The sequence below is a fragment of the Onychomys torridus genome, chromosome 11, assembly GCF_903995425.1.
Source record: "Onychomys torridus chromosome 11, mOncTor1.1, whole genome shotgun sequence".
NCBI lineage: Eukaryota > Metazoa > Chordata > Mammalia > Rodentia > Cricetidae > Onychomys > Onychomys torridus.
Window position 1 is genome coordinate 53,826,713 of NC_050453.1, and position 60,948 is coordinate 53,887,660.

The 60,948-nt window shown below is 36.7% G+C and overlaps 2 protein-coding genes and 1 pseudogene across 2 annotated transcripts; 2 read left to right on the top strand and 1 right to left on the bottom strand.

Annotated features, from left to right (window-relative positions):
* Nucleotides 1-3,185: 3,185 nt before the first annotated feature.
* On the top strand, nt 3,186-21,473 carry LOC118592878 (complement factor H-related protein 2-like). The gene is made up of 5 exons (XM_036201969.1): nt 3,186-3,258; nt 9,999-10,193; nt 10,997-11,173; nt 16,381-16,554; nt 21,253-21,473. The coding sequence occupies exons 1-5, from the start codon at nt 3,186-3,188 to the stop codon at nt 21,471-21,473; spliced, it is 840 nt and encodes a 279-aa protein (XP_036057862.1).
* Nucleotides 21,474-29,615: 8,142 nt separating this feature from the next.
* LOC118593585 lies at nt 29,616-29,769 on the top strand (annotated as a pseudogene).
* A 7,819-nt stretch (nt 29,770-37,588) lies between these two features.
* F13b (coagulation factor XIII B chain) lies at nt 37,589-56,173 on the bottom strand. Its single transcript, XM_036202503.1, has 11 exons — nt 55,874-56,173; nt 53,741-53,926; nt 52,907-53,083; nt 52,162-52,338; nt 49,764-49,943; nt 49,360-49,545; nt 48,147-48,329; nt 45,105-45,305; nt 44,275-44,457; nt 38,565-38,778; nt 37,589-37,765 (listed from the first exon to the last, which is right to left on the bottom strand). Exons 1-10 carry the CDS (start codon nt 56,037-56,039, stop codon nt 38,567-38,569), a joined length of 1,851 nt encoding a protein of 616 aa, XP_036058396.1. The 5' UTR covers nt 56,040-56,173; the 3' UTR covers nt 37,589-37,765; nt 38,565-38,566.
* Nucleotides 56,174-60,948: the final 4,775 nt, after the last annotated feature.

The following is a 60,948-nucleotide window of genomic DNA, read 5'->3' on the forward strand; positions in this document are numbered from 1 at the left end:
ATTGTCTTCAATGGGAAAATCCAACAAGAGGCTGTTACAATTCTAAAGACAAAGACAGTCAAATTCATAAAAGAAACACTACTACAGCTAAAACCATAGATTAAACTGAACATAATGAGAGATGGTCACTTCAGTATCCTATTTCACAACAGAAGGGTCACCCAGACAAAACAAAACAGAATAATTAGAGTTCTGCAACATCATAAATCAAATTCATGTAACAGATATCTACAAAACATTATACTTGAACACTGAAGAATATATTGTCTTCTCAGCAGCACATGAAGTGTTATTTCAAATAGTCAGCATATTTGGATACAAAGCATGTCTTAAAAGACATAGAAAAACTGAAATAACAACATACATGACTACTATGAATTAAAACCTAGATATCAACAGGAAATACAGAAACGAATGGAAACTTAAAATTGGGACAAACAAGAAAGTTTGACAAATCATTCACCTAATTTATCAAAAGATAGAGAGAAAAGATTCAAGTTAGTAAAACTGGAGATAAAGCAAGAAATTACAACAGATACCAAGGAAATTCATAGAACCATGAGGACATACTTTAAAAGATTGTATTCCATAAAACTAAACTTTAAAAAAAGAAACTTTAAAAAATGGATAATTTTTTTGATATATCTGACCTACCAAAGTTAAATCAACATGAATAATCCATTGAAACAGCTCCATAATACCTAACAAAACATAAGTAGTAATAAAAAGTTTGTGCTGCCCAAGAAAAGTCTGGGCCAGATGATTGAGAACGGAATTGTACGAGACTTTCAAAAACAGATAATATCATTATCCCTCTTTAGCCTTCAGAATAGAAATAAAAAGAACATTTCCAAAGTCTTCTTATGAAGCCACTATAATTTTGATATAAAAACCACACAAACACTCAAACAGGAGTTGAACATTAACATAATAAAGGCAATTTACAGCAAACAAGAGGATTTCCAAAAATGTGAGTTATGATAGAAACAGCCAGCTGTCTGGACAGTCACCTGAGGTTTCTCTGCAACACTGGGTTGGGCCATCATCTTTGGCCTACAGGCTTAGCATATCTGACACATTCATTTGTGAAGCAGGATGTGTGCAAGGCCTATAGCTCGATAACTGTACTATGTATATTAATACATAAAATTGCTATGGGATGTTTTTTCTGTAAGCTGTGAATATGTGTTGCTACCATTGGTTAATAAAGAAGCTGCTATGGCCTGTTACAGCAAGGCAGAATATAGCCAGGCAGGAAATCCAAGCGAAGATAAGGAGAGATAAAAGGCAGAGTCATAGGAGATGCTGAGACCCTGCCTAGGAAACAAGATGTAATGGGACACAGGTAAAGAAAGCCACAGAACATGTGGAGATACATAGATTAATAGAAAATAGCTTGAGTTACTTTGTAAGAGGTAGTTAATAATGAGCCTGAGCCATAGATGAAACAGTTTGAAATTGATACTAGCCTCTGAGTAATTTTATTTTATAAGTGGCTGCAGGACCATGGTTGGGAGAGATTTGTCCTGACCTCAGGGCTAGGCAGGACACAGAAAACCTGTGTGTGTGTGTGTGTGTGTGTGTGTGTGTGTGTGTGTGTGTGCGTGCGCACGTGCGCGCGCATTTAATATCCTGAATATATAGTGAACTCAAAAGACAAAGAATCAAACAAAGCCGAATGACCCTTTCAAAAACAGGCCTGTGATTGTCACAGAGTTCTCAAAAAAGAAGAAAAAGCAATAGCTAAAAAAATATCTCAAAACAAGTTCATGAATGCTAGCAATTAAGAAAATGTGACTCAAAACAGGTTTGAGGTTTCATCTTACTCCATCAGAATGTCAAAGACCACCACCACCAAAAACAACAACAACAACAACAATATGGCAACAAATCCTGAAGGGGTATGAGAAAAAGTGAAACCTTTTGCAACTATGGTGGAAATCAATGGGGAGAATTCTCAATAAATCCAGTGACCTAGCCATACTATGACGTGGCTTATGGCAAAATGTCTTGACATGCTGTCTCACCTATATTTGTTCAGCTATGTTCATTACTGATATATTTTCAATAGCTAGTAAATAGAAGCAACCTAGAAGTCCTTCAACTGATGAATGGATCATGAAAAATTACTTACATATACACTATAGAATACTGTTCAGCTGTAAAGAAAATTGAAATCATAAACTTTTCAGGTAAATGATCACATTAGAAAAGATCATATTAAATGATGTAACACAGACCCAGAAAGACAAAGTCAGAGACTCCTACCTCCAAATCTTCATATCCTAGAGTAACTTCAGAATCCAGTAAAGTAAATACAGACCATTGCCAGAGAAGCAAGGTGGCAATAACATAGAACTGAAAGACATAATTACAAGAGGGAGATTAAAATAATAAGAATATATGAGAAAGTCATAAGGAAAAATACTATTAAATATCCACTTGCTAAAACTATAATTATGTAAGTGTTCTATAATTCATATAATTCATGTATGAATGTATATATATATATATATATATATATATATATACATTTATTAAATGAAAATTTCTCTACTAGGCTGATAATGCTTCCTTCTAAACACCAAAGACCATCTGAGAAACACTAATATTAGGCAAGAGAAACCCTCTTCTGAGTTGTTGGACCCAAAAACATTACAGACTATTGTTAATTACAGTTGGTTGTTCCCAGCAGGGGGAAGATAAGTCTCTACTGCTGAAGGAAGATGCCATGTACTTCATCACAGAGTCTTCAGGACCCTGAGCTGGAGCTTTCCTGAAAGCTTCCTTACTGAGGACTAGCATTCATGGTACCAGAAGTTGTCAGGTAAGCTTCCAAGAAAGACAATCAATCAACAATCCTATTCAGCTATGATGCCTACACAAAGGCAAAATGAAACATAATCTCTCATCTTCCTTTCTGAATACTTCAGTTTGATTGCCTAGGAGTTGGCACAAAGAAATTGAATGCCATTTTATTGCTTAATAAATGTAAAATGATTAACTTGGAGTATTAATATGAAAACACTAATTGAACATTGCTTGTTTTGCCCTTCTCTTGTGACCTTTGATATTTACCAAACTAGCTGCCAGTAGCGCACTGAATTTCAAAGTCACACACAGTACCTTTAATGACAGGATTCCCAGAAGCACCACCACTGCTGGAAAGCTTTAGGTTTTAGAAGATGGGGTGGTCTAGCATGTTGCTCTTAGCCAAACTGTTTCTAACCTTATGGCTTTCTACTGCCAAAGGTGAAGGTAAGTGGAAACAGATTTGAAACATGTACTTCCTAATGAAATGTATTTATCTGCTGTGTGTGTCTGAGAACATTTTCATTTTATTTTAAATTTTATTTTAAAACACTGGAAATAGAAAATAAACTATAAAATATTTTAAGTGAGAAACATATTGAATGATAAAAACTAATCTACTTATAGATATAGTTCTGACAAGCAATTAAAAGGAAGATATAGTGGTATTTTCTCCACCTTGGGCTATATGACCCAAAGGAGGTGGTGCTTCTTGCCATTGTACATGACTTCTTAAAAGGAAAGGGAGAGGGGTCAAGAGCCCCCTTCTCCCTTCTCCCTATTTCCTGCTTCGTGGTGTGATCTTACTGCCAGGTGGATTTGCTCCCAGTCAGATCAGAGGACAACTTCAGCTATCTACTTGGTTCTGCATTCGTGAGTGTGTTTCCTCAATTTATATCCTAATAAATTTCCCTAATACTCCTTAAGCAGACTCTTGTAGATTTTTTTGCTTTAGGAAAATGGAATAAAAGCCGTTTTCTCTGTTTTCTAAACTTCAAAGTATGATTAGCCTCTAAGTATGATTTGGAGAAAACAAAAATTTTATTTTTTAAATGCATAAATAACAAATGTGACAAGATGGATTTTCAAAATGAAATTCAAATTAAATTAAGAGTCACGTTTTCCATGTCAATCAAATTATCATTCATCTAATGGAAATGTCTTTAATAAGACAAAAAAGAACACTGGTGGGTTTTTTGTTTGTTTGTTTGTTTGTTTGGTTTTGGTTTTTTTGTTTTTGTTTTTGTTTTTTTTTTTTTTTGTAAACCACCAAAATGCCAACACTTGGGTCATTTCTGATCTCTCCAGTGAATGTAGAGAATAGAAGGAGATTATAATACCTCCATATTAACATTATGTCTGAAGATGATTCCCCCAGGGTTCCACAATTCCACCACATCCTCAGAACCTCAAATGGTGTCTTAAAGAAGGAGTTGGATTCTGAAATTTAGTCACTGTGCTCCACCCTGGCTTCAGAAAGGTTTTTTTCTACTATTTGTGTTTTGCTAATCCTTACATATGAATAAGGCTAATTTACATAGTTCTTCATTTTTCACATAAATGAAAAGGACAGGAACAGATTATTTTATTATTAAATTTTATCTTTTTATTTTATATACCAACCACATTTCCCCTCCCTCCTCTCCTCCTGTTCTCTTTTCTCACCTCCTTTCTCCACTCCTCATCCACTCCTCGGAAAGGGTAAGGCCTCCCATGGGAGTCAGCAACGCGTGGCATACTAAGTTGAAGTAGGACGTAGGACTAAGTCGTCATGCCGTGTCCCCGTGTCGTCCCCCCCCCCATCAAGGCTGAGCAAGGCATCCCACATCCCACCATAGAGAACAGGTTCCAAAAAAGCCAGCTCCTATGCCAGGAGCTGATTCTGGTCCCACTGCTAGAGGTCCAGAACAAGCTACACAACTGTCACCCACACGTCGAGGGCCTAAGTCATTCCCATACAGACTCCTGAGTTGGTAAGCTCCTAGGAGCTCATGTCAACTATCTCTGTGGGTTTCCCCATTGCTGAGGGCAGCATATAAGATGGCTGACGTGCTGTGTTGCTAGCAGAGATTGGAGAAAAGGGGACCCAAGATTGTGGACCATCAACCCTCTGTGTATTCCCCTCCTGATCTTCTGCTTAACGTGCCTCTAGAGGGCCAAAGCAGAAATGCCTATGTGTCCCAAGGCATTATGGTGTGCACATATCATGCCCTCCTCCATATAAATATTTCTTGTAATACTAGTCTTTTTCTTCTATCTGATCTTCATGTTCTGTGTTCTTAGACCGATGGTGATTTCTGTAATACAGGAAAAGAGTGAAGTAAATTTCATAGGAAATTATACAGAGATGATCACCCAGGCTGGCGTTAAGGCAGTTATGCAGTTTATGAAAAAGAACCTGCAGCTTGGAGAAGCATTTTAGGCTCGGATAAACTATGCTGAATATGTGGTCAACTATAGCACATGGTATGATGTATATCAACACACTGGACTTAAATTGGCCATGATGAATAATTCAGTTTCTGAGGATATTCCAAGGACATTGTGTAAAACTTGAGACCCTCAGGGGTATTGGCTGAAGACTGTGGATGGAGTAACATAGATGGGACGACAAACTAAAAGTGTGGGAACCTAGAATAGGAGGAAAATGGTGGCCTCCACCAAGAAAGGGAGATGGCAACTTTAAAATTCAGATATTTTTTGTTCCTCCTGAAGGAGTGTGGAGATAATGTGACAACTGATGGAGTGATTGCTACAGCTTTATTGGGTTCCTAGATTGAAAGGAGCTGCCAAGAAAGGTGAGCTTCCTTTAACAGAAGCTCTATAAATTAGGTTAGGTCTTCCTTAGAATTGTTGGATATAGAAGGACAAAAGTTGCTGACTTGCAGGGACAGATTTCTTGTCTGAGGTCATTATAGCCCACCAGTCATGGGGCTTGTTGTTTGCAGAGGGCTGAGGAGGAACTTAGGTAGCTACAGGGGTCTTGAGGTTGGAGCAGACTATATGAGAAGGAAATGACTGACTGGTACATTGACCACTGTTCTTATTTTTATCTTTTTTGTGAAATTGCATGTTGCTAGCCTCTGGTTCAGGCGCTCAAAAGATTGTATAATCATTAACAATAAAAATAAATTATGCTTGCTTTGGTGTTAAGTCTAGGATAGTTCCTGTGTTTAGTAAAAGATGATGAAGAATATATTGGTGATTTTCTAAGAATAATTTTTGGAGTCATGAGAACATTTTGTATTGGGTGATTTCCCCTTTCCTTTCTGTTTCCCCTTGCTTATGATAATAAAAGACTGAGGTCACCGGGGCAAAAGCAGAAGCTAAAGTAAAACAAGTTAAAGAAGCTAAAAGAAACTAAGAGAAGCTAAGAGAAGCCAGGGAAGCAAAAGAAACTTAGCAACTGCAGAAGCCAGAAGTGACCTGTCAGCTTGCACGAACATTGTCTCTGAGTCGTTATTGTGCCTTCCAGGTATCCCATCCTTCAGACCCCTGAAACTGCTGAGGGTGGTCCCCGGCACCCCGTCATGATCTCGATCCCCCTGGCTAGTACAGTTTCTCCTCCCTCTCTTCAATAGAACTCCAGAAGTTTGGCCAAATTCTTGGCTGTGTATCTCTGCATCTGCTTCCATCAGTTACTGGATGAAGGTTCTATGGTGATGATTAAGATAGTCAGCAAATTGATTGCAGGAGAAAGCCAGTTCAGGCACTCTCTCCACTATTTCTTAGGAGTCTTAGCTGGGGTCATGGAACTAGAAAAAGTCATCTTGAGTGAAGTAACCCAGACACAGAAAGAAAAACATGGTGTGTACTCACTCATAAGTGGATAGTAGATCTAAAGCAATGGATAATCTGGCTACAATTCATAGCCCCAGAGAAACTAGCTAACAAGGAGGATTCTAAGAGAAAGACACGTGGATCACCCTGGGAAGGAGAAATAGTAGTAAACCGGAGTGGGAGCAGTAGAGGGGAGGGGATAGGGGATGGGAGCCTGAGGGGTCAGGATGGTTGAGTTGGGGGAGCGATGGAAAGGGAGAGCAATTAAAGTGACATCTTGACAGAGGGGTCAGTGTGAGGTTAAGAAGAAACCTGGTGCCAGGACAATTATTTTTAAGATCCATCCTTACAAATTTTATAAGATTATTTCACAGATTTAAACTCATTTTATTTTGTTACCACATTTCACTTTTAGTTGTAATCATTAGAAAGCAAGCCCCTAAAAAGAGAAAAATTCCATACTGCCAAATGACAGAAAATTTTTGCTTTCATTTTTTTATATTAAAAGTTTTTTATTTTTAGGTTTATAATATATTTCTTCTTTCCCTTCTCTACCTACAAACCATCCCATACACACCTAATTGTCCTCGAACTCCTGGCTTCTTTTATGACTAATTGTTTTATGTATATATCGTAATGCAGCTAGCTCAGTCCATACTATTTTATTAGTGAATGCTGTGTGTCTGCTATTTTTTATAGTCTGGATAATGACCTATAAGAGTCACACCTTCGATTTTGGATGAATAAGTTTACTAAAAATGAAGCAAGTCAAAGAATAAGTAGCAAGTAAGAGGTTGACAAATGAATGAAAGATCAGCAGACAGAAAGACAGACAGACAGAAAAACGCTATTTCAAGCCCTCAAGATGTCCAACATTAATTCTCTAGGTTAGCTAATATATAGCAGCCCTCTGGGGACTTCCCCTCTGAGAGCCCTCGTGGATGATGCTTCTATGTAAGAAAAAATAGTAACATGATCAAATCAGGTGCTCAGAACTTCCAGCAGAAAGTTACAAAAGTTGAAACAGTAAGCTGCAGTTTCCAACTGCCCACCTTACGGCTGATCTTTCTGTTGTTTTCTCTACTCTTCCTGGAAATCCAGGTGGGGAAGTCCAATAGGCTGCCTTAACATGCTTACTCAGCTTCTGTGGGAAATTTGCAACCCGATTTCATGATGTTACCTTTCTGTTACTTTTGTTTTTTACTTGGAATCCTTATGGCTCTGTTTTTTGGAAAGACATTTGGCTGCCATGAGAAAGAAAGAAAAAAGTTTGCCTCATCTCTTTCTTTAGGTTATTCTGGACAGCCAATTTGACATTTTTCTATCAGCCATTTTTTTCTGTCTATCACATATATAAGATATATAGACATATATAATATAAATATAGATATGTATATAATCTAACTAACAATCCATCTCTTTCAATTTATTATTTTACTTTGGCTTATTGTATCCTTGGTGAACGATGTTAGTCAAAACAGAAGATATGGATTTAGTATGTAATTTTCCAGATAGTACAGCACACCTGGTAAGCCTGAAGTGAAGGGCAGATGTTCAAAGACCATCACTGATCATCTGTATACTTTAAACCTCAGTAAGACACAATGTTAAGAAGGAATTTATAGGAAGGGGAAATGAAGATGAAGGAAAATGCCAATTGTGTGAATGATATAAGGACTTTGGATAACCCCAGAAAAGGAAGGTGAAGGAGAATCAAGCCTCCTGGGGAAGAGTTAGTGACTCTCCATCCCAAGCTGCATGAAGCCAAAACCTGTGTGAACTGGATTTTGTTTTGTTACCTGTCCACATATTGGCCAAACAGCAAAGTCAACACACTAAAGTAATGTTTTTACATGAGTAGAAAATCTTACATGCTTTTAGCAGCAAAATATTCATGTACCAAGCTTCATTAGGCTCCAAGGAAACTGCCAAGGAAATTTAATCCACAAGCAGGACACACTGTGCCATTAAAAGAGCAAAACACAAACAGGAGAATAGGCTGCACGGCAAACATGTATTTGTGAGTGTGAGTGTGAGGTGTGTGTGTGTGTGTGTGTGTGTGTGTGTGTGTGTCTTACACTAAAGATGTTTGTAAATTTCCATCAGAATATACAGGGAGAATAATCATTTTAATTTTTGTAGTGGTTAGTTAAGTAAAAGAAGACAAGGGAGGTAAATGTTCATAGCCAGCAGCATCTCTATTAGGTGAGTGGTGTAGAAAGGGTTTTGAAGGCAGTAGGAATATAATTGGAGGACAGTAGCAAAGTTATTTAGAAAAGACAAGAACATATGCAAATAAGTGAATGCAAATAAATTCCTGTCCATTTGGGAGACAAAGGATATCTGAAACAAAGTAGTACCAGGATACATGGAGGTTTTACCATCAGTATCTTTAAAAATACCTAATATCAAATATAACAGGTTAGCAACATCAGGTTCCACAAGGCTAAATAACATAAGAAAAATAATTTTATATGTCATATAACATTGAGAATTAACTCTAAGTTAATTAAAATGAAATGTTTCACTATTCATGAGGTTATTACTATAAAATATTGTCCAAATTCCCAGTATACACTATATAGTATGGGTAAAAATTAAATTGATAATCAGGGAAGCTGTGCGATGTATATATAAGAGCAGTACATGATTATTGTGTTGTACTAAAATTTCATGTGGACTAACTTTCCTAAAACATAACTCTACAAATGTATACATGGAGAAAATTATAAAATTTAATAAAAAGACCTAACAATTTACATGCTAATTGTTTTAATGTATTTATGCCTTTATATGTATACATCACACATACACATATAATTATCCACATTATTGAGAGACCTGACAAAATAAAAATTATGTTTCTATATATCATACTATACCAACGACTCAGCATGCTTATTACTCCCTTGAGACAAACACCAAAGAAAATCCTGGTAGATATATCAATGACCTCAGTGAGAGGAACAAGGGAGGAAGGTAAAGCAGAGTCCTCTCATCTAGCCATTACTTATTATGCAGTCAGGGGTCTATGATAGCATCCTGTGTCAGTTTTTAAAAAGTCCTGTTAGGCTATCTTTCTGAATATTTCCAAAAACTTTATATTTCATATCAAGCCAAACTATAAGCTTCATATTTATTAATAATAGCATTCTCAAATATTCACATACTCAAGGAGTGCTGCTAATTAAACACAGTGGATTTCACAGAGAAATTTTTATACTTATTTATGAGATGCTTGAAGGTCACTCTATTCTTTGATGATCAGTGATACACTAGAAAGCACTTAAACTGTATCCACTGAAGCTAGATCAAAGGAAAAATGATGATCAAATAAAAAATGTATAATTGATGATTCAACAGTGTGATTAGTATTTACTTCTTTATCTTTGTTTTATTTTTCCAAGTGAGATATTGTGATTTCCCAAAAATAAGCCATGGAGTATTACATGATGAAAAGAAACATGAAGCATTTTCCCCCATTCTTAATGGGAAGGTTTTCTACTACTCCTGTGAATATAATTTTGCGTCTCCTTCAAATTCCTTCTGGACCCGCATAGTGTGCACAGATGCAGGATGGTCACCAACACCAAAGTGTCTCAGTGAGTAAATGCCCATCCTTAGATGAATGCTGAATGAAAAAAAATATGTTTCTTTTTTACATGAATCCTGTAAGAGGAGCTCATGAGGTCTGGAAAGTCACAGAGTTGGGCTGTGGAAGGGACAGGCACAGTTTTTATTTTATGTGCTATTTTTCTGATGAAAATACAATGTGGAACGTATAGTCAACATGTAATCTACTAAAGAATATTACTAATTGAAAGCTGGCAAAGAATATATTTGACAACTAACAGATCTTATCAAACATCTACTTAACAGCATTCTATCCATGTTTTTTAATGTGCAAAAAAAGGGCACTACATATAACCACTGTGTTCAAATTATTCTTTTCTCTCAAATATTCTATGGAAAGATGTTTTACTTTTGTATTTTCCAAAATTCACTACATCCTTAGACCCTTCAGTGAATGCATGCCACAAACCCTGGGATGACAGGTATATCAAAAGAAAATGATAAGAAATGGGATAGAGAAATCAGTGAAGCAGGTAGCAAGAATCATCCCTTATTGATGAAACATCAGAAATTTAAAAATGTGTATCAAAAATACTATTTTATATAGAGAAGTTTGTAAGTGGAAAAATATTTACTTGGAAAAACTATTTCCAAAGTGGAGACATGAAATCCCTGGGGAAAACTCACATCCTAGACAGCGGGAGTTGGCAAGCTTCAGAAACTATTTGTATAGTTTGTTTCAGGTGTGTAGTTCTTTTAAAAATGTTTTAATATGCAATCTAACCTTCTATTGACTTCTTTCATACTGTGGATTTTTTTTTTTCTTCTGAAGGGCTATGTTTCTTTCCTTTTGTGGAAAATGGTAATTCTACATCTTCAGGACAAACACACTTACAAGGTGATATTGTACAAGTTGTTTGCAATGAAGGCTACAGCCTTCAAAATAATCAGAACACCATCGAGTGTACTGAAGAGGGCTGGTCCACTCCTCCCAAATGTGTATCCACCGGTAAGTACAACACTGTGCTCTCAGATCCTGCCATGATCTGCGATGTTTAAAGTCAAGAATACTGTTACAGGTTAAATACAGGTCTTTCTACTGACTTTTGCCATTTGCCATTTATATTCGGGTCACAGCTGTGTCTAAAGTGGTATCCAAATATACTGGTTTATGTGTCTAATTCAAGTGGATGTCATAAGTAGAAATACTATGTGAGTACACTCTGAAGACAGACTGCTCATGATAAAGTCAAACCATTTTCTGTCTGCAAAACCATGATTCATAGACTCCTAGAAATGGTTAAAGAGATTTAAAAAAAAAAAAGACCTAAAATGAGTCATAAACATGAACTGAAATTTGCACATTTTTAATCCCAAAAGACTTTGAGGAAATGCTAATGAAAGTATTATCTTTTAAATTGATTGCTATATTGGCATGGATTTCCTGGCATTATTAACAGCACTGTAAATCATGTACCTTAGAAAATGAATGTTAGTGTCTTGCCACTAACCAAATACATTGTTTTGATTTAAAGATTCTATGTGGACCTGCAAACATAATGAAACATGTTTAAATTATTCCTATAGTTGAACTTAAGATGGGGTGTTAGTTGAAAACCAGGATGACCTGAAACTCACTTATGTAGCCCATCTGATCCTTGAACTCAATGAAGATCATTTTGTCTTAGCCTCCAGAATGCTGGGATGTCAGACAAGAGTTGCCATTCCTAGCTGCAAATACTTTCAAGTAACTCTTCATTATAATAAACTCTTTGAATAGTGCTGTGAGTTGCATAAAATGATACTACACCTTATTTATCAAACATAGCAAAGTTATCACCAGTGCAAACACGTAGTCTATGTTCAGAAATAGGCACCTGCATGTAGTTACAAATGACAGCCTCTCCAAAGTTCTGAGGAGTCTGAAAAGAAATGTTAATCCTTTTTACGAGAATTAAACACCCACTCCACTTAACCCAGCATTCTTCTAGGTGACTTAATATTCCTTCAGTCCACACACACGTCTTTACAGTCTGTGCTTCAGTTTGTGATGGGTCATCAGTGATCAGAATTTGTTTCTTCTAGATTTTCCAATGTATTATCATCAAATGGTTCATAGTTGTCTTCCCTGGAGCAAACCTAAGGTACAGATTTTATGAACTGACGCCACATGAGCTCTGAGATAGCACACTCACTTCGCCCATTGCCTTGTTATCTGGATCTGTGATGAGGTTGCTGGAATCCCCACCAATGGAGGCTGCTGTGACTGTCCCATTGACACTTTCTCCTTTAGTGGAGAGTCTACTACCCCAGCAAAGTACTGTCATAGAGTCACTGTGTTGTAGCCTACAGTCCCTTCCACTATTACAGGTCTCTTTCTCCTGTGGTGTTACTATTTCTGATGATTTCACAGAACCTGGTTCGAGGCTTTGGAGTCAGAGGCTAGTATGGGGTGTCTCCATTTAGTCTTTTTATCCTTTTTTTTAATACTCATTTTTATTGTTAGATACAGTATCATGTGTGAAGAGCTTTTGGACATTTTTGGAAATATTAAGTATGCATAGACATCTTTAAATGTTCCATCCAGTTTTAACATTACTTTGGGCCCTCTAGTTATGAAAGATACTCTTGCAATTATAAACTTAAACTACCACCAGGTTCCTTATTTTGTATTTTAATTTTTGATAGAACATAAAATATGTGAAGGCAAAAAGGTTTCAAAACAGATCAAAATCAAAATTTTCAAAGCCCATTTAAATCCCATATATGTTCAAAATGAAAATGGGGGGCTGGAGATGGACCAGCACTTAAGGATGCTGACTACTCTTCAAGAGGACTGTGGTTTTCTGCACCCATTTGCCAGCTCACAACCCTCTGTACCTCCACTTCTGGACTTTCCAGTGTCATCTCCTTACATCTTAGGATGCCATGTGAGCAGGAGGTGCACACATACACATTTCGGAGAACACTGCTGCACATAACAACAACAAAAAAAAATTAAATGTCATTTTTTCAGCCATTACCAAAAAAGGCAGCAGTCAAGTTTGATTACATGGGATAGGTTTATAAACAACAGTTGATAATGTTTATTGGAGGATGTAGATGGATTTCTAAATGGTCTTATTATATAAAAAACACAGAGCCAAATATAGAGGTGAAAGCCTTAGAGAGACCAGGGAAAAGGGAAAGCCACCAGCCATCCTTACCTCACCAATTCTGCAGCTTCCAAATGCCGTGACTTCCTGTGTACCCACGCCTATATGCCTTGCTGTTCTGCCCTCTCATTTGTTCTCTCCATTCAGCTATACCACTTCTTCTTCCTACACAGCTCTGTCACTATCTGTCTGCCTGCATAGACCTCTGCAGCTAACTAGTTTTGGAATTTAAGGCATGTGCCACCACACCTGGCTCTGTTTCCTGTGTGGCCTTGAACACACAGCAATCCTGCCTGCAAGTGATAGGATTAAGGGCATGTGCTACCGCTGTCTGACTTCTTTGATCTTCAGGCACGCTTTATTTATCAAAGCACAAATGAAATATCACCACAGGAGGAAAACAAGAAAGTACTTTTTCTAGCATTAGAACTCTTACAAAATGGTATACCATGTTTACTGGTGTGACTGGATTTCTTTTTCTGACTACCATGACAAGTCACTACAAATCTGGAAGTGTAAAACAGTATAAATCCATTCCCTTAAGGTTTTGAAGACCAGATATCCACGGTAGTGTCTCTGGGCTTGTGTTTTGTTTTGTTTCATTTTTAATTTTCTCCAAGAGGGGTTCTATCCACTGGCCTTTTAGTAGCAAGATTTTACTTGTTTTGTTTGGTGAGGGCCATCCTCCTTCAGTTTCAAACTCAGTAGTTTGTCATTTTTAAACATTTCCACTTCACTATCCCTAACTCCACCATTGCATTGCATTCTGTCATAGCAGATCATCTAAGATAACCCCTATCTCAAGATCCTTAGTCATAATTCTAAAGTTACTTTGACTTAGAAAGTAATATTCTTCACTCTGGAAGCATAAAATATAGCTTCAAGTGGGGGATATCATTAAACCTACCTAAGTAATTAACAGTAAAATAGAAAGCTTGTAATTACTTTTAAAAAATATTTTTAATTTACAATAGTTTTATTTTCACACAATATATGAATTCCCTTTCCCTATCTTCTCCAAGATCCTCCCTATCTCCCCTCATCATAAACCCACACCTTCTCTCTCTCTCTCTCTCTCTCTCTCTCTCTCTCTCTCTCTCTCTCTCAGGAGAAAACAAACAGGCATCTAAAAATATGAATAAAATAAAAACAATATGGAATAGAACAAAACAAACATGCAAATGGAAGAAAAAGAGGCAAGGAAAAATGAAAATAAACACAGCTAGGCACAGAAACACACAAGTTCACACACAGAGAAATCTCATAAACACAAAATTGGAAACCATGACATACAAAGGACTTGCAACATACAAACTGTAACACAACATTCAAAGGACTTGCAAATTTTATTTTTTATAAAGCTGCAAGAATGCCATTGAGTTTGTTTCATGCTACGCGTGGGACATGTCATTATGCATGGTTTGTATACCAAGTGAAACAACCTTGGAGAAAACTATTGTTTTTCTGTTGCACACTGTAACCAGTTGGAGATAGCTTCTGGGTTTGTGTCCACTTCCCTCTCAGGGTAGGACCACATCTAGCTTAGACACGTGCATGTTCTGCACAATGTCACAGACCTTATGAGCCCATCTGTGCCGGGTATGTTTAGAAGTCCTTGTTCCCCTGGTGTCTGTTCTTCATCTGGCTCTTACAGTATTTCAGCCTGGTCTGGATCAGGGAAGACAGTTGGGCTAGTTACCTGTTTGTTTTAGTAAGTGAACCGATAATTAGTGTATATCCTATAGCAGAATCACACATTTTAATCTATTGTTTTATAGAATTATGTGGTGCTATGTAAAGTGAATAAAATAAGTGAAACCTACTTAAAAATAAAATATGTTAATAAATATGCATATCTATATGAAGTTGTTTTAACCTATTCAGTTGTACCTTTCTGCTTCTTCAAAGAGATCATTTCTCCTCTGACTTCACTCTCTTCCTTAAAGATAAAAGAAGGAAGAATACGAGAAGAAAGGGTAAAGGGTGAAAAGAAGCTAGAGAGGTGTCTTCAGCTCCATGTTATAAATAAGATGTTTGCACAGTTTTCTTTGCCATTTAAATTATCTGTGTTCTACAGCTGGTTTATATAATCTTCATAAAACTGGGTGTGGTGAACACACCCACAGTGCATTGTGAGAGAACACCCTAAAACTAATACTTTAGTCCACATTTCATGATATAGAGAATAAACAAGTATAGGTCATTTTGATTCATACATAGATGTAAGAAATAGCTAAGGTGGTGGGCTTTGGTTTTAGGAAACAAAAGAATAGCAATTGGTGTCTGATTTTATAATCCCAGAAAAAAACTATCTTGTATAATATAAGGAAATTGATTTAAAGGGAATGGGAGGGAAAGAAGTAACCTTGGATTTTAGTTAAACAGGGAGACTTCTTTTCCTCCATTAAGGATTTCCTCCAACCTGCACCACGCACTTGTCATCTCATGTGATGGTGGATACTGATTGTCAGCAGGAATCACCCAATTGACAGGCTTCTGGGTATGTCTGTGAGTATCTACTAGACTGAGTTAACTAGACTGGGTTAACTAGACACTCTACACTGGGCAACACCATTCCATGGGCTGGGAACTCTGCTCACAGGAAGGGAGTGAGCATCAACAGTGAAGTCTCTTTGCCTCCTGACTGCAAACACAGCTGACCAGCTCCTTCGCACTCTCACCACATGACTTCCAGAGTATAATGACTGTGCCCCCATACTGTGAGCAAAAATCAAGAGTCGAAAACATTTCCTTTCATAAGTTCCTTTTGCCAGGTGTTCTGTCATAGTCATAATATCAGTTATTAATACACTCTGCGCTCCTCACTTAAGGTAAGATTCCACTTAACTAATTTTATCTTTTCTCTCAGTTCTTCTCAGAGGTTCTTCATAAATAAGTATAGCATATTTTCTCAGTTTAAATGATTGAACTTTCTTAAGCAGTCATTTCTGTAGCCAGGAATCACTGAAGTCTTATTTAGCACTGTACTTTCATTGGTTCTGCTGAAGTCTGTACTTTGATTGATCTCTCAAACATTCAAATGTGTTCTTAAATTCAGCAGGGATATGTGGGCCTCCTCCACCTATTGACAATGGAGACATCACCTCCTTCCCATTGCCAGAATACCCACCTTCATCATCAGTAGAATACCAGTGCCAGTCCCTTTATAAAATGCAGGGCAGTAAGAATATAACATGTAGAAATGGAGAGTGGTCAGAGCCACCAAAGTGTTTACGTAAGTACCTCATTCTCATAGATAGTGGGAAAGTCAGTTTCATAATTGAGCTATTTTTCTATTTATAATAACAATTCACATACTATAATTACTATTTTATCAAGTGCATGATTGCCAAATACCAGCATGTGAAGAAAGCAAGATTATTAACTTTTTTATATAAAAATAGTTGAAAAAATTACATGTTATTTATCATTTAGCTTTTATTAACCTGTATTGGTGTCCATAAAACTGCACACCAGCATACTATTTCTATACCTGTATACACTTTGCAGTGATTAAATCCAGCATCTCTCATACACCCTCCTCTTCCTTTAGACATGTCACCTAATTCTACTAATCACTGTTAGGCAGTCAAGAGGAACTTTAGCTTTTCTTCTCACTATTGGAAAGGACACAAAGGACTTGTCTTCCCATGTTTGATTCATTTCAGTTATGTCCTCCAACCTCTATCAATGTGCCTTCCCACTCACGACACTCACACTCTGCTACTCACTGTCACATGATCAGGAGGACTTTTCCTTTCTAATTTTCACTGTAAAAGAGAATGCATGAGACTCATCTTCCTCTCTTTGGCTCATTGCACTTAATGTCCTCCACAGCCATTTTCTGACTCAAATAATTAAAAATTACCTATGATATCTGAACAATATTTCATTGTATAAACATGACACTGCCTTCATGCATTAATTAGTTGATAGTAATCAAACAGTTTTCCCATCTTAGCTATTTTCATGACATAGCTATTTCTGAAATACCTGAAATGGATTTTTAAGAGAATGTTTTCACATATATTTGCTTCTTCACCACACGTATTTTATGCATCTTCTGCTATGGTGGGATTTACATGTTTTTAATGTTTGATATTGGTAGCTATTTTTTCATTCTTAAATGCTGCTCTAACTAGAGAACATTTTGTTATGGAAGCTTGTTAGAGATGCATTCCTTCAGTTTTTAATTTCCTTTAGGCATTTTTGGTTGGCTGTTTGTTTTCTAATTTGAGTCAGACTTATTGGATTAAATACTTTTGTTCTTTAATTTTATGAACTTTATTAAAAATTACTTGTAAGTAAAAACACCATCATGCATTAAAATAAAGAGGTCTTAAAGCTGACACATCTCAGTGGACTTCGAAGCAGGTGGATTTGCCATTCGGAATGGTCAGGGTTTTGCTGACATTGACAATTTCCGTCCTATTTTTATTTAACTTGCCCAGCTTTTCATTTCAAATTCTTCGGTCTCAGTCTGTTTCTAACTCTATCCTGTCTATAATTTTTTCATTCATTTTCCCATTACCTTCCTTATTTCCTTTAATAGTTTTTAATGTTCTCTTGAAAATCATTGCTTTTTACAAAATGGTTCATTTAAACCCTTCATATGACCTTTATCCATGTCAGTCTTTTTGGAGTTTATTATAACACAAATTGCTAAATGGTCTTTTAATAAAAAACCTGGAACCAGATATTGGGGTAAATGCTAAAAGATCAGAGAGACAAAGGAACAAGCCACCTCTTACCTCTAGGACTAGAGGTTGAAAGACTTTAGTTCCTGTCTCCTCGTGCCTTATATACCTTTCTCTGTCCAGCCATGTCATTTCTTGTCTCAATCTTCCTAGTGTTGGTATTAAAGGCATATGACTCCCAAGTACTGGGATTAAAGGTGTATGCCACTACTGTTTGGCTCTGTTTCTCTCCTAGACTGAGTCAATCTCATGTAGTCCAGGATGGCTTTGAACTCACAGAGATCCACGTGGATCTCTGCCTCCCCAGTGCTAGGATAAAGGGTGTGTGACATCACTGCCTGACCTCTATGTCTAATCTAGTGGCTGGCTCTGTCTTCTGATCCTCTAGCAAGTTTATTATGGTAAACAATATATCACTACCTTTTCCCTTTTTTGACTAAAATAAAAAAGAAAGATATAATGAATATAAGAAAAACTATATTCAATAAGTACAGTAAGTACATACATAACAGTCAATAATTATATTAATAATGTTCAGTCCATTAACATTTGACAGATTCAAAGAAAGTGCTCCATATTTTATGCTATTTTGGTGAGTCCAAAGTTTGTACCTAAATCACTTTCTAGCCTAACTTGCATTACCAACTCAAAACTATCTTTTGATGGTTTTCAAACTTACACACTTTACACCTCTCTGGTGAGTTTCTTTTCTGAATTTGTTAACAAGGAAAACTATAACTATCTAATCTTCAACTAACAAGGAAAATTATAACTATAATTATCTAATCTTCAACTCCCTTAGACACCTGAGAAGGAAATAATATTTACTGAGTAAGTAGGAAGTACAAATAAGTGACTTCTAAAAAATGTGAGAAATGACAGAAACAGCTGGCTGCCTGGACAGTCACCTAAGATTTCTCTGCAGTGTTGGGGCATCCATCTTCAGCCTACAGGCCTAGAATTTCTGACAGATTCAACTGTGAAGCAGGACTTTCTAAAGGACCTTCCTACCTTGTCTTGGCAATGTTCAGCAGTCCTTTCTTTTGTGTCCTGCTTGTCCATTTTGGACAGTATAATGTCAGCAGTTGAGGCAAGGGCACTTTCTTGCCAAGTAGCTAACCTTTTCCACAAAGAAAGTAAACTCCATAAGGAGTTTCTTCAATGCCCATATCTTCTCTGAAATAGATTGGGCTGCCAGTAGCAGACATATATCACAATCATAAAAAAAAAATCTGTGTTATTAAAACATCCTAAATGTCATATTCTGTAGATCTCTAAAGTATTTGAAGATGACCTGTCTATATAAAATATATCTGTGTAAACTTAAAAATATAGCGAATATGACTACAAGTTCAATTGTAATAACAAACTTGCATTTCTTTATATCCTAATTAGTTGCTAATAATAACTTTCAAGGATTAGCAATTTGTATTATTTTATTAAATGAGTTTTATAGGTATAATTCCTTGAACAAAATTAGAAATGTATGTACAGTATGTTCTAACAAAATTAATCTCAACTTTTTATCAATATACATAATTTGTATACAATATACAAATTCCAATCCAATGTAAAATATTTAAAACTAGTAGTTTCTTTTTAAAAGTAGATTCAATTATCTGCCTTTTTATCTTGTCATATCCATATCCTCCCTTTTTTCTTTTCAGAATAGATTCAATAATCTACATTTTTATCCTATTATTTCTATATCTCTCTTTTTTCAAGGTATATTCAATAATCTATGTTTTATCTATATCTTCTTTTTCCTTAGTGGATTCAATAATCTACCCTTTTATCCAGTCAGCTCTTACACAGCCTTGAGGATATCTATGACTGGGTAGTTCCTGTAATATTACTGGATAGATTATGATTGGCTGTTTCTCTGTAACATTATAATGCAATATTGAGATTGGTTTTCCTTTAAATTCTTCTGCTGTGCCTGAATATCTCTATGATCTGTTTGAACAAGGTTTTCTGAAACTTTTATCTTGGCACTCATATTAATCAACTTTTTAATGATAAAACAAAAATGATCAAACAAGTAATATCTATAATTGACATTATATAAACCCATTAACATTAATTATCCTCTGATTTAATTGTTCCATTTTCAGACCAAATGTCTTCATTATAATAATGTTTCCCTTTTTTTAATGTGGGAAAAACTTTAACAAATTCCTCCCTTTAAGAAATCTTAATTGACTCACCAGATCTGCTGACTGTGATGATTCAGATGATGATGTGGCAGTAGCCCAAGGAGGGGTCCCAGAGAAAGCCATGACCCACCAAGAGAGGGGAAAAGCCAAAGAGCCAGCAGTGCGGCGGGGGAGGGGGGTGTTCTCCACAAGTTGTACAGTAGATGTAACACAAAATCTAAATGGTCTTTTAATAAAAAACCCAGAAGCAGATATTAGGGGAAATGCTGAAAGAGCAGAGAAACAAAGGAACACGCCACCTCTTACCTTGAGGACTCCTCAGTCTGAACAGCTTTTCTCAGCTGAAAGACTCTATTTCCTGTCTTCTCATGACTTATAAACCTTTCTCTACCCAGCCATGTCATTTCCTGTCTCAATCTACCTAGTGCTGGGATTAAAGGCATGTGACTCCCAAGTATTGGGATTAAAGGTGTGTGCCACCACTGCCTGACCTCTATGTTTAATCTAATGGCTTGTTCTGTTCTTTGATCTCAGGTAAATTTTATTAGGGTACAGAATATATCACCACAGTTTCTACTGGAGAAGTAATGGACCTTTGGAGGAGTCTTGTTAGTCTTAGTAGATTTAATTTTTAAAAGCTATTACAAAATACATGATACAATAATCACTATTCATAGTTACCATTTTGTGACTGAATGATGAATATTATGAGGGCAATGATGACTTGTGTTTTTAATCACAGTACTTTTAACTACGGTAATCTCACTGAACATTAGATATGAATATCATAAACATGTCAAAGTTAAAATTCTGCATCTTTACTAAATACCAAAATCAATAAAAACAATCATGAAAATCTTGAAATAAAAGTGTCTTATTTCATTGATATTAGGAAACTTTGATGGTGAAATCTAATTTCACATTTCAATGTATTATTTTGACATCATTTAAAATTCAGTATTTCTTAATTCTGTGTGTTGGTTTTATTTAGGTTTTCCAAATATAGAATTAATGCTTGATGGCTGAGTTTCTGTACGTGTATGAATTACTTAATAATATTTTGGTATTTTTTTCTTTCAGATGCATGTGTAACATCAGAAGAAATTATGGGAAAACATAACATAACTCTCAAATGGAGAGAATCTGGAAAGATTTATATCCAATCAGGAGACTATGTTGAATTTAAGTGCAAATTTAGACATAAACAGACAAAAGCATCTCCTCCATTACGTACAAGGTGCATTGATGGTCACATCGATTATCCCACTTGCTCAAAAAAAAGTTCTTGGTTCAGTGGATGAATGAACCTTTGTTTAGACATGTGCATGCCTATTACTAACACAGTTTCACTTTATGTTTGAAGTATTGTGCGACTCATTTCTTCTCATGAGTATAAACTTGTGCTGATGTGTGGTGATTAATTTGGAGCCTGAGAGACCGCTGCCTCAAATGCAAAGCAGTGCACTCAGGACTCCTGAAGCAGAATGGGCTGTGCGCTAGCACAGTAACCAACCGTAATAAAATAGATGCAATTTCTTCAGTGTCTGTTTCTATCCGTCACTTTTCAAAATCTCTCCAATCTTCCTCAGTACCTTTGAATCTAACTCTCTGATTCACAATAAAGTGAAGTCCTATTGTCTCAGTCTCCAAATTAGTATTATTTCACAAACATATAACAATCAAATTCTTATACTTAACATTGCTAATGAATATAAATAATTCCAATGTGATCTATTTCACTCATCTTAAACAGCCTTCCCTTAATTACTTCTGGCAAAAAAAAAAAAAAAAAAAAAAAAAAAGTTTGCCTTTCCAAAATGTTGAAATCTAAAAGATAAAAGTGTAGGTGTCAGAAAGAACAACATGCAATTAGATGGGCAGGTATTCTGTCCCACAATGTACTCTGAACTCCATCTCTTTAGAGTCCCAGCTCAGTCCCTGGGTGAGCTTTGTGGACTCAAAACATGTCCTGAAATTATTTATAGTCCCTTAAAAAATACGTTCCTCTGTTTCTTAGAATTTCTCAAACTTCAGCAAATTTTAAATAGTGAAGTAAGGTGGTTATAGGAAGAGTGTGAACTCTGACGTTTGGCACAATGAACTTTCATTTTTTAAATGTAATTCCTTGAAATCATTTTTAATTATGTGTATATATTTTTGTCTGCATGTAGTTCTCCGCCATCACTGAGTATAATACCCACAGAGATCAGAAGCAGTTAGATCCTTTGGAGCTGGAATTATATGGTTGTGAGCTGACCAACATGGGTGTTACATGGTTGTTGGGACTTGAACTCGCATCCTTGGCAAGTGCTCTAAATTGCTGAGCCATTGCTGCAGCCCCCTATTTAAAAATTTTAAACTACATGCATTTATTTATTTTTCATTTGTTGGTGTCTGTGTGCCATGGTGCAAGTGTGTAGATCAGAGGACAACTTGCAGGTACTAGCCTTCTACCTCGTGGGTCCTGTGGACTGCACTTGGGTCCTCAGGTTGGCAGTTAGTGCCTTTTCCTGCTGAACCATTCTGCCAGCCAGCCCCTAGTGATTTTTTTTTTTAACAGACATGGTTAATATCATCCTTTTGGATGATATTACTTACTGATTTGTAATTTGATTTTAAAAATACTCATTGTAATAGTATAATCATAGAATAACAGGAAGTTGTAAAAAAAAAAAGTTTGCAGTCTCAGGTCTGGAGAGATGGCTCAGAGGTTAAGAGCACCAACTGCTCTTCCAGAGGTCCTGAGCTCCATTCCCAGCAACCACATGGTGGCTCACAACCATCTGTAATGAGATCTGGCACCCTCTTCTGTATATGTAATAAATAAATAAATCTTTTTTAAAAAAAGTTTGCAGTCTCATGTCTTACAGCTGACTTCTCTCAATGATGTCATCTTATATAGCAGTAGTAAAAAGTCAAATCTAGGATTGTGACATTAAGAGTTTCACTTGTTCTTAGCCAGAAAGTGGAGAGTCATTTATTCTTGGTGCAGTCCCATTCACTGTATATAAAAAAAAAAGTGTAGGTGTCAAAACAGAGCAGATATTGTGAAACCTTCTATTATATAAGATTAGGCAATGGAAAGACTAGTTATTTGGGCTGGATGGTTCAGCCATTAAAGGCTAGGCTCACAACAACAACAACAACAAAAAAAAAGACCAGTTATTCAAAGGCCAAGGAAATGTTTTACTATTACTAGTAAAAATAATTCTAAAAGTAATTGTGTTTAACGTTGTTACCAATGAAGATAGTTATCTGTCAGCACCACTATAACAAATTATCATAAACTGGATGCACTGGCTTAAAAGTCACTCATGTCATGAAGTTCTACAGAACAACATTTCTGAGATGATTACCTGACCAGTGCTTGCTTTCTCTTTCATAGGTGCCACTACCTGGCAGCATTTGGCAAGGAAATGCTCCGTAGTTTCCTTTTAAATGAAACTGACTCCATTAGTGAGGAAAACCTTCCTGACACAATCACCAGGAAAACCCCATTGTTGGTATCTTTATGAAGGTGATATGGAAGCAGCACGTGATCATTAGGGACCAAGAAAACAACCTTATAAGTAACATCATGAAGAGGCTAGAGCCTTATATAGAAGAAATCAAAAATAAAGTAGAGGAACAGACAAACAAAAAATGGGAAGAACACTATAAAAAACTAGAGGAAAGGACAATTAAAGCAGAAGAAAACAACAAGTCCTTGAAAGAAAATCATGAAAAAGCAAGGGAGACAGTCCAAGACCTGAAGAGGGAAACAGAAAAAATGAAGAAGACACTAGCAGAAGGAATGCTGGAAATAGAAAATCTGAGTAAACAAACAGGAACTTCAGAGGCAAGTATAACCAACAGAATGCAAGAGATAGAAGAGATGATCTCTGGTGTTGAAGATACGGTAGAAGAAATAGATTCATCATTCAAAGAAAACACTAAAACCAACAAAGTCATGACCCAAAATGTCCAAGAAATTTGGGACACCATGAAAAGACCAAAACTATGAATAATAGGGATAGAGGAAGGAAAAGAATACCAACTCAAAGGCACAGAAAATATATTTAACAAGATCATAGAAGAAAACTTTCCCAATTTAAAGAATGAAATGCCTAAGAAGATACAAGAAGCCTATTGAATACCAAACAGACTAGACCCCCAAAAAAGGCCCCTCGCCACATAATAACTAAACAACTAAATGTACAGAATAAAGAAAGAATATTAAGGGCAGCAAAGGAAAAAGGCCAAGTGACTTATAAAGGCAATCCCATCAGAATAACACCCGATTTATCAATGGAGACTTTGAAAGCCAGAAGGACCTGGACAGATATAATGCAGACACTAAGAGACCATGGATGCCAGCCTAGACTAATATACCCAGCAAAACTTTCAATCATCATAGATGGAGTGAACAAGACCTTCCAAGACAAAACCAGATTTAAACAATACTTATCAACAAACTCAGCCATACAGAAAGCACTAGAAGGAAAATTCCAACCTAAGGAAGGCAGATATACCCATGAAAACACAGGCAATAGATAACACCACAGTAGTAAACCCCAAAGAAGAGAAGTACACACACATTACCACCAAAAAAATAAAAATAACAACAGGAACGAACAATCACTGGTCATTAATATCCCTTAATATCAATGGACTTAATTCACCTATAAAAAGACACAGACTAACAGAATGGATACGAAAACAGGACCCATCTTTCTGCTGCATACAGATATAGAAGTGGTGCTCTTGGGGGAAGAAGTTGGAAATCAATGCAGACCGGTAAAGGAGGGCTGTGGTAGTGATTATGATAAAAGTACATTGTGTTTATAAACAAAGATGTAACAAACCCATTTATTTATTCAGTCAATAAATACTAATAAAACCTAAAATATATGAATTTCATTGTCTAAAAAGCTAGGAATGTTTGATGATCTATTACAAGTCTGAAATGTGACTCTTTCCCTAGCTGCCCATTTACTAAACCAGTATACCTGTCGATATGCCAGTATGGGTGGAGAAAATTTCACAATGCCATGCCCTTAAAAGCAGAGTTACAGGAAAATCAATGCATGTTTGGAAGGAAAATCAGTTTTCTCCAGGGACAAACTTCCTGATAGATTACCCAATCCCAAGTGAACAACACTAAACTCATATATAACAAGCAATATTAAATGCACTCAGAAGGTATAAATATACACAATAATAGTTATAGAGCAATTTATAAAATGGATATGGAGTGAGGGGACATAGGATCAGTTATATAAATTATGAAAATACAGTATTTGTGTATGAAATTATAAATATTTTAAAACTGAATTAAAAATGAAAATTCAGTATATAGGTAGACATTGCAGCACTACTCAGCCATAAATAAGAATGAAATCATGTCTGCAGGGAAAAAATATATATACATGTATATATGCACACATAAACATATAAACACAACCTGCTTGTTTCATTTAGCTTGGCTTGTGTATTTATGATTTTAGGGCTGACCATTTTATTTGGAATAACCATTTAGAGGGGTTCATGTAGGATGAATCTTAAAAGTTCTTATTAATGAAATAAAATCTGAGGCCAGTTATTGGGGTAAACGCTGGAAGATCAGAGAAGCAGAACAAGCCACAGTTTTCTCACCTCGCCAGTTCCTCAGCTGGTCTGTTTCCTCAGACTGCAAGCTTCTGAGTCCTCCTCCACGTGAATCTCAGCTGAACTGTGCTGCTCCAAAGCCTGAATGCTAAACCAGCCAAATGCTTAATTAACTAACACTAGTGCCTGGTTTTCACATCTTATATATCTTTCTACTTTCTGCATCACTCCCTGAGATTAAAGGCTGGGTTTCTGGGATTAACGGCGTGGGTCACCATACTTAGCTGTTTCTAAAGTAGCCTTGAACACACAGAGATCCACCTGGCTCTGCCTCCCAAGTGCTGGGATTAAAGGTGTGCACCACCACCACCCAACTTCTGCTATGTCTTACTCTTCCCATTTTCTAGCCACCATTTGTGGCTCTGTCTCTAGTGGCTGTCTGTTCTCTGACCCCAGATAAGTTTATTTCAGGGAACATACAATATTTTGGAGGAACACAATACAACAGGTTCATCCCTAAGAGTAGCTAATTCTCCATCTCTTGGCAGTCATTAGTGACCTAGATTGCTCCATCTGTGATAGAACTCATTTAGATTTCCCTTTTCCTTGTCTGTTGATATTATCATTGTTCAGGTTTTCTTTAGGCAATCACATTGTTGAGATGTTACAGGGATAGCTTCCTTGTCATTTAAGGATACAACTTATAACATGCTTTCTGATCTTCTAGGTCTTATGATCTCCCCTCCCCTTCATCAATGATGTTCCATGAGCCTTAGGTGCAGATGTAAAGTTGTAGATGTATCATTTGGACTGAGCTCCCCATGATCTATTGATCTCTGCATTATAATCAGTTGTGATTTTCTGTAATCATCAATTTACTGCACATAGAAACTGCTTTGGTGAGGGGTGAGAGATATGCTTATCTCTGGTTAGAAGGATAAATTTTATAATGTGGTTAGAAATTGTGCTGGAATGATAAGGTGGTAAAGTGGTAGAAGAAAGTTCTCTTCAAAGATCCATGTCCTCCTTGGCCTCATGTAGTAGTCTATATTTATAGTGTCGCGCATTATTTTCCTCCCACTGAGCAGACCATAATACCAATTACGCAGTTGTTCCCTAGCACCAATATAGGAGTGCCACTGTTGCAATTTAGAAATATCTTGCCATGCTAATCCTTATTATAGTTCACAGGCATTCCAGTTTGATAGAACTATTGATTGCTTCCTGCCCTTGGTAGCTTGGTTGATGAGAAGATTGGTTCTGGATGTCACACTGAGCCTAAATCACTTAGTATTTCTGATGACTTGGGTAAATACATATTTAAAAGACAAATCATCTCTTAACACTAGAAAGATTAATGAGCAAGTATAAAAGGTTCAAAAGAAGAAAAATCTACATTTTTGTACCCTTATTAAGAAGTTACTTTAAAATCTTCAGGAATCAAGGCAGCAGATTTTTTTTTTTGAGCTGAGAATCAAACCCAGGGCCTTGTGCTTGCTAGGCAAGCACTCTATCACTGAGCTAAATCCCCAACCCTATTTTTTTTAAATGTGTGAATTGATTTTGTTTCCAGAAACGCCATTGAATTCATTTATTAGTTCTAGTACAAGATTTGGATAATGTATCTCTATAATGAATTATTATTTAATCATCTCATTTAATTGCTTTTGTTATATTCTTACATCAACCTGTCTGGGGAAACAATCAACAAAATAACAGTGTGTCCTTCGTTCTATCAAACTCTAAGGTCTGGAGTCTCTTGGACAAAGCAAAGAATTGGGACTAAGGAAAGGGGGGAGATTAAGATCAAGGAGAGTGAAGGGAATAGGATCAAGGAAAGGGGTGGGAACAAGAAGGGATCAGGACCAAGGAAAGGGGAGTGATTGGGAACAAGGAAAGGGGAGGGATACAACCAAAGGAGGGGCAGGGATTAGGATTAGCACAACTGGCTTTATACCCTTTCTCTCTGTGCCTATAAATCTTATACTTCTGTTCCATATTTTCTTCCTGTATTTCCCCCCCATCAAATTAATAAAATCCATTCAACCCTTCTATCATTTCTTCAGCCTGTTGCTCTGTTCTTATCAGGCTCTCTGACCACAATGGGACAATGAGCCATAATGCATAAGTAACTGTTGGTAAAGTTGCTCTTTCCTTGTGCCCAATGATTCAAAGCCTCCAGAAATCAGCTAATGCTCCAGAAAGAATGCTTTCCTATGGAACTCCTAGGCAAAGAGAATCATCTCCCACTTGAATTTCCCAGAAAATATTCTGACATATTTGTCTGTCAATCAGAGATAGGAAAACTTTGGTGGTTTTTTTTCTTTTTTCTGTTTTCTTTTCTTTCTTTCTTTCTTTCTTCCTTTCTTTCTTTCTTTCTTTCTTTCTTTCTTGATAGAATATTGTAGACCATATCATGCAAACTAGTTCAGGAATCATTGTGATTTTGATGACACACACAAACATAATTTAGTGGTGCTATTAATACTTTACATGCTTGAAAGTTGAGAGTTTGCCTTACATTTAATTCCTATCATTTATGGATATGTTAATTTTATGGTTACACAGCAGAATAAGAGGTGTGAAGGATCAGAGCTTAGAGCAAGACTATTCATCATATTATATTTGAGTAAATTTAATCATAACAACAGAATAAAATATACATGCTTTGGAAAGGAAAATTGCATACAAACAGTCTGCATAAATAAGAAGTGGGAACCAGATCTAGACTACCCAAATGAGATTTGTTTGGAACATTTTGTTGACCCTGGTGATTCTTTATCTTTAAAACATTCTTTTAAATTACAGTATTTTGAAAATATTTACTGTGGCTTAAAATGTTTAGCTGAAAACAAGGTTGTAAACTATTAAAATACTCTTTGAAGAAAAATATCATTCTAGTAAAGATAATGTAATAAAGTAAAAACAGATGAGAACTCAGTATTCAATAACATTCCAAAATAAAACCTAAACCTCAAAATGCAAACATAACTAAAACATGTAGCTAATTTTGAACCAGACTTAAATCTGAGTAAAAAATATGCTGAGACTCAGGAGTCTAGGATAGTCTTTGATCATATTCACCTCCCCAAACAATCTGACTTGTATTTTACATGTTTAACCTTATGTGACCTCTCTTGTCTACAGAAAATGTGAAAATTCATCTTAACAGCAAGGAATTGTTCTGCTGTGCATTATATGGAAGTATTCAGTAATATGTCCTGGGAGCTCCTGCATACTGATGATATTATATGTACAAGGAAGTTCTCTTGGTTACTACTTCTGGCATATATCCTTAAATTAGGTTCTGATTCCATTTCAGCATTTTTCGAACAATTCTGATATTAGATAGGTTATGGAACAATGAGATAGCATACACACACACACACACACACACCCTACTCAGTAGTACCATATTGCTGTGGGATGTTCTGTATGTCAAATGTGTTGCTCTGATTGGTTAAAATAAAGTGCTGATTGGCCAGTAGCCAGGCAGGAAGGATAGGATAGGAGGGACTAGGAGGAGGAGAATTGTGGGAAATGGAAGGCTGAGGAGAGAGACACTGCCAGCCACCTCCATGACAAGAAAGATGTAAGGTACTGGTAAGCCACAAGCCATGTGGCAAAGTATAAATTAATAGAAATGGGCTAAATATAAGAATAAAAGATAGACAATGGTAGGCCTGAGTTAATGGCCAAGCAGTTTAAATAATATAAGTGTCTGTGTGTTTATTTTATAAGTGGGTTGTTAGACTAACAGAGCTTGGCGGGAGCTGGAGAGAAGGTCTCCAACTACAAATGGCGCCCAACATGTTGGCAAGAGTTTCCACCTAAAACCTGAGAAAAAAAGGTTCTAAATACTTACCTGGCAGGGGAGATACCATGATCATGAAGGTGGTTTTCCCAGGGCTAGGCTTATCCGGATGTGCTGACCCCTGCGATTTCCCCAAATGCTGGAAACTCAACTGCATAATTTGTGGTAGTGGGGGACTGCATTCACACTCTCCCCTGAAAAAAAAAAAAAGGTTCTAAAACAGAGCTAAAAACAGCTTCCTAGTTGTCTCTCTCAAGTTAGCGGCAGCCCACCAGTTTGAGCTACTATGGCGGGTTCCTGGTTTGTGAGTCTGACCTGCAGTGTGGCGGGAATGAGGAGTCTACAAGCAGCACTTTACTCTGCTGCGTGGTAGATTTAGCCTTTGCTAGTTAAAATATAAATAAATAAAAAATAAAAATAAAAAGGTTTTTGGGCTATGCACTGCTTTGATAGAACTGCTTCTGATAGTTGATGGTACACATGGCTCCAGACCCAGACCTGGTGGTAAACTGTACCACCTCCATGTTGGGAAGCTGAGGTGGGCAGAGCCAGCAGCCACAGCGGCGGCATTTCAGTCTTACAAAGATGAATATTACACAGAGAATCTGGTTTGTGTTGTCTTTGGGATTTTTGACTACAGAAAAAGATTTGATCATAAAAGCTGTTGAGTTAAACAAATATATAAATTTTAAAGGTATCTTGACTTCAAAATTTGGATATAAGGATATTTTGCTTTGGAAAAGAGTCTCTGCTTTTGTTTTCACAGAAAGCCAGAGGCTGTGGATTTGTTCCAGATTAAGATACATCAGGTTTGATCAGCCAAGACCACCTGAAAGGTCTCTGATGACACCATGGCCCAGATGATCCAACATCCCAAATGGTTTCAAGGCAACTGGCTCAGAGGTTTACCCCCACTCCATAATCCTAAAATTTTCTTTGTGTCCCCATAAGATACAGCACCCCCTCCAGCAGGAAGTAGTAAAAAAAACTATACCCAAATTCTCAACATTATCAAGCTGGCTTTGGAGATGGAATTGCCTTACTCCTCAAAATCCAGGCGAATTGCTAAAAGAAAAGGTTAAGAGATTCTTGTGTCCGCAGTCAGAAGAGCCCTCTGGTGTGAGACAGAGAAAAACCAAAATTTTATTTAAATCAGGTTGATTATAAATATGACCTCTTTCTAAAGAAGAAAAGGGGATATGATATAGATATAATAGGATGAAAGGATAGATTAATGAACTTACTTTTAAAGAACAACTCACTTAAAATGTTTTATATTGGTATAGATTTTAGTCTATTGATACAAACTTAAAGTTAATTTTGTTATACTGTACATATATATATTTCTACTCTCGTTTGAGGTATTATATTTATGCAACTCATTTAAATTATAATGGATAATTAAAATAGATTAATAATTAGTCATCTATGGTAGTCAAACTTGTATGTAACATGTTAGTTAAGTTTTCTAGGTATACACAGAGATATTTCAGATAGACAGGTAATCTTCAAACACTTCAAAGACCTACAGAATATGGCATTTAAAATATTTTTAAAAATTTAGACTTTCTTGACAGTGTGACATGTCTGCTCATGGCAGCACCAATTTACTTCAGAGAGGAGGATGGGCATTGAAGACACTCTGTATGTAGTTTATCTTCACCTTGGCAAAAATAGCCATTTGGGCAAGAAACTGTTCTTGCCTGGACTGTTTGATCAACTGGACATGCAGGACCCATAGAAAGATGACCACTGAACTTGGCTTAACAAAATGGTCCTTCAGGTTCCTGCTTCGCAGAGGAAACTGACAGACATTCTACAGGACACTGAAAAAAGTGACCAAGAGACTCTAGCCCTGTGGGCTGAAGACAAATGCCCCAACTTTACAAAGGAACATTAGGTGACTGTCCAGGCTGCCAGCTTTCTCTGTATACCCTGCAAGACTCCTGAAAGTTGCTTGCATCCTTCTCCCAGTTCTCAGGTAATATTATATCCTTCTGAGGTCTTTGATGTGGTTGAAGACTAGATAGTTATAATTTTCTCAATTATAATAAAAGATAAGTTAGATATAAAACCTTAGACTCACAAATATAAGATAGATAGGATATCTTCTTTAATATTGTAACTGTAATTCTTGCTTGATAATTGTTTTGTTATCTAAAGTTTTACTATATAAAAGTTAAAGACTTGCTTTTTGAAAAAAAGAAAAGGGGAAGTGCTTTCACAGTCTCTGTGAATTCATATGTACATTAGTCCTATTGTGTCTGAAAGACACTATTTCCTTGGAGTTATCTACCACATCTGGCTCTTAGAATGTTTCCATCTGCTCTCTCACATAGATCTCCAACCCTTGAGGGGAGGGGTTTGATGATGGCATCCAATTTATAGCTGAATGTTATAACATCTCTCATTTTCTGCAAATAGTTAAGTTGTGGGGCCTTTAAGTTAATTACTATTTACTACCAGACGGTTCTATTTACTATTTACTACAGGAAGGCACTTCTATGATGAAAGCTGAGTGATAGTTATTTATGGATATATCAATATGGCATTATGAGCCATTTTATTATAATGTTCATTAAGCTGAATAATGGTAGTAGGTTTTCCCTAGAGCCTATGACCTGTCTAGCCTCAGCTTCTTGACCTCATTAACAATGCTAGGTATTGGTTCCATCTAATGGAGTAGACCTTAAATCCAATAGGAAAGTGGTTGGTTATTCCCATGACATTTGTGCCACTGTTGAACCAGTACATCTTGCAGGCATGTCAACTGCATAGCTCAGAGTTCATAGCTGCATGAGACTGATTATTATGTTTCTCCTCTGGCAGTGTGTATACTATTTTCCAGCAATATGAATGCTAGTAAGTAGGTGAAGTTTCTAGTTGGACACTAGCTTAACTTCTCCATGTTTGATGACATATGTATGTGGTAATAGCCTAGAAGTCCACAAACTGATAAATGGGTGGTAATAAAATATAGCACATTTATACAATGAAATAGTCAACTGCCAAGAAAATTGCAAAAATGACATTTGCAGATAAGTGGGTGGAGTTAGAAACAAGTCAACCTAAGTGAAGTAACCCAGAGCCAGAAAGACAAACATTGCATGCTTGCTCATGTATGTAGATACTTGCTTTTCATCTTTAGCTGTTTTTGCTTCATTCAGAATATTCACTGAGCTTTGGTAGCTAGGAAGGGGACTGGGTGGGAAAAGGAGGTGGGTCTTCCAAGAAAGGGGAAGTAGATTATAGTGTAATAAAAGAATAAGGGGAAATTAGAATTAAATGAGAAAGGAGACAGGAAAGAAGGGTAAAGGAGGAAAAATGAGGAGGGATCGCTAATATTAAAGACCTCATGAAAAGCCCTGTAGAAGCCTACCATAGAGGTTTCCTAAAAGATAAATATATGTGAAAGGAATTTAATTTGAGTTAATATATAGTAGTCAAGACAATGTCCCAGCTAGACATTATATGCTACCAAGTAAAACTCCCTGTACCAGAAATGGGTTACATCTTTTTGAGTCATTGGCCAAATGGTCATAGACATTCCTCAGCCACAAAAATCAAAATCAAAATCAAAGCAGGCTGCTGCCAATGCTATTGCTCACCCTCTACAACCTCCATCATTTTATATTGCACTTTGATTTTCACCATGATGTGGATGATACACTGAACAGGAAGTTTTAGATTTTACAAGGGTATTAAAAACACAGGGTCCAACCAAAAGCAATGTGATTGTGTCAACCAATAGGCCGGAAAAGGATAAAAACCAGGAAAGCCATGACCATGCATTTCCCCAGGAAAGTCATCCTTCTGTAACTTGCACTGGAGATGGTATGGAGCAGTTTTACTCTTGAGTTTGGGGGTGAGAAACCTTGGGCTGTTACAAAATTGTATACGCTAATGGTACCAAACCAATTTCAAGATGACTAGAATAGTGTAGAATAGAGCAAAGTAGTGTCTTGTTATCAAGCTGTGTGCAGGGCATTTACAAAGGCTGGGCTGACATCAAATAATTCCTTTGGTTTTGGAGCATTCCCATCAGTAATCCCTACTCCAAAGTTCACTTAGAAAAGGGTTCACAAGTATCAATGAAGGCATAGAAAAAATTCCCAGTGTTGAAAAAAAAAATATTTTCACTTGTTACATAAGAGTCACCTAAGTTGCCTAGGTGTTTGTCTGCAATGTTTGTCTGAGTGGAACTTTTACCTAGGAAGCTCTTGTGGCTTTGCTCTTGAAGGCTAGCGATCTGAAGTGAAGGCTTATCTTCCCTTTGGAAGGTGGAACATATCCTTCACAGTTTTTCCTCTATGCAGAGGGCCCAGATCCAAGTCCTAGTTATTTGAACTCTGCTGAGGGGAATTCTTTTCTGTGGTGTAGTGGATAGCCATCCCAGCATTGGCCTTGAAGTTCCAACCCCCATTGAGCCTTCGGTAATGGTCACGCCCACAAGGCGGGGCGGAGGAGGAAGCAAAAGACCCAGGATCGAGAGGAGGTCTCTCTCTCTTGGTGCTGGGATGCTGGATGGAGGAGGTAGACTGACAGAGTTCTCCAGAGAACACCGCCAGACTGCGCCATACCTTTGCCAGACCCTACAACCTATCCCTTCATTTGTAAGTTACCCCACAAAATAAACCTCCCTTTTAACTACGTGGAGTGGCCTTAATTTCACCAATACTGTGGCCCAAACATCTGACAATAATGGCAAGCATATCCCTTTAAAAATCCTTTTTCTTCAGCCTTGTGTTCCCCCCCACACACCCCCCGTGGTGTTTTATTTCTGGGTAGTCTTGTTCTTGGGTCTATAATTGTTTACCTGGGCCTTCTTGTAATCCTTGCATTTTACTTCTGTTATTGTGAACAAGAAAAGCCAAATTTAAAAGTTAAGTCAAAGAGTCTGACCTCCAGTAAAGACTGACCCTCATGTCTGCAGGAAATTGACTGATAAAACACACTTTTACTTTGGGGAAAATTTTAATATCCTTTAATTTTGGTTAAATTAACCATATACACAGCATCATTAGGTTTTATCTCAGAAACCTGTTAATGACTTACTTGGACCTTCTGAAACAGGTTTAAGCTTTCTGGTTTGGTTTTTCATTTCTTTCCTCATTTTAAATCCATCACTTACCTTAGGATGACACTAACATGCAACTTCCATTCTCATCTGAATAAGTATCCCTTCTTCTTGTTAACCTTCAGTAACAAAAACATAGTCTATGCAACAACTTTTTATGCCCTTTTTTTTACTTCATAGTACATACATCTTATCTTGTCCCTAGAAAATATTTCTCTCTTGAAAAAATAACTGTACTTGAATGAAACACAGAAAGCTGTACCTGAAACATATTAAGAGTCCTTGATATGTCGTTAATTTTAAATCAAAGGTAAAATAACAGTGTGACATCCCATCCTCATTTTTACTCACATTCATGCCTTGGGGTTACTCATTTACTTCTTTACATAGTAAAAGAAGAAGGTCATGAACTTGAGAGTGAATGGAGGCCAGACACAGGAGGAGTTAGAGGACAGGAAAGGCAGGAATGATGTACATACAATGCTTATATATGAAAACCTCAAAACATAATTTAAAAATATCCATTACAAAAAAGAGTATTAATTTTGATAGACAATAAGTTTTTAAGAATATAAAGGTGAAGAGGTTGCAGATTCTACTGTACAGTTGTTTTAGGAACTAGGAATTTTATGGGAGGACTGAGTTTTCCTCATGCTATCTTGGATGCAAAATGATATATAAATAATTACATGAAAACAGTTATCATTAATACAGGCAGCACAAATCAGAGTGTATGCAGGAGAGACAAAGTAGAAAGATTGTCATCTTCTGAGGTAACAAGGATGACTGGTGGGGTCTATAGGGAGGCAACTGTTAAATTTTCTGCCAACCTTTTACACAAAAAGATTAATTGATTTATTTTACATGGCTGTGTCTACATGTAAGTATATATATATGAACCACATGCTTACAGAACCTGTAGAGACCGGAAGACAGAATCGGATCCCCTGAAACTGTGGTTCCAGGCAGCTGCGAGTCGCCGTGTAGATGTCTGGCTCTCTAGAACATTAGCCAGTGCTCTTAGCCTGAGCCATCTCTTCAGCCACTTGGTTAGACTTATTAGAGCCACATTTTCTCCGCTTTTCCTCAAAGGGGTCAAGCTGAGTTCTCCTGAACTCGGCTTTTAATATGTAATGTCCTCTAGTGCTTTGATCTTTCTTTTGATGAAGAGAAGGGTAGATAGCTATGAATTCTTCATTCCCTCTTGAAACTTCCTGTTTCTCTGTGAAGTACTATGCAGTGCCATTCTACACTGTGTAACACCCCTGGGTAATCATCATGTTAGTGCTTCTTTGATCTTCTATCCTTGTACTACAAAGACGGTAAATTATCTAAGCAAAGTCTGCTTTTTCATATTCTTCTTGATGGAACTGAGAACACAGTGTTCTTTGAACAGCAAATGATGATTATAGTAACATTATTTTCAACATTTACCCAACTGTGATAATTCACTGAAACTATTCCAATGTGCCAGGTTACCTGACTTTAGATTGGCTTGTCTGAATTTCTCTCCCCATCTGTGATCCCGCCCCAACCTTAGCAGGTAAATTGCTCTATTTTTTTTCTCACATAAGAAACAGAAACCATAGGATGTAACAGTCCTCATTCCAGCCATACTTCCATTCTCCCTCACAACAAAGGTCATTCCTGCCCTGTGCTTTGGCTGTGTCTATTCTTGTCTTTCCAGAAATTCTCTACCATGTGTTATGTGATATTTCCCCAGAATTTTCTTTCCTTATTGATTCTATTTAATTTTAATGCATCCATATTTCTCCTATTATTTCAAAAAGCCTCTATTCTTATCCCTCTGTCCTCATTCATGGCCCCACTTACTGACAAACTCACATTTACATCTTCATTTTTTTTGGTGTGTGTGTGTGTGCCTTATATTTATTCTCCAACCTACAAGAGTCTGAAGTTCACACAATCCTGTTTCCTGTGAGGGAATCCAGGCCATAAAACAGCATTTTTAGTTTCATCTCCACTTGTGTTCACTGAGCCAATCCAGCCGATCTCTTTGTGTTCCCTGGTTTGTTCCTCACTCTGTCCTCAACCACTAGGCAGTGCACACTTGCCTCTGTACCACCACATCATGTGTCTTCATTCTCTCATTTCTTCAGAGCCTGGAATTAGATCAACAGGCTTTGCAACAACAAGTCAAAAGATATAGAACTGTAACTTGGAGGGTTAAATAATGCCAGGTAAATAAGAAACTAACATCTTAAGGTAAATGTACAGGAAAAGTGTGCACTCTGCTTGTACTAACTGCTACTCCTAATGGGGCCACCATGATCCTGATAATAATGCTACACACCCACGAGTGAACAGAAGTCACAACTGGAAATAAAACTCTTATTTGAAGAAGAAGGTAGCAGTGTTGCTATTTCAGGTGACCCACTGAGCTAGGTAACTGACGTGATCACCTTGCCTACAGAACCTCCACTTTCATAATATGTAATCTACATGACTCCAACAACTACCTGACCTCAAGATAATGGGCAGAAATTGTAAACTATTAAAACAGCAAAAGCCATTATTTGAGCAAGTAGGTAGTACATTATAGTATAATTTGATCATTATCTCTGTAGCACATATTAGAGTTAATTTTAAAAGTTCTTTACATTTTGAAAAGTAGTCCCTTCCTCATTTTGTAAAATAACTCTTCCACTATGGCATGACAGCTGCCTTATTTCAAGTGCATTTGTCCCTGATTATTAATATAAATATTAAATTAAAAGTGACAGAAAACCTTAATTTTAATGAATATAATAGAGACAGATGTATTTTCCATATAAACTCAAGAAGACAATAGAGTCTGGCAATGATCAATAGGAAACAGGAATGATTTGCTGACTGAATCAAATTTAACAGGTGAAAGACACAATGAAGTTCAGGTTAAATGTGAAATCAAATGAAAATGAGATGTATTTTTGCTTTGATTTATAAATAAGGAAAATATTGAGCACAATTTTTATGCATATATAAAACCTCAGGACACTGAACTGGACACAGTCTTCCTAAAATTATTTTGTGCAGGACTCATGATGTATTGAAATATTCCTTATCTTCCTTCCATTTGTTTTTGTGTCTGTAAAGCTTCTTGAAAAGACAGAGTCCTTGATGAGAAAGAGAGAGAAAAAGAAGAGAATGTAAAAGAATGTTAGTCACAATTCAGTGCCTATTACAATTCTAGTCACTAACATGTCATGGGAGTATTGCCTCAAGTAGGAAACAACCAGCGCAGGTAGCAATGCTTAATAAAGCATCCTTCTGGTTCTGTTTGAAAAACTTAATGTTGTTCATTAATGTTTTTGAATATATTAGTCACAGGTTTATAATTTTTTCAAAATATTTTATTTTTCCCCTCTTGAAAAGGATGCTCTCAGAAACCAAAGCTTATAATATCATACAAAAATCTTCTACTCTGATTTTTAGCATAATTAAACATAAATATTTCTAGGCAAGCACCCTAAGCATTTGTAGAGAGCACATAGATACATTTTAAAGATCATCATTGTGTACTTCCCAGAGTTGTCTCATCATCTGCAGCTATACATGTATTTCCAAAATTTCATTATCTGTGAATGTATGACCAGTGAGAAGTTTGATAAATCTGCTCTTTTTTCTTATATCAAAAATAAGTCAAATTTTGAACATTTGTATATTGTACATATGAATGGATTTCTTTTCCAATTGTCAAAATCTCACAGATATCAAATGGTCAACAGTAATTTGACTCCAGGAAACTAAAAAGCTTTTAGCATTTATGGGTTTAAGTTATGAAGAAAATGTGATTTTCTTTCTAATAGACATAAAGAAAGAGCACTGTAGAGCACAATATTTATGAGAATTATAAGATAGTGAATCTCTTGAATGAAATTTGACAAAAAAAATACTATAGGTACATTTTCTTACCTTTATCTTTGAGTACACTTTGGATATTTCAGCTTTCCTCTGTCACATTGCACTCGAAGTTCAGACCCACTAATAGATGTCTCAGTTAGGTATGCATCTCTCTTACAAATAAATTCAATATACTCGCCATGCAGAATGAGTGGTCTATTGTCAAAGTTCCATTTCAGCTGTAAATAATTTTTATCCATTTCAACAAATGACAATGGGCAAGGCTCTGGACAAACAAAGAAATTAAGATGAAAACTATATTGATACACCTTCTACTAACAGTACTTTCAATGTTGCCCATTTGGGATGACCTTCACATTCCAGAGAGAGACAAGCAAGTTAGTTAGAATTATTGTTGGAATAAAAAAATATGCTCACTACTAGTTCCAAAAGGAACCTGTGTGACATTCACTCCTGTGGTGCTTGATTCAAAGAGTACACAGATAGTTACAAAAATTCATTTATAGTCCCTTTCCTTTGCTTTTCCAGAGAGTTTAAATAATGTGTCTGAGAGGTCACTCAGTGATAAAGAGCTACCTAACATGGATAAGATCCTGTCCTGTGCTCAAACTCCAACAAGCCCATATGCTGGGGTTGGAACATACGTGTGTGTGTGTGTGTGTGTGTGTGTGTGTGTGTGTGTGTGTGTGTGTGTGTAAATGTGTCTTCACTGTCTTCATATGTTTCCATGAGTTAATTCATTGTCTGCAGAGAGTAGGACATATACTTTGCTACTAGTTAGTTTTTAATATGCATAGTCAATTATAAACATAATTTCCATTTTATTGAATTTTCAAAAAGGTAAGAAGTCTGATACCATGAAATAATTCACATGATATATAATATCCCTTTAAATATTATATATATATATTTTTTTCAAGATAAACCATTAATTACTAATAAGGTGGCAATGTAGAAACAAGCTAGATTCTCAAATGTTCTGACCTATCTCCATCCAAAGCATGACAGCTCTCTCTCTTTTAAATTTCAAGTTGAGGAGTACAGAGACTGGATTCTATTTTAAATCCTAAACAATGAAAGTGTTCAAGTTTGCCTTCAACTGTGTCTTAACATAAAGCAGGACAAAAAAGTTGAACACATTTAATAAATAGATCAGTATCTCTGATTTTCCCCCATGGTAAAAATAGCATTTTGAAACTTTTGAAAAAATAAAATATTTTCAAAATAGGGTTTCTTGTGTCTCATTTGCCTCCTGGATGATGTAAGACCAAGGGAAACCTTCTGGAGTAGATTTAAGATGTTCAGAGTTGCTAATGCAGCACCCCAACCATAGATTGTTACTATACAACAAGTATATTTCTTTAGATATTTTAAAGAATGCATTGAGTAGTTATAGGTCAAATGTTTTGTGAGAGGTACTATAAGCAATATGCTAAGTTAAAAAATGATTGGAAAGTGTCCTTAGAATCTTCAGACTCGCTGGGCGGTAGTGGCGCATGCCTTTAATTTCAGCACTCAGGAGGCAGAGGCAGGCGGATCTCTGTGAGTTCGAGGCCAGCCTGAGCTACAGAGCGAGTTCCAGGACAGGCTCCAAAGCTACACAGAGAAACCCTGTCTTGAAAAACCAAAAAAAAAGGGGAAAAAAAAAAAAGAATCTTAAGACTCTTCATTAAACATTTTTTTAATTAGGTAAAATTGAATTATAATTTAAATTAGTATTGAAGTAGAATAAGGTAGAAAATATCAAATATTAGATACTAATTTATTGATTTGCTTGTATTGTTTATTGCCAAACAATACTTCACCTTGCTACCTAGAATAGAATAATCTGGAAAAATAGATGAAACACAATAGGTTAGTGCCCTTAGCCACCTGACCACAAAAGCTTACACCTGTCAACTATAATGTATGCCTTTAAAGCAAAAGCCCCCAAGCTTGCTGCTGCTTATGCTTCGGGAAAGCCTATCGGCTTACCTGCTCACCCTGCCTTGTGGTTTTAGAGTATAAAAGGAGAATGCAAACTAGACTTGCAATTGAAGTCTTTAGGATCTACCCTGGTTTCTGTCCACTTGTGAATATATCCCCTCTCTTCCATTCTTATTGGTGTCTGAGAGCTCACTCAGGAGGCATTCCCCAAATAGTACAGTTTTATAAACCATGAAGTTTTATTTAAAATAGATTCATAGACTTTCTGCTTTCACCTATGACCATGTACCTTATATAAAACCAAAAATTGTATCAAAAACTAAAACAAATTGAAAAAACATACAGATATAAGCATACAGATATCTGAGAACCATATATATATATACAGTCAGGTGAAGCCACTAGAAAAAAAATTGGTGAGTTTTTTATTCTCAGTTCAGCTGAAAGGCTAAGTGTAAAATGACAAATAACAGGCATATAACAAATAAAGTTTTGACAGTCTCACAGGGTTGAGAGCAGAAAGAAGCATGGATAGATCTGGGTGGAGTTGGTGACTTAGGGGTTTGGACTGTAACTAAATGAGCTTAATTCTCTAAGCTGTTTTATTATTATTATTATTATTATTATTATTATTATTATTATTATTTATTCCTTTGAAGTATTCATCGTTTTGTGACTGTTGCAGAAGGGTGAGTGAGCCATGTTAGTTGGATTGAAAACTACACTGCATACTTGGTATTCTTCACATATACCATTGTCAGTCTAGAAGGAGGCAAAGAAAGGGAAGTCTCAGCATAGAACCATAGAAAACAAGCATCTTCCACAATTGGATCTAGCCCAACTACCCCAGTCCTAACCTTTAGGCAAAGGGTGGAACAAGTATTCCATGGAATAAGATCACAGTTCTAAACTCCTAAATTTGCCCACATATAACATTTACTGTTGTATAAATGGAAAAATAGTAGATAAACTTTCATAGTGCCAGAAGGTGCTGTGCAGACTTCTGGGGAGAGGGGCACATCAACAGGCTTACCCATCACTCAACACTGCATATAACAATATAGGCGTACTGGGTTATTAGTGACATGAAAGTTTGGGGGTTACTAGCTGCTTTCTGATAGGATTTGAATGCGGATTCATAGCTAGCATTGTAATCCTGGCTAAAAGAAAGCCTATGGCTAGGGCGGTCATAGGCCAGTACAGAACGGAGGAAGAGAGGAAAGGATGGAACACAGGACATCAGCAAGTACTTGTAAATGACTGTTGCCATGCCTCGTGGTTACCTACCAAAACTAGAGACCATATTGCTGAAAACACCACACACCTTGGATGCATGATATAGCAAATGTAAGCTAGAATTGAACATAAGCTAGACTTGAACTTGTAACTTCCTCCCTAGTGATCAGCTTTCATAGTCACAGAAGAATCAATGCAGGCTACTGGTAGGAAAGTGAATGGCCTCATCCAGCTGACTCTATGATCTATGACACCAACTTACTAATAAGATAAGCCAACTTGTAAACTAGTAGCATTAGTGTTTTGGGGGTTAACTAACTGCACTCCAATTAAATTTGAGACCCACCTCACAGGAGGGAATGCATGCCTGGAACAGTAAACTTGCTTTAAAAAAGTCTGTGGTAGGGGGGATCTCACAGTTGAAAGGGGGGAATTGAATATTGTTATTTAGCTAAATTGATGTAGCATCAAGCTGCATTCCAAATATTTACGTTTATACTGAAAAACAGATACTACTCTCAGCCTAAATCAAAGAATCAATTCTTTCCAGTGAATGTTGATACATTTATACCATGCCCTCTAAGACCTAGGCAACATTATAGAAGAGGGTGTGAAAAGAATGTAGACCTGAAAAATAGGCTTTAAACTGTTGTCTCATGGGCAAGACAGCCGTTGCAACTGCAGTCACAGCCTGAGCTGAACTCACCAACAGTCAGGCTGGATGGAGGAGGGCCTCTATGATCCTACCCCTCACTGCTGGACTATTTGCTAGTGATAGATTCAGAGAGAGAATCTAAATGAAATTCTTGCCTTCAGGTGTATACCCAGTGATGACCCCACCAGACTCCAGTAGATATTGCAATATCATAGTCACACAGATGGCCCTTGTTAAACTAAACTAAAAGTCATGAATCTGGGAAAGGGACTTGCTGAGATGAGGGGATGACAGGGCTGGGAGGGAGATAAGAAAGGGTGGAAGGGGCAGAGTCATCAGAATACATCATACACATGTATGAAATAGTCAAATAACTAACTTGATCACAAAAAAATGAAGTAAGATTGTCACACAAAAATAATGCTAACAATCTCTCCAGGTCTTAAACTACATGTAGAATTAGAAGGCACAGCACACTAACACAGTGTGTGAAAAAAGTAAACAAACAGAAAATGTCCTAAAGTCTTAGAGAAGAAACAAAAGAATGATTCACACCAGATCTCAGAAAATCAAAGTGCCATGATATATGATATAATTTATGGTAACAGTTAAGGGAAGACCAGAGAAAAGCCTAAGAAACTCATAGACGGTAATATCATAAAACAAAAATGCTAATTTATCCTTAAGAGAAAAAAGAATATAAAACAGGTAGAGTATCTATGAATGTGGTAAATGACAGCTATAACCCAAATGTGTCTGTAAGTACATTTAAATGCCAATGATTTAACTATTTTACCACAAAGAAAAATATTATCAGCTTGTGTAAGTATGTTTTGAAATAAATTAACTGTACATTACATGTAGGAAATACACTTAAAGTACAAATCCAGAGGGGTGAAAAATCAAAATATGGAAAACATTTTACTGCATAAGCTAATGTATTTCTGTGTGTGTGTGTGTGTGTGTGTGTGTGTGTGTGTGTGTGTGTGTGTATCTCTGATTCTCTTTCTCCTTTCCATCCTCCCCCAAACCCACAAAACATGCACTAAATAAAAACAAAAGTTAATGGGTAGAAATGGGGGAGAAGCTGGTGGAGCTGCATAAGAGGAAGAGTGAAATATGATCGAAATACACTGCGTGAAAAAAATTAAAGACAAAATAAATTTCAAAAGCTGGCTCTATGAGGTAGGAAAGTTGACCTCAAGACAATTAAAAAAGCAAAGTATTTTTATTTGATAAAGGAGTACTGTCTTAAAATCACAAAGGGCAACCAACAATATTTTAGCTGCTTTGGTTTTTGTGCATCTAAGAAAACAGCATCACTATACAAAAGAAAAACTTTTGAAAGAATTAAAATGAGAAAAACTTTCACTGTACAAAGAATTCACAGTAGTTCTTTTGATAACTGACAAGAAGACACAAATCGTGAAACCTTAGTTTCTGAGACTCATTAGACATACATGCCTATTCTTTAGGCCTCAGGACACTTGGACATTATTTTCTCCCCCTTCATATTGTGTTAGTGTGCTGCGCCCCCAATTCCACATACAGCTCAAGGCCTGGAGATATTAGGATTTTCTTTGTCTCTTTTTCATTTTAATAATTAACTTAGCTATTTGACAATTTCATACATGTATATGATGTATTCGGAATGCTCTTTATTTTGTATTATAGTATCAGTCACACTGAATAATAGTTTCCCTACAACATTACGGCTTATTCATCTTAAATTGTAACATCAGGTTAGTGTGTAATGCACTGTTTGTGCTCAGTAAGCATTTGTAAGAGTAAACGGACTACAGATGTTCGTAATACAAAGGAAAATCAGAAGCTAGTGATTGAACAAGAGAATCAGTAAAACAAATAAAGAAGATAAAATGTTACATCAGTGTCTCGACACCTCTCAACAGCAGAGTGGATCAGGGGTGTTTAGCAGGTACATACCTAAACACGATGGCGGTGTAGTCCACACTCCCTCTACACAATAGGCCTCCCGCGATCCTTGTAGGAAATGGTTATCAACACACTGGTATTCTACCGAGGAGCCATTTTCATAGGTGCTGACTGCTGAACTAACAATGACTCCATTTTTTATCGGTGGAGGAGATGTACACATCCCTTTAGACTCTGAAAAATGATTTTACAGATTACAACAATGGCTACGGTGAACTTTCAGTGTTTGGTGATTGCTACAGAAACAAAATGAGATACTTCACTGATTTAAAAGTGCTATTACGGCAATTATCAACACTTTCCAGTATTGAACACAATTCTACAATAAATACCATGCTATGCAATATATTATCATAATTAGGACTTCATATTGTAAAACTTGAATACATATTTACAACTAGCAAAATATTAACAATATGATTTAATATTTTGCCTTTTAGTCTAGCCAAAAGCATATGCCTTCCACATGTATTATCTTGCTTTTCTCTTATTAAAAGAAATAGCCCCTAGATCCAGGGAATAAACAAAATCTCTTTTATTCTGCCATAAACCCTTTCTTGAGACAAAGGTTGTCAGCAAATCCTGAGTAAACCAAAGCTTTACAGGGCTTCTGCATGAGGAAAATCAACTCTCAGACAGTATTTAGGAAACCTCTCCATTTTCTCTTCAAAAATACTCATTCAGTGGAAATCTGTTGGCATAGTCATGCTTTGGGAGTGTGTATGCTGACTAGAAGCAGAAAACTGAGTCACTTCCAACTGTGGTTAGAAGACAAGGCTGCAGACACTAATAGAGCAACATGTCCAATGTTAGTCCTTTACCTCTTCTAACACACACGGGGTATTTCACATCTCCTCTATTGCACTGCACAGATACCTCAGACAGTCGGGTTGTTGGAGACAAGTCATATCCCTGTTTACACACAAAGTCTATTAAGTCTCCATGTAAAACCTTGCCCTCGTAGTTCCACTTCATCTGTATGTTATTTCTGTTCATGTGATCCACATCAATAGTACATGGCTCTGAAAAACAAAATGCTCTTTTAAAATTATCAATAATCGGACAAATATGTGAGCAATATATTTTAAAATAAAATTATAATAGGCATCTAAAGTAATATAATTTGACATTCATCCTTATTAGAGCTTATACATCATCTTAGATGAAGAAGTAACATATGTAGAGACACATACAGGAACTGAGGGGTATTTCCACACTGGCCACTACATTGGACTCATTGGCTCCAGGTTTCAGCACACAGACAAGTATAGGATTCCATGGGGCAAAAGGAATTACTTATTTTTATAACTGTCCTCTAGGGTGTGGCTATTCTCAGGTAATAATATATGGGTTTACTACTAGGGATTCTGACTTGGGGAGTTTGGCCTTGGAGGCACTTAGCTGGGAGCCTTTGCATAGGAAGCCTGCACACAACTTGGAGCTGGTTTGGGATTGAGCACCAGAGCTTCATGGAGGGGCAGAAATAAGGAAGAACATTTTTGTGTGTCCCTTCTCCATCTGCAGGAGACAGAGATCAAGCCACAGGAGAGGCATGGTAGATCTCCTCTGTGGAGGCAGCGGAGAAGGAGGTAGGTGGGTTTGCTTTCCCACCAACATGGGCCTCTTAGTTCTTTGTCTCAAGATTCAGTCAACATAAGTTGTTCTACCTGGTCATAAACCATAGGCCCATGATATGACAATACCAATAATAAAATATATACTTTATGACTACCAATTAATTAGTTATATATTTCTTATTTTCATGATGTCATAGATTTTTAAACCAATTAGTTTCCAAAATTAAACCATTACTTCAGGCCATTAATCAACAATATTAAACATAATTTTTAAATTAACTAATTACCTTCAAGCAGAACATGCATTTAATTTATAAATATTTATAGCGAAACTGCCATTCAATCCATACCTATCAATAAGAACTCATAGAGCTCATACTGAAACAGAAACTTCCATAATAAGTCATAAACATAATAAATACATAAATTGCTGTGGTTTATAACCATCTTACAGCTACACTGTAAGTTAAGAGGGCTGTATAGGAAGGACTATCAAAAAGGCTGAAGGAAGGGAGTGTGCCCTCTTAATTAAAATGATTCTGGTAAGCCTCAATGAGAATTACACTTGATAAGGTTTTTAAGGATTTAAACCTTGTTGTTTTCAGATGGAAGGGAGCAATCAATATAAAGATCCCAAAATGAAATCATGGCAAAGATGAAGAAAGCAGTATTGCTGGAGCATGGTGAGAATGAGGAGATGCACAAGGAGATGCTAGAGAGACTCGTGTCTGGAGCCTGATGCAGATGGAAGGCTGCACCCTTGTGCTGCTGTTTGAACCTGCAGTGGAAGAACTGTCAGTCTAACAGATAACGAGATGGTAATGCCTCACCCCGTACCCTGCTGACTCAGGTGACCCTGGCCCAGTGTATGCTTTGATTCATTAGTGTTAGCTCAGAGTCTCTCATGGCAGTTGTTCCAGGAGCAGAACTTTTTTTCATCTTGCTACTCTTTATGAAGTTGTTTCACTGATGTTTTAACTTAGTAGCTGTCCTCAGGAAGCCTATATTTCAGCTCAACACAATATCAATCATATCACCAAAATCCAGTATCAAAGTATTTATGACACTATAATAGTAACAGAAAAATTGTAGTTGAAGATGTATTTGATGTGACGGGCACAGCATTCTCAGAATGACTTGAAGGGTAGAAGAAAACATAAAGGCTAAAACTGAAGGTGTCTATGTTTTAAAACACTATAAATAAAATCAAGAAAAATATTTCCAATGTGCTTGATTCTCAACGGTTAATACAAATTATGTTGCTACAGTGCACATGAAAGAAGAACATGAAAGCTGAATGATGATGAATGATCCAGGAAACAACAAACCTGAGCCACTAGAAAACTAAAAGCTGCCTAACTAAGTTATACATCAACAAACAAAATTAAAATTATTGCAATTATTAGATAAATAATAACACGATAATTAAAATATCCAGAGTTTAGCTAAGCTTAAGAAAACTGAAACTTCAACTTCTTAATGGAAGAGTTATAAACCAGAAATAAATATCTGAAGGACAACTCAACAATTAAGAAAAAAATTTCAGATATTTGGTCTGGAAATATAAATTCAGGAAATCTGAAAAAAAATGTAAGAAAATAAAAGTAGGGAAAAAAATAAATGTAACTTTTAAAAGAAAAATGTAAGTATTTTAAGTACAAAAATATTTTGCTGCAAAATGTATTGTGTAAAAATGTTAAACACTGAATACATGTCAATGAAGTGATTATTTGAATTATTTATGGTACATAGACACTACAGAATACTATGTAGACATGAAACCATCAAACCAGATTTACACATCATTTTCAGGGGAAAAAACATATCCCACACAAGTACAAAGCACGTTTGCACTGCGTTCTTGTTTGTGTGTGATACTATTGTATACATGATCTAAGTCATCCACAACAGTTAGTTCAGACAAGGTTTTGAGAGTAACAAAGGACCATTGGGTGAGGAAGGAAGTGAATCCAAGTTCTTAGCAATGTACTCTGACAAAAAAAAAGGGGGGGGGGGGGGGGGTGCCCTTCTCTCCTAGTGGAAATCTGAGGGTATTACAAGTAAAAGTAGTGAGGCCCACAGAGGGGCAATCTGCAGCTAGGCATAACACCACACATAAAGGATGTGGTCACAAGGTCTAAATATTGTCACTGGATTGTACACTAAGTGTGCCAAAAATGACCAATTATATGCTATGTATATTGTGTAAGAAAGCATTTTTTTGCTGTAAACATTATTTTAAAAAAAACTATCAAAATAAATTCAATTATGTGTTCTCTTGCTTACCCAAGCAAACAGGTGGAGATGACCACTTCCCTTGTTCGCAGTGAGACGTTTTGGATCCGCTCAATAAGTAATACTCATTGCATCTGTACTCCACTGACGACCCTGTTGTGTAACTTGCCAGTAACCCATCAACAACAGCACCATTGGCTATTTCAGGTGGAGGCTTACAGTTCTCTTTATTTTCTAAGAAAAGGGGTTGTTTGGAAATTTAATAAACTCATGGCAATACAATGATACAGTTATCCAAACATGGTATCTCAATACCTGTGCTATCACTCAGACAATTGTTTCTAAGTTAATCAGAAATACAAAGCTTCTTAGCTTAAGTATTTTTTAAAATGTATTAATCAAGAACAAATAGCAAGAACAAATTCATGTATGTTTCTTCTTTCCTTGATGATAAAGCGACTGTGATAAGGATGTTCTTAAATGCTTAGAAAGATCCTAAAGATTGCAGTCCACTCTGAAACTGCACTGGGCCTGATTCAATCTTGTCTTCTTCCTTCTCCTTTCTTTTCATCACTGTTCTCAATTAACACATGGATGAAATATATACTCTCTCCCAGTTTCTCTTCCTCAGTTAATTTATTTAACCTCTTTTGTAGTTCTTTCTTTTTCTGATGTAATAAATAGGTAAGCATGTTTGGGGAACTTTATTCAATATTTAATCAATACATGGGAAAGATGGCAGGAAAGATGGCTATCAGGAGTGAGTTTAGCCTTGTGATATCCTTCAATAAAATCAAAACCAAGGGTGTACCCCTTAGAAGCTGCAAGGTTTAGAAGGATAAGATGCAAAACTCCAATCTGCAGGATTTACCTGTGGAGAAGTAGAGAGTGCCCTGTACTAACCACAGAACACTGGGGAGGGGAAGTGGTCATACTCATGGCCAACTACTAACCGGACATCCATCTGTTTATTTCCTTAATAAAACACATCTCATATGTGTGTGGTCAGTTAAACTCCACAAATCATGGAGTTAACACAACTTCCACAGCAGCCTAGCAGTCATCCACTTTAAATGATGTTTTGATTCTGAATTATTAATTTGGTCTAAATTCTACAATACACCTACATACTCAAAAATCCACAAAGTAGATTCAGTGGATAGGTGTCTCTAAATTTTGCAAGCATTAGTGCCTGGCCTTACATAGACAGACCGAACAGATCAAAAGAGCATCATAGGCTTAAATGATAGAAGTATACACATACCAACACATTCAGGTGGCAGCGTCCATTGGCCACGATTACAAGTTATTGTACTTGATCCCCGGAGATAGTAGCTACCTTCACACCTGTATGTCACTTTATCCCCACTGTAGTAGATCTCAGAGTGTGCTTGTGCAGCACCATTTTCAATGGAGGGCGGGTGCTCACAGGCTACCTTCTCCTTCTCTTCTGTGAAGGTACAATTAAAGAAAGAGACCATTGAGCTACATAGTATCTTAGGAGACACTTATTCAAAATACTACCAAGTAGGGAGAGTAGCATAGGATAGACTGTGAATAAAAACAAGGGGAAACAATATATATGGACGAGAATGTCACAATAAATCTCACAATTCAATACACAACTTAAAGTAATAATGAAAACTAACTTAAAAAAGTGTTACCAACCAATGCACTTGGGAGGTTCTGTCCACTTTCCATTTTCACAGAGTAGTTCTTCTGAACCCTGAATCACAAAATTAAGTTTGCATTCTATACGAACTGTTTCCCCATGACGGTAAGCTGTGGAATGTGACTGAATTTTGGAATTTTGAGGCACAGGTGGAGGAGGACATCGATTTCTTCTTCCTTGTGAAAAAATATCAGCCTATTTAGTCTTGTAATTATAAAAAAATAATAAAGATTTATTGGTAATATTTATGTTGTAAAGAACCATAGAAAATATGGCTGACAGGCACCAGGGAAAACCCTTTTCTGATTGCTCTCTGACATGGCATCCCTTTCCACAAGTGGACTCTGTCAATTGTTTCTTAAGGAAAGATGATAAATTAGTATGAGGTTATGTGACATGGTGGTCAATATAGATTTGCAATGCCGTTCTTCCATGAAGACCCTCTCCCTACTGGCTTTGAAGAATTAGCCTGCTGTGCTATGAGAGTCCTAATAAAGGACACCAGATGGCAAGGTTAGAGGGTTACCTCAACCAAAAGCCAGCAAGCCTGAGGCTCAGAAGCCTGCAAAGCACAGAGAGCCGCCAATACCACAATGAATTTGGAGTGTTACTGCCAAGCCAAACCTTCAAGTTACACTGATGTAGCTCAACAGCCCATGAGGCCATGCCCACACCCTGACCTACAGGACCAGTCAAGCAATATTCTTGGGTTATCTTGAGTATTTTACAGTCACCGTCCCCTTTCATCCTAAACAAATTCCTCACGTATTATAAAGATAAAACTGTTCTCTTCCATTGCTACATACCCAACTTCCTCTTCTGTTCTCAAGCATCCTTCCAGGTCCCTTTAAAATGACACCTGTGTTTAGGGTCTAAATAAATAAGCTCAGATAATGGCCACACCTCAAGACCTTTCGTCAATCTCTGAATTTCTTTTGCCACATAAATTTACTCTGCTGGCTCCAGGATTAGGGTGAAGGTATCTGGGGCTGGGAAGTATATTTCTCAATATATTATTACACTGCATACAATAACTATTAATTATAAAATTACAGGCATATGGCCATGCTAATTTGGAGGGGGTGCAAAACATGAGGAAAATCCATCATATATTTTTGAGACAATATGCTACAGACAACTTGCTATCAACCCCCCATATTGTTATACCAAGGCTGTTGGGTTCAACTAAAAAGTTGCTACAGCTTCAAAGCAATTGCTCACTGCATTACAGAATTATGATAGGTACAGACACTGTCGCCCACATCCTGTCCAGACACCTCTTCCCTTCTGCTGGCATCTATTTCAACCACACTTTTCGGTTTCACTCCCATGTCTTTGGCCTGCCTGTCAATAATAACATCTTTTCTTAGATAACAGAAACAGTGGCTATTGTACCTTTTGTCTCTCCTCCCTCATCAAGTCCTCAGATTTTTATTTTTTAAGACCCAGTTCAAATACTAGCTGTCATTTCTATGAATATGGAAGTGAGAATTCTCTCACACTGTACTAATCAAAATCTTGAATGTTTACTCACACACTTGTACTTAAGTTTCCTCTGCCACACGAGGCCCCTCTATGGCTATGAATTGGTATCGTCTGAAGGTAATCACAGCACTCCTTTGAACACAACCAGTGATAGAAATCAAACCTTAGCTATTACATGTCTGGACTGCTCTAGCTAGATGACCAACCTCACTTTCCATTTCCCCTTCAGGCTAATATTCTTCTGCTGTGTGTGCTTTTCCTACTCCATTGTTTTGGAGATGGATTTTTTCACATCAAGAAATGTGTGGCCAATCAAGAAAGTGCCTCACCCAGCTACAGATTGAAAATGTATGACAGAGGCTTTAAACTATTAAATACAGGGCTGTGGATATAGCGAGACTGATAAAGTTGCTTGCCTTATAAATGGGGAGTCCTGAGTATAATCCCTAGCATATGTGTAAAAGCCAGGCACCGTGGCATTTACCTGTTATCCAGCACTAGGGAGGTGGAGATGGAGGCAGCCTGATGTGCATTGCCTGAGCAGGCCAACCCATTCAATAAGCTCAGGTACAACAAGAGAACTGCCCTCCAAAACTACCAAGGAAAGGGGCCGAGGGAAACACCCGGCAGGAACCTCTAGCTTCCATGTGCTCACATGCACGTGCACCCACACAAACATATGCACACACTACACACATACACACTCAGATATACACATGTTAAATATAACAGATAATGCTTAGTACACAAAGGTATACATACAAAGCTTAGTTTCTTCAGACAGAAGAAGACTTGATAAGTAATAATTCTTTTCAAAGTAGTTCTGGAATTAGAATTGGACGTGAACATTCAGAGAGCAAAGAGATTAAAGCTCATTTTTTTTTTAAGTATGAAATTTTTAAAAGTTACCTTCACATATGGGAGATTCTGGATACCAGCCAAAGTTATAGCACTGAATTAAATCAGATCCACTTAGATAATAATTTTCATGACAGAAAAATTGAACTACATCTCCTTCTTCATAGGTTTGCTTTACAGGATGAAAATATCCATTTTCTATCAATCTCAAAGAAGAGCACATTAATTCTAAAAAATGAAAGAATAGATAATGAAATAATGAAACATTTATTTTTCCTAATAGAAATTTACTATTTACAATACATATCTGGAATAGATACATTTAGAATAGATACATTATAGAATAGAATAGATACATTTGCTATATTCTGCTCTATAATTTTATTAATATATTTTGTCTTGTTAAATATCAGCAGGTTTAAAGGAAATTAGTTACAATAGCTAAAATGAGGTTTTCCTATTTGAGAGCTTTAGATGACCAAAGTCTACTATTAACTAAATTACAACTGAAAACAAAATTAAGAGTCACGGCTGGGCGGTGGTTATGCACGCCTTTAATCCCAGCACTCAGGAGGCAGAGGCAGGCGGATCTCTGTGAGTTCGAGGCCAGCCTGGTCTACAGAGGGAGATCCAGGAAAGGCACAAAGCTACACAGAGAAACCCTGTCTCGAAAAACCAAAAACAAACAAACAAACACACACAACAAAAACGTAAGAGTCACGGAAAGTTACTGGCAGGGACTACATATACGAGATGAACCTCTACAGCGAAAGTTCTTCCTGATGTGAGAACCTACTGTTGCACTGGGGTGTGAGGGACCACCCGTGGGTGTGGCACTCTGCTTCCTCTGCCTGCTTCCCTGTAGCGGTGTAGTAGCCAGCAGCACACGAGTACTGCACTTTCTCCTTCACTTTGAACGTTCTCTGCGTTGTGGAATAATTGCCATGATACAACTCAGGGGCCAAGCACGTCTCTGAAAAGTTAAGCATTTATCTTAGGAACATTGATAAGCTTCACCAATACCCTAGAATATTAAAAAGAAATTACAACGTGTATCTCATTGAATGTTAATTATGTGTGGCAAAAACCAACGGCTGCAAAATTGAAAACATCACTCTGCCTTTGCCTCTGTGATTTCCTTTCCATGTTCGTGTAAGGTACCTCTACCAGTCTTCTACTTGAATGGAATACTTCTATTTGAAATATTGGTCCATTGTGCTTGACCAAAGGCCTTATTTCAAATGATGTCTTGTGAAGAAATATTTTGATTAAGTGTCTTCTGTGGATTTGCATAATTTGAACAACTTCTACTGTCAACTTATCTAGCAAAGAAGAAAATATTTGCATGAATTATATAGAAAGCTTAGTAGTGTTCTTTCACTTCGAACATTTCAGCTTTCTTATTAGTCCAAAGTAAGATCTGAGGAGGCAAGAGACTTGCTGGAGTTGAGAACCCACAGATTAAGAAAATACCAAGCATGCGAGAAAAGCAAAATACTGTCAGCTTCTCACACAGAAGAGACACAGTGGAAAAATCGATTATTACAAAATAAAACTGTCTCTCGAGAGAAACATTAACCTCATAATACCTCATGCTCAGCTTTAGAAAATAACATTATTGTGTGTGTACCTTGCTCCATCCTGCAGGACGGTTGAGAAGACCATCCTTCAGGAAGACACTGGACCACCTCCTCATCCTTTCCTCCAGTGGTTTTGTATCCTGAAGTGCAACCATAGCGCATGCTCTCTTGAATTTTGTACAGCACTTTCTCATCAGAGACATAACCGTTCCTTAGGACAGGCTTCAGGCATTTTTCTGTGTTGTGAAAGTAAATGTGCTTTAGTTTCATGATGAAATTACAATGTCGATCTGCTTCACAGTAGAGTTCAGATTATACTTAACTAAACTGAAAAATGAACACAAACATAATATTACTCTTAGTTGGAACTCTGAGGAGTAAAATAATTTTCACTCCAGAGTTCCTTGATATATTTTCAATTTTGGAAATATCTTACATGCCCTGCATAAAATTCCTTTAGAAACAGGTTCAGTTTGACATTAACTGTTTTTGTATTTACAAATTTCAATTTTTATAGCCACTCCTACACTTATCACATTTTCTTTTGGAAAATACACCAATAGCTTTTCACTAATTGTCAGTAATCACAAGCAAAAGCAATTTCTTCTTGATCTGTTTGATGTTTCATTCCATTGTTTTATAATGTAATCAAAAACATACTTAATATATAATTAAATTGTTCTAAAGCATCTTACTATAAAACCTTTATTCATTTATTCTTTCAGAAAATATTTTGGGATCACCTCACCGTATAGGATCCACGAGTCAGTGTATGAAGACTGACTAAGTCATGCACATGATCCTGAAAACTTTTGAGCCCACAATCAAGATTTTGATTTTGATATTTTGTTAAATATGTGCAATAGTAAGTTACAATATAATAACAATATTTCAATCAAAGATCCCTATAACTTTCATAAGCCATATTATTGAACCTTTATGACAAAGCAATCTAGAAGGGTTAAACGACTTGTCCAAGGCAATATTAGCACAAACACATTTAGTATGAGCTGTGTGGCAAACCCTCTATGTGAAAGTTTCTACTGAAGCAACATTAACTCCATTTTTTTTTTTTTGCATTAGAAACAAGCTAAGAATTTTGAAGCTACTTCCATAGGGGTCATGCTGAAATTGCATGCAATCAGTTGATTTTCAGAGATTCTATTATGACCATTATGCTCCCATGCCAATCTCTGTAATGTTCTATTTCTTAAGAGAGCAAGTTCAAGACATGTGACTTCTTTCTATGATGTTATAGTGAAATTTATACTATAACTCTATGTTCTATGTTAATAGAAAAAAATGTCATATTAAATTCTGGTCTGTCCTAGAGTCACAGAATGAATGATTATCCTATGCATTTCTGTTTACTGTGTATATCAATCACAGCCACCACCACACCAAAATTCCTCTTCTGAATAGGAAGGACTTAAGGTAAGGCCTTTGCTCTGGAAAACAGGGACTCTCAACTTAAGTCATTTTTACATAAGCACAGAGAAGCCAGTGATAAAGTGACACACCATGCCATGAAGCAACGCAATGAGCCATTATGATACTACTCACACATCTGAAGTCAGTATGCAGAAAACTTCAGTTCTCAATGGATAGGGAAAAGGAAAGTGGGCATGCAGATGAGTGACAAATATAACATAAAAGGCACTGGAATGGCTCATCCCTTATGAATCCAGGCCTTAAACTTTATTCTGGCTTCCTAGTAAAGATTATGAATATCAGTTCGGTGGTTGTGGTGCATGTCTTTAATCCCAGCACTCGGGAGGCAGAGGCAGGTGGATCTCTGTGAGTTCGAGGCCAGCCAGGGCTACAGAGTGAGTTCCAGGAAAGGTGCAAAGCTACACAGAGAAAACCTGTCTCGAAAAGCCAGAAAAAAAAAGATTATTAATATGAGAAGTTCCTCTATACTTAAAGTAATCCAAATGTACCTGTCACTTACATCATGAAAAATAACATTTTTAGATATTTCATCACAAGCACTATTAAAAACAGATGAAATGACTTATTGATAGAAAAGCATCCTGTACAGAATTTCATGTCTGGTATTTTTATAATGGCAATTTTGCTATTATCTCTGCAAAATTTAACCACTGTTCACATTTAATATAGGTAAACATTCTCTTCTCAGGGACTAGTTTAAAGCATCACGCTGGCAGCATGCACTGACTTACTGAAGCACCTTGGCTTCGGAGACCAGCCTTCTGTTGTACACCTGATTTGCTCTTCTTGCTTCCCACTTCCAGTTGCAAAGCCAGCCAAGCAGAAGAATGATAGCTTTTTGTTTATGCTCATTGGAAAGTAAAAGCTTCTAAATGTATAATAATATTGGGCAATCATTCCATTTTCCACCGTAGGAAAATCACACTGTTTCTCTGAAATGAGGAAAACTCAAGCTGTAAATGGAAAAACATGTAAACCTATGAAACTTGTGATCAAACAACATTCCTAAATATTTTTTTGCAGATTCTTCAGTTTGCACTTACTTTCATAACCCAAACTTAGAAGTGATATTATGACTATCTAAATATCTAATATCACGTCCTCCCCTCTATATATCTGTTGGCAATTCTGAATAGCTGTGTTACTCAGAATAACTGACAGGAGATTCCTTCCTGGAACCTTGTTCCAGCTTTGTAGAATAACATACTCATAGACACATCCTGACACCACATATGTAATTTTAACATTTCTGGAAGTCACATTGGTAGAAGTAAAAATAAAAATAAAAGCTTGGTTTGTTTCAATAATAGGTTTTATTTAATCCAATGTGTTAAAGTGTTTTGTATTCTTTGTGATTACTCTTTAATCCAGCAGGCATTTCATTCACAGAACAGCTCTGCTTGGACGAGCTATGTTTCCATTCTCAGTAACTATAGAGCTGACACTATACTGGCAGAGAGTTGATTCCAAGACTCCCCTATAGATGCCAAAACCCATGGATGCTCCAATCTCTTAGACTGAGACTTAAAATTTGCACATACCCTAAGCACCTCCACCCCTGTGGTTTGAATCATCTCTGGATGCTTAGAATACTTAGTACAATGGCTGCTGATTGTTTTATGACTGTGAATTCAAAGTCAAGTTTTGTTTCTGGGACCTTCCTAGAATTTCTTTCCAAACTATTTTCCATCTGAAGTTAGATGAACCCAGACATGGGGACCAAGAGATGCAGGCTGCCAACCTATGTGACTAGTGTATGCTACATTAGAACAAATGAGGTCGCTGAGATACAGAAACTGAACACAACTGTAAGATAAGCGGCTTTTCTTTTTAGAAAGGGGGCATATAATCAATTAAAATATAACGTTTCAATAGGAACTTTGAAAACAAGATTGTTTAAGTGGCTAGAGAGCAAACATTTAGCTTGATTAATGATTGGGAAATTCACATCAAACCATCATTCTATTACTGCAACACCACTAAAAGGACTGCAAGGAAAAGGACAGATTCTCACAATGACTGGAGAAAGGGGACCTCTCATACATGAGAGAGCATATTGGAGATACTTATTAAAGCAGAACTCACACAAGGTCACCTCCTAGAGAGGCACACAGTGAGTTCAAAGAGACAGAAAGCACTTTTATGTGATCACTGTTCATAACAGCATCAGACTGCAAACAACCTAAGTTCCCTTTAATGGCAAAAAAGATAATGGTATAGTTTAGACCAGTGGTTCTCAACCTTCCTAATATCGCGACCCTTTAATATTATCAGTTCCTCATGTTTGGTGATCCCCGACCATAAAATTATTTTGTTACTACTTCTATAACTATAATTTTGCTACTGTGATTAATCGTAATGTAAATATCTGATAGACAGGATATCGGATATGTGACCCCAAAGGGGTTGTGACTCACAGGTAGGTTGAGAACCACTAGTTTAAACAATCATACAACAGAGTGGGCTAGATATAAGGCCACAAGTTTCAAATCATCCTCCAAAGCATAACAGTGAGAGAAAGAAGTTAGTCTCATGTAAGTGTTTGAGGAGGTAAATAAACTATGGTAAAAAGAAGTCAGAATGACTACCTCTGTGGTTTGCTGCTTTAGGCAGAAAATAATGGTAGTGACACTTGGGAATGAGAAAAACAGGACAAAAATCATAGGCACCATGCCACTGCCAGCGTCTAATAAAACACGTGCAGTAGAGTCCCTAAGAATGCTAGCATTTCCCATACCAAGCACCAGGAGTTTACAATGGAAAGACCCAAAATAGCTGCGCTACAGAGAATAGTGATGATCCCAAAGGCCACTGTTCTGAACAGTGACGACACCAGCCAATGGGCAGACTGTCCTGGGTTATACCATATGTCCTCAGTCCTGGACCTGCTCTTCCAACACCAGCAGAGGCAGCAAACATGGCTTGATGAATGGAAACTCACCAGCAAAGAGTCAAGGAGTCACCATAATAAAAGAGTCAACAGACTACACAACAAACGCTAGATGAAACATGCTTTGCAAACAGGCCCAGAACTTCACACCTGCAGGACAAGTATCCTGAAATGCATACGTAAAGACACTGGCAATACAGACCGGGAAAAAATAGAGTGACTGAAGACAAGACAAGTGGCAGTACTGCACATGAAAACAGACAGCATAAATAATCTAAGAAGTGTATAAAATAGCAGGATAGTTTTTAGGGGAACAACTAATAAATACAATAAATGTAAATCTTTATATTTTCTTCATCGGGGTGGTAAAGTTCCTATATTACACAATTCTAGGGGCATCCATCACATTCTGGGCTTCAAAGGTTCAAGAAGAAAGCAGAAACTGTGAGACAAATAATGGACTTTATAATATCAAAATCAGGAATTACTTTGGATAAAATCACCATCCATGAAAAAATACACATAATGTTTAATAAAGGATTTGAAAGATCAAAACCTGCCAGGAAGTTACATTTAATAGTCCACAAAAGGCTTCCCAAAATCCAGCTATCAAAAGGCATAAAGCAAGATAATTAGAAAAAAAAATGTATATCACAGAAGTCATAACATCCAAAGAAATACAGGAATAAATGTGCAAACTTACTAAGAAGCAAAGGACCATGCAGAAATAAGGCTGAGATATCACTAGGCAATGACAGGGCCTCAAATAAGATAATTTGAAGTATTCATAAGGAGGATGAGAGGCAAGAATAACATGCTAGTTTGGGGGAGATTATGAGCTCTGAAGCAGAAATTATATACTGTCTTTGCAAAATGTTCTATTGTTAGGTGCCATACAAGTCCAGCACAAGTCAGAGAGATGATGGGACCATACGGCCATATTGACTTCAGAGCTACTCATGGATGAGTGGGAATTGGAGTAGCTATATGCCCATCATTAGAAGAGCAGATAAATAAAATACATGAAGTTCTACAACAGTTAAGAACAATGTGGAAATAATAGTATCTCATAAAGTAAAACACTTAGAAGATAAAGTGTCTTCAATAAGGTTTCATTATTTATGAGGGCAAATGTAGTGATATGTATAGTAAAGCCTTTGTGTCTGGCTTGAGGAAAATGTTTCAGCAAAGCCTTTGCTATGCTTGGGTTAATCAGTAGAGGCTGAAAGGTTGTTTTGAGACTGTTTAAACCTTGAAAAAATGTTTTTTCTCTGGAGAATCTATACTTGGTACTATGTGAGAGCTTGCAGCTGCACCAACCTTGGTCATAAAACACTCACTCCTAGCAGACCTGGAGTTCTTTTGTTTATTCACATTTATTCCTATATTTCTTTGGATGTTAATACTTCTGTGATTTCCTCTTTTTCTAATTATCTTGCTTTATGCCTTTTGATAGCTGGATTTTTGGGGAATCTTTGTAGACTATTAAATGTTACTTATTTGATTATAGCAAACCCTAAACAAAAGGGACTGAGATATGTGTGGGTTATCTGCTCTCATGGGCAGCAAAAGCAAGATGACTTTGGTAGTTGGAACCTTTCCCAGCTCCAATTAACCTTGTATATGTTTGAATAAGGTAACTGGAATGAGCTAGCTGGGTGTCAGTCTTTTCCAAGAAGGCTGTGCCCCTCTGCTCCTTTGCAAAATGAAGGCTTAGCATCTTGGTGAGCTTCTTTCTCTACTATGGCACCTACAACAGCAAACAACAGCAAAATTCATTTTAAAAAATACATACTTTACAAAGCCTTTTTCATATGTAATAGCATGCCCAAACTCTGGAGTGGGTCCTAGGAGAAATGTAACTTGAGATCAGGGGTAGAATTAAGTCACTTCTTACCTATGAGGTTCTCAACTAGTGTTGTGATGAGCACAGGAATATTGTTCCTGTCTGCAAGATTACTTTCTTTACTTGTGTGAAATAGAAGTGACATAGTTTCATTTATATAATATTATTGGTAGAAAATTGATATGAACTATTCAACTAAAATGCAATTATAATATAGATGTTAATTTAGAGGAGTTCTGGCTGGTCACTGACTAACCTGCCTAGACTTAACCTTACCATCTAATGACACTGACTATATCCCAAGTAATTCCCACTGGTACACTGCCCACCTTTCACTCACATCTGGTTTACACTCCAGGGAGTCTACCCATAAAGATCTGTAGTAGTAAATCTGTAGTATCGCTATTTCTGGACAATTTAATTTATAGCATTGTTGTGACAGAGTCACCCCTGTAGCCTTTCCCTTCCCCGGTGCTCCTGTTTCTATAATCTATAATATTGCCCTCAAAGTAATTGCTACTTAATAGCTCCAAACAATGAAAATAGTACCATGAGAAATCTTGGGGATGATTTTGTTCTTTTTCAGGTTTCCCTCATTAAACTCTAGCTATAAGAGAAGAAAACTAAATTATACAAGTGTTATTATGCAAGTGTTAGTATTATGCATGAATTCTTACCTAAAAATATAATTAAGGCAAATATGTGATTTCCAAACTGCTGTATATTAACCAGAAAACCCTTCAAAGTCATTAGATCCTGGCTTCCTATGCCCCCAAATCTAGAGAAATAAAGGAGTTTGCTTTGATTATCCAAGTCACACTACTATTAAAATGCCACAGTTATGTCCAAAGAATCATCATCAAAATGTTAAAACAAGTTATTTAAAGCATGTCTTACCAAATTGTTATATTGAAACAAAATAATTAGGTTAAAATTTAAGTAATATGACCGTTAGACTCTTGGTTTACCATTTATATTGTAGAGAATAAAGAACACTAAAAGAATTAACTTTACCTTCTGCACAGAGTTCTCCTGAGATGAATAACATAAAAATAAATAGCAAGCATCTC

Excerpts from the sequence above, each read along its gene's own strand:
- F13b (XM_036202503.1), bottom strand. The coding sequence starts at position 56,039 with ATGATTGCCCAATATTATTATACATTTAGAAGCTTTTACTTTCCAATG. Across the intron at positions 49,546-49,763 it reads AGAACCTCCCAAGTGCATTG|AAGAGAAGGAGAAGGTAGCC; the intron begins GTTGGTAACACT and ends GTACCTTCACAG. Across the intron at positions 44,458-45,104 it reads CCCCGTGTGTGTTAGAAGAG|AGTCTAAAGGGATGTGTACA; the intron begins GTAAAGGACTAA and ends ATCATTTTTCAG.
- LOC118592878 (XM_036201969.1), top strand. The coding sequence starts at position 3,186 with ATGGGGTGGTCTAGCATGTTGCTCTTAGCCAAACTGTTTCTAACCTTA. Across the intron at positions 3,259-9,998 it reads TTCTACTGCCAAAGGTGAAG|TGAGATATTGTGATTTCCCA; the intron begins GTAAGTGGAAAC and ends TATTTTTCCAAG. Across the intron at positions 16,555-21,252 it reads AGAGCCACCAAAGTGTTTAC|ATGCATGTGTAACATCAGAA; the intron begins GTAAGTACCTCA and ends TTTTTCTTTCAG.